Below are 61,277 nucleotides of genomic sequence, written 5' to 3' on the forward strand. Positions count from 1 at the left end.
CGCTGCAGTCGTCGAACATGAGTTCAAAGCCTTTATAACATGAACTCCAAATTTATGATCCTGGCGGTGGCAAGACATGCCATACGAATTTGAACTACAAGACGAACCACGCTCCCTTGTTCCAGCATAAGTCGACGTAGAGACCAAAACCGTGCACCATATTCCCCTTAACAACGACGAGGAGAGGCCATTCAACAAAGCTAGACACCGTAGCCAACCTGGCAGAGCAACTACGAGAAGAGGTCACCACAGTCATCAAACATGAGTTCAAAGCCTTTATAACATGAACTCCAAATTTATGATCCCGACGGTGGCGAGACATGCCATACGAATTTGAACTACAAGACGAACCACGCTCCCTTGTTCCTGCATAAGTCGATGTAGAGACCAAAACCGTGCACCACATTCCCCTTAACAATGACGAGGAGATGCCATTCAACAAAGCTAGACACCGTAGCCAACCTGGCAAAGCAACGACGAGAAAAGGTCGCTCAAAAGACGAAGCCCATCCCATAAAACACAAAAACATGTGTGCCAAAGGAACACACCACCGCTTGCTCCACAAACCCCATAAGGAGGGGTGGATCAAAGGGTGGTCCCGACATCATCCTCCTGAGATCCGACAACCTAGAAACACCCCGGCAACGCTTGCTTCACTAGCGACCAACCCCTTGACAACCGCCCTCTTTTGGTACTAGGCATGATACGTTTTTTTCGAACATCATGCATGCAACAGAGGAAGCCCATCCCACAAAACCCAAAAACATGTGTCACAAAGGAACACACCACCGCTTGCTCCACAAACCACATAAGGAGGGGTGGACCGAGGGGTGGGTGTGGAGTACCACCGTGACCGACATCGTCCTCCTGAGATCCGGCAGCCTAGAAACACCCCGACAACGCTTGCTTCATCGGCGACCAACCCTATTAGAGCATATATCTCCATATGTGGTTTTGGTAATTGATGACAATTCCTATGGACTAATGGTTGCCTTAAGTTATATTTATAGGATTTGTCCATAGGCACTTCTTGAAGTCCATCTGTTGGGTTCAAGGAGTTTATATGATGACCAAGGTGGTATTCAAGGTATTATCCAAAGAATGGTCATAGAGACACAAGGTTGATCAAGATCTCAGACAAAGAGTAAATCAAGATGATCAACACACAAAGCGTACAAGATGTACCGAGAGGGATCAAGTGATCCCATGGTATGGTAAGCATTGTCCATTACGTGTTTGTGTACTAACCCATGGTCTTCGTGAGAGTTCTATGTGGGGGTTAGGTGTGTTTCCATGGGCTTGCATCAAAGGGAAGATCTCATACAACCCATGAAGTATGATGTCAAGTTGTGATCGTATTATCCAAAGAATGGTCATAGAGACACATGGTTGATCAAGATCTCAGACAAAGCGTAAATCAAGATGATCAACACATAAAGCGTACAAGATGTACCGAGAGGGATCAAGTGATCCCATGGTATGGTAAGCATTGTCCATTACGTGTCTGTGTACTAACCCATGGTCTTCGTGAGAGTTCTATGTGGGGGTTAGGTGTGTTTCCATGGGCTTGCGTCAAAGGGAAGATCTCATACAACCCATGAAGTATGACGTCAAGTGGTGATCGTCATCAAGATTGCGATGTGCAAGTTCAAGTGGATCAGCACGAAGATATCATGCTTGAAGCTTGTCGTCCATTGTGGTGGCAATGGACTTGTGAAGATATGCTGAAGAGTGGCTCACCCATAGTGAGTATGGGGGAGCAAACAATTAGTCTTCATCAAGCCAACACAATCAAGAAAGGTGGTCCATCTTGAGGAAGCCAAGATCATCATCATCTAGCTCAAGAGGACGAGGTGCAAGGTATAGGTTTTCCCTTGATAGGTTTTCTGTTTAGGATAGATTGCTATACTATCAAGGGGGGCTCTCAAGTGAGTAGCTTGATCGTATCGTTCGTTGAGAGCTCAAACCATTTGCATCCTTGCATCATACTTCTTGGTTCTTGTTTGGTGTTTCTCTTTGTGAGTTTTAGAGCTTATGGTCATCTTCGTGACAAGCTCGAGTTCATCGAAAACGGAGTCCATATGCAACTACTATGATGTTTTCGATGTTGGAGTTTTTGCCGGTTCTTCATTCTTAGAGGACTCACATCTTTATATCATTGGCATTTTCATAACCGCATGGTCTTAAGATTTCCCTTGGATAGCCCTTGTCGTCCTGAATCCAACAAGCTTGGGTTTGCTCGATTCGGAGCTCGTATGCGAAAGTTATGGCTGTTTCATTGGCGAGCGGTAGTACCGCTGGACCTAGCGGTAGTACCGCTGGCTGGCGGTAGTACCGCCCCTAGTCAGCGGTAGTACCACTCCAGGAGCTTAGTACCGCCTGCCTAGCGGTTGTTCGTGGACGGACCTTTTTGCGAAGACTTTCTTGGCGGTGGTAGTGCCGTTGCACTACCAGGGGCCCAGCGGTAGTACCGCTGGAGTGCCAGCGGTAGTACCGCTGCAGCCAGCGATAGTACCGCTAGCTGGCGGTAGTACCGTTGGAGTGCCAGCGGTAGTTGTTGGGGAACGACGCATGGGAAACAAAAATTTTCCTACGCGCACGAAGACCTATCATGGTGATGTCCATCTACGAGAGGGGATGAGTGATCTACGTACCCTTGTAGATCGTACAGCAGAAGCGTTAGAGAACGCGGTTGATGTATTGGAACGTCCTCACGTCCCTCGATCCGCCCCGCGAACAATCCCGCGAACAGTCCCACGATCTAGTACCGAACGGACGGCACCTCCGCGTTCAGCACACGTACAGCTCGACGATGATCTCGGCCTTCTTGATCCAGCAAGAGAGACGGAGAGGTAGAAGAGTTCTCCGGCAGCGTGACGGCGCTCCGGAGGTTGGTGATGATCTCGTCTCAGCAGGGCTCCGCCCGAGCTCCGCAGAAACACGATCTAGAGGAAAAACTATGGAGGTATGTGGTCGGGCAGCCGTGAGAAAGTCGTCTCAAATCTGCCCTAAAAGCCCCATATATATAGGAGGAGGGAGGGGGACCTTGCCTTGGGGTCCAAGGGATCCCCAAGGGGTCGGCCGAGCCAGGGGGGAGGACTCTCCCCCCCAAACCGAGTCCTACTTGGTTTGGTGGGAGGGAGTCCTTCCCCCTTCCCACTTCTTCCTTTTTTTTCCTTTCCTTTGATTTTTTCTCTCTTGGAGCATAGGGGATTGGTGGGCTGTCCCACCAGCCCACTAAGGGCTGGTGTGACCCCCCCAAGTGCCTATGGGCTTCCCCGGAGTGGGTTGCCCCCCTCCGGTGAACTCCCGGAACCCATTCGTCATTCCCGGTACATTCCCGGTAACTCCGAAAACCTTCCGGTAATCAAATGAGGTCATCCTATATATCAATCTTCGTTTCCGGACTATTCCGGAAACCCTCGTGACGTCCGTGATCTCATCCGGGACTCCGAACAACATTCGGTAACCAACCATATAACTCAAATACGCATAAAACAACGTCGAACCTTAAGTGTGCAGACCCTGCGGGTTCGAGAACTATGTAGACATGACCCGAGAGACTCCTCGGTCAATATCCAATAGCGGGACCTGGATGCCCATATTGGATCCTACATATTCTACGAAGATCTTATCGTTTGAACCTCAGTGCCAAGGATTCGTATAATCCCGTATGTTATTCCCTTTGTCCTTCGGTATGTTACTTGCCCGAGATTCGATCGTCAGTATCCGTATACCTATTTCAACCTCGTTTACCGGCAAGTCTCTTTACTCGTTCCGTAATACAAGATCCCGCAACTTACACTAAGTTAAATTGCTTGCAAGGCTTGTGTGTGATGTTGTATTACCGAGTGGGCCCCGAGATACCTCTCCGTCACACGGAGTGACAAATCCCAGTCTTGATCCATACTAACTCAACCAACACCTTCGGAGATACCTGTAGAGCATCTTTATAGTCACCCAGTTACGTTGCGACGTTTGATACACACAAAGCATTCCTCCGGTGTCAGTGAGTTATATGATCTCATGGTCATAGGAATAAATACTTGACACGCAGAAAACAGTAGCAACAAAATGACACGATCAACATGCTACGTCTATTAGTTTGGGTCTAGTCCATCACGTGATTCTCCCAATGACGTGATCCAGTTATCAAGCAACAACACTTTGTTCATAATCAGAAGACACTGACTATCATCGATCAACTGGCTAGCCAACTAGAGGCATGCTAGGGACGGTGTTTTGTCTATGTATCCACACATGTAAATGAGTCTTCATTCAATACAATTATAGCATGGATAATAAACTATTATCTTGATACAGGAATTATAATAATAACTATACATTTATTATTGCCTCTAGGGCATAATTCCAACAGTCTCCCACTTGCACTAGAGTCAATAATCTAGCCCTCACATCACCATGTGATTACATTGTAATAAATCTAACACCCATACAGTTCTGGTGTCGATCATGTTTTGGCCGTGGAAGAGGCTTAGTCAGCGGGTCTGCTACATTCATATCCGTGTGCACTTTGCATATATTTACGTCCTCCTCCTCGACGTAGTCGCGGATGAGGTTGAAGCGTCGTTTGATGTGTCTGGTCTTCTTGTGAAACCTTGGTTCCTTTGCTAAGGCAATGGCACCAGTGTTGTCACAGAACAAGGTCATTGGATCCAGTGCACTTGGCACCACTCCAAGATCCTTCATGAACTGCTTCATCCAGACACCCTCCTTAGCCGCCTCCGAGGCAGCCATGTACTCCGCTTCACATGTAGAATCTGCTACGACGCTTTTCTTGGAACTGCACCAGCTTACTGCACCCCCATTAAGAATAAATACGTATCCGGTTTGCGACTTAGAGTCGTTCGGATCTGTGTCAAAGCTTGCATCGACGTAACCTTTTACGGCGAGCTCTTCGTCACCTCCATACACGAGAAACATCTCCTTAGTCCTTTTCAGGTACTTCAGGATATTCTTGACCGCCGTCCAGTGATCCACTCCTGGATTACTCTGGAGCCTACCTGCCATACTTATGGCCAGGCTAACATCCGGTCTAGTGAACAACATTGCATACATGATAGAGCCTATGGCTGAAGCATAGGGGACGGAGCGCATATGCTCTCTATCTTCATCAGTTGCTGGGCACTGAGTCTTACTCAATCTCGTACCTTGTCACACTGGCAAGAACCCTTTCTTGGACTGTTCCATTTTGAACCTCTTCAAAACTTTATCAAGGTATGTGCTTTGTGAAAGTCCTATCAGGCGTTTTGATCTATCCCTATAGATCTTAATGCCTAGAATGTAAGCAGCTTCTCCTAGGTCCTTCATAGAGAAACTTTTATTCAAGTAACCTTTTATGCTCTCCAAAAGCTCTACGTTGTTTCCAATCAGTAATATGTCATCCACATATAATATTAGAAACGCCACAGAGCTCCCACTCACTTTCTTGTAAATACAAGATTCTCCAACCACTTGTATAAACCCAAATGCTTTGATCACCTCATCAAAGCGTTTGTTACAACTCCGAGATGCTTGCACCAGTCCATAAATGGATCGCTGGAGCTTGCACACCTTGTCAGCATTTTTAGGATCGACAAAACCTTCGGGTTGCATCATATACAACTCTCCCTTAAGGAAACCGTTAAGGAACGCCGTTTTGACATCCATCTGCCAGATTTCATAATCGAAAAATGCAGCTATTGCTAACATGATTCTGACGGACTTAAGCATCGCTACGGGAGAGAAAGTCTCATCGTAGTCAATTCCTGGAACTTGTGAAAAACCCTTTGCCACAAGTCGAGCTTTATAAACGGTCACATTACCGTCAGCGTCCGTCTTCTTCTTAAAGATCCATTTGTTCTGAATAGCCTTGCGGCCCTCAGGCAGCATCTCCAAAGTCCACACTTTGTTCTCATACATGGATCCTATCTCGGATTTCATGGCTTCTAGCCATTTGTTGGAATCTGGGCCCACCATTGCTTCTTCATAATTTGCAGGTTCATTGTTGTCTAACAACATGATTGATAAGACGGGATTACCGTACCACTCTGGAGCAGCGCGTGATCTCGTCGACCTGCGTGGTTCAACAGAAACTTGAACTGGAGTTTCATGATCATCATCATTAACTTCCTCCTCAACCGGCGTCGCAATGACAAAGGTTTCCCCTTGCCCTGCGCCACCATCCAGAGGGATGAGAGGTTCGACAACCTCGTCAAGTTCTATCTTCCTCCCACTCAATTCTCTCGAGAGAAACTCCTTCTTGAGAAAAGTTCCGTTCTTAGCAACAAACACTTTGCCCTCGGATTTGAGATAGAAGGTGTACCCAACTGTCTCTTTTGGGTAACCTATGAAGGCGCACTTTTCCGCTTTGGGTTTCAGCTTTTCAGGCTGAAGCTTTTTGACATAAGCATCACATCCCCAAACTTTAAGAAACGACAACTTTGGCCTTTTGCCATACCACAGTTCGTATGGTGTCGTCTCAACGGATTTCGATGGTGCCCTATTTAAAGTGAATGCAGCTGTTTCTAATGCATAACCCCAAAACGATAACGGCAAATCAGTAAGAGACATCATAGATCGCACCATTTCTAATAAAGTACGATTACGACGTTCGGACACACCATTACGCTGTGGTGTTCCAGGCAGTGTTAACTGCGAAACAATTCCACATTGTCTTAAGTGAGTACCAAACTCGAAACTCAGATACTCACCCCCACGATCAGACCGTAGGAACTTGATCTTCTTGTTACGATGATTTTCCACTTCACTCTGAAATTGCTTGAACTTTTCAAATGTTTCAGACTTGTGCTTCATCAAGTAGACATAACCATATCTACTTAGATCGTCAGTGAAGGTGAGAAAATAACGATATCCGCCGCGTGCCTCCACGCTCATTGGACCACACACATCGGTATGTATGATTTCCAACAAGTCACTTGCACGCTCCATTGTTCCGGAGAACGGAGTCTTAGTCATCTTGCCCATGAGGCATGGTTCGCACGTGTCAAGTGAATCAAAGTCAAGTGACTCCAAAAGTCCATCAGCATGGAGTTTCTTCATGCGCTTTACACCAATATGACCCAAGCGGCAGTGCCACAAAAATATGGCGCTATCATTGTTTACTCTAACTCTTTTGGTCTCAATGTTATGTATATGCGTATCTCTATAAAGATTCAATATGAACAATCCTCTCACATTCGGTGCATGACCATAAAAGATGTTACTCATAGAAATAGAACAACCATTATTCTCAGACTTAAAAGAGTAACCGTCTCGCAATAAACAAGATCCAGATATAATGTTCATGCTCAACGCAGGCACTAAATAACAATGATTTAATTTCATCACTAATCCCGATGGTAGTTGAAGTGACACTGTGCCGACGGCGATTGCATCAACCTTGGAACCGTTTCCTACGCGCATCGTCACTTCGTCTTTCGCGAGCCTTCGCTTATTCCGCAGTTCCTGCTTCGAGTTGCAAATATGAGCAACAGAACCGGTATCGAATACCCAGGCACTACTACGAGAGCCGATTAAGTACACATCAATAACATGTATATCAAATATACCTGATTTTTCTTTGCCCGCCTTCTTATCTGCCAGATACTTGGGGCAATTGCGCTTCCAGTGACCCATACCCTTGCAATAGAAGCACTCTGTTTCAGACTTAGGTCCAGCCTTGGGTTTCTTCGGTGGATTGGCAACAGGCTTGCCGCTCTTCTTCGAATTGCCCTTCTTGCCTTTGCCGTTTCTCTTGAAACTAGTGGTCTTGCTTACCATCAACACTTGATGCTCTTTACGGAGTTCAGACTCTGCGACTTTCAGCATCGCAAACAACTCGCCGGGAGACTTGTTCATCCCTTGCATGTTGTAGTTCAACACAAAGCCTTTATAGCTTGGCGGCAGTGATTGAAGGATTCTGTCAGTGATAGCTTCTTGCGGGAGTTCAATCCCCAGTTCAGCTAGACGGTTTGAGTACCCAGACATTTTGAGCACATGTTCACTGACAGACGAGTTTTCCTCCATCTTGCAAGCATAGAATTTATCGGAGGTCTCATACCTCTCGATCCGGGCGTTCTTCTGAAAGATAAACTTCAACTCCTGGAACATCTCAAATGATCCATGACGCTCAAAGCGACGTTGAAGTCCCGGTTCTAGGCCATACAAGACTGCACATTGAACTATTGAGTAGTCCTCCTTACGCGCTAACCAAGCGTTCTTAACATCCTGATCAGCCGTAGCGGGTGGTTCATCTCCTAGCGCAGCATTAAGGACATAATCCTTCTTTCCAGCTTGTAAGATTAGCTTAAGATTACGAGCCCAGTCTACAAAGTTGCTTCCATCATCTTTCAACTTAGCTTTCTCTAGGAACGTATTAAAATTCAGGATGACACTTGCGTGAGCCATGATCTACAACACAAATATATTCAAAGTGGACTTAGACTATGTTCAAGATAATTAGAGTTTAACTTAATCAAATTATATGCTAAACTCCCACTCAAAAAGTACATCTCTCTAGTCATTTGAGTGGTTCATGATCCACTTACACTATCCCAAGTCCGATCATCACGTGAGTCGAGAGTAGTTTCAGTGGTAAGCATCCCTATGCTAATCATATCAGCTATATGATTCATGATCGACCTTTCGATCTCATGTGTTCCGAGGCCATGTCTGCACATGCTAGGCTCGTCAAGCTTAACCCGAGTGTTCCGCGTGCGCAACTGTTTTGCACCCATTGTATGTGAACGTTGAGTCTATCACACCCGATCATCACGTGGTGTCTCGAAACGACAAACTGTAGCAACGGTGCACAGTCGGGGAGAACACAATATCGTCTTGAAATTTTAGTGAGAGATCACCTCATAATGCTACCGTCGTTCTAAGCAAAATAAGGTGCAAAAAAGGATTAACATCACATGCAATTCATAAGTGACATGATATGGCCATCATCACGTGCTTCTTGATCTCCATCACCAAAGCACCGACACGATCTTCTTGTCACCGGCGTCACACCATGATCATCCACCAACGTGTCGCCATCGGGGTTGTCGTGCTACTCATGCTATTACTATTAAAACTACATCTTAGCAAAATAGTAAACGCATCTGCAAGCACAAACATTAGTATAAAGACAACCCAATGGCTCCTGCCGGTTGCCGTACCATCGACGTGCAAGTCGATATTATCTATTACAACATGATCATCTCATACATCCAACATATCACATCACATCGTTGGCCATATCACATCACAAGCATACTCTGCGAAAACAAGTTAGACGTCCTCTAATTTTGTTGTTGCATGTTTTACGTGGTGACCATGGGTATCTAGTAGGATCGCATCTTACTTACGCAAACACCACAACGGAGATATATGAGTTGCTATTTAACCTCATCCAAGGACCTCCTCGGTCAAATCCGATTCAACTAAAGTTGGAGAAACCGACACTTGCCAGTCATCTTTGAGCAACGGGGTTACTCGTAGCGATGAAACCAGTCTCTCGTAAGCGTACGAATAACGTCGGTCCAAGCCGCTTCAATCCAACAATACCGCGGAATCAAGAAAAGACTAAGGAGGGCAGCAAAACGCACATCACCGCCCACAAAAACTTTTGTGTTCTACTCGAGAAGATATCTACGCATGAACCTAGCTCTGATACCACTGTTGAGGAACTTCGCATGGGAAACAAAATTTTCCTACGCGCACGAAGACCTATCATGGTGATGTCCATCTACGAGAGGGGATGAGTGATCTACGTACCCTTGTAGATCGTACAGCAGAAGCGTTAGAGAACGCGGTTGATGTAGTGGAACTTCCTCACGTCCCTCGATCCGCCCCGCGAACAATCCCGCGAACAGTCCCACGATCTAGTACCGAACGGACGGCACCTCCGCGTTCAGCACACGTACAGCTCGACGATGATCTCGGCCTTCTTGATCCAGCAAGAGAGACGGAGAGGTAGAAGAGTTCTCCGGCAGCGTGACGGCGCTCCGGAGGTTGTAGATGATCTCGTCTCAGCAGGGCTCCGCCCGAGCTCCGCAGAAACACGATCTAGAGGAAAAACTATGGAGGTATGTGGTCGGGCAGCCGTGAGAAAGTCGTCTCAAATCTGCCCTAAAAGCCCCATATATATAGGAGGAGGGAGGGGGACCTTGCCTTGGGGTCCAAGGGTTCCCCAAGGGGTCGACCGAGCCAGGGGGGAGGACTCTCCCCCCCCCAAATCGAGTCCTACTTGGTTTGGTGGGAGGGAGTCCTTCCCCCTTCCCACTTCTTCCTTTTTTTTCCTTTCCTTTGATTTTTTCTCTCTTGGCGCATAGGGGATTGGTGGGCTGTCCCACCAGCCCACTAAGGGCTGGTGTGACCCCCCAAGTGCCTATGGGCTTCCCCGGAGTGGGTTGCCCCCCTCCGGTGAACTCCCGGAACCCATTCGTCATTCCCGGTACATTCCCGGTAACTCCGAAAACCTTCCGGTAATCAAATGAGGTCATCCTATATATCAATCTTCGTTTCCAGACTATTTCGGAAACCCTCGTGACGTCCGTGATCTCATCCGGGACTCCGAACAACATTCGGTAACCAACCATATAACTCAAATACGCATAAAACAACGTCGAACCTTAAGTGTGCAGACCCTGCGGGTTCGAGAACTATGTAGACATGACCCGAGAGACTCCTCGGTCAATATCCAATAGCGGGACCTGGATGCCCATATTGGATCCTACATATTCTACGAAGATCTTATCGTTTGAACCTCAGTGCCAAGGATTCGTATAATCCCGTATGTTATTCCCTTTGTCCTTCGGTATGTTACTTGCCCGAGATTTGATCGTCAGTATCCGTATACCTATTTCAACCTCGTTTACCGGCAAGTCTCTTTACTCGTTCCGTAATACAAGATCCCGCAACTTATACTAAGTTACATTGCTTGCAAGGCTTGTGTGTGATGTTGTATTACCGAGTGGGCCCCGAGATACCTCTCCGTCACACGGAGTGACAAATCCCAGTCTTGATCCATACTAACTCAACCAACACCTTCGGAGATACCTGTAGAGCATCTTTATAGTCACCCAGTTACGTTGCGACGTTTGATACACACAAAGCATTCCTCCGGTGTCAGTGAGTTATATGATCTCATGGTCATAGGAATAAATACTTGACACGCAGAAAACAGTAGCAACAAAATGACACGATCAACATGCTACGTCTATTAGTTTGGGTCTAGTCCATCACGTGATTCTCCCAATGACGTGATCCAGTTATCAAGCAACAACACTTTGTTCATAATCAGAAGACACTGACTATCATCGATCAACTGGCTAGCCAACTAGAGGCATGCTAGGGACGGTGTTTTGTCTATGTATCCACACATGTAAATGAGTCTTCATTCAATACAATTATAGCATGGATAATAAACTATTATCTTGATACAGGAATTATAATAATAACTATACATTTATTATTGCATCTAGGGCATAATTCCAACAGTAGTACCGCTGGAGCTCGGGCAAAAAGTGGGGGTAACGGTCTGATTCCTTCCCCCACTATATAAAGGGGGTCTTCTTCCCCCTTGGACTTATCCATCCGTTGAGCTCTTGTTCTACCTCCATTGTTGACATTCTTAGAGCTTGAATACTCTCAATCCCTCCAATGATTCTTGCTTGTTCTTGAGGGAAAAGAGAGAGGAGATCTAGATCCACATCTCCACCAATCACTTTCTCCTCTATGTGAGGGGAACCCCTTGGATCTTGATCTTGGAGTTCTTTGTGAGCTCCTTGTTCTTCCTCTCATATTTCTCTATAGCTTTTGTTGTTGTGGAGGGATTTGAGTGTGAGGGACTTGACCACTTCGTGTGTTCTTGCCATTGCATTAGTTGCATTGGTTTGAGTTCTCCACAGTGATACGTGGAAGTGAGAAGTTGAGAAGCTTACTACCTTTGGTACTTAGTACCCTTGATATTGTTCTTCGTGGATGCTTTGGCGTCCTAGAAGCTTGGTGGTGTCTCGGAGCTCAATCATTGTGGTGTGAAGCTCCGGGCAAGCGTTGGGGTCTCCAATTAGGTTGTGGAGATTGCCCCGAGCAATTTGTACGGGTACCGGTAACCGCCCCCAAGGGTTGCCACGTGTAAGGGTTCGGTGACCGCCCCCAAGGGTTGCCATTTGTACGGGTTCGGTGACCGCCCTCAAGGGTCCCTTAGTGGAATCACGGCATCTTGCATTGTGCGAGGGCGTGAGGAGATTACGGTGGCCTTAGTGGCATCTTGGGGAGCATTGTGCCTCCACACCGCTCTAACGGAGATTAGCATCCGCAAGGGTGTGAACTTCGGGATACATCATCGTCTCCCCGTGCCTCGGTTATCTCTTACCCGAACCCTTTACTTATGCACTTTACTTTGTGATAGACATATTGTTTATTGTAATATATCTTGCTATCACTTAGTTGTTTATCTTGCTTAGCATAAGTTGTTGGTGCACATAGGTGAGCCTAGTTGTTTGTAGGTTTTGTGCTTGACATATTAAACGTTAGTTTTATTCCGCATTTGTTCAAGCCTAAACCTTAACTATTTTAAAGCGCCTATTCACCCCCCCTCTAGGCGACATCCACGTCCTTTTCAAACCCCTTGACATCCGCCCTCTTTTGATACTAGGCATGATACTTTTTTTTTCGAGCATCATGCAAGCAACAGAATCAGAATTTTCTTCACGCGCGCAAAGTAAAAGAAAACAGAATCAGAATTCTCGGGAGTAGCTCGAAGATTGTAATAGTTCTTCACGTGAGATGGGATGGCACTAGCAGCAAAATCAGTATTCGTTTTGTCTACACCTCGTATACAACAACAAGACCAATGTCGTCAACAAAGGACTGATAATAAGGCTGTCCGTAGTGGTAGTATCATATGTAGTATTATGCATGCCAACTAAGCACTTTTGATGGGGTGGCATAGAATTAAATGAAGAAAGAGATGATTGAGTATCATATCATGATACCGTATCATATTAAATGATGCGCTACTATGTGTCTTGCATGATAATAAATAAACTACACTATGATACTAACATATTATACTATAGATTACAGATGTGGTATCATACACTAGTATCATATGCATGATACTAGTATATAATACTACCCATTACAACCAATCTAAGGCTGACCATAGTGGGGGTATCATAGCTAGTAATATAGTCTTGGGACTAGCAAACATGATGATGTGGCAAGTAATTAAAGAAGAGAGAGAGGGTTATACTAGTAACATAGGTAGATACCGTAACATGTTAAATGCTATGTTACTATGTGTCATGCATGTCAATAAATAAGAACACTTATGATACTAGTTTATGATACTATGTACTATGAAGATAGTATCATATAATGGTAACATATGCATGATACTACTATATGTTACTTCCCATTATGAGGAGGCTAAGAGTACGGATGTGGATATGGTTCTGCCCTCTCTGCCAACGGGATAATCTTGGCGCGATCCGTTGAACGATTGGTCGTCGACGATTGCTGCATCGTGCATGTGCCAATGGTCCGGCCGCCGGCGTGACTCTAGCTGAGGCCACAACATTTTGGGCAGGCCTCGTGACCGAAAAGACGAAACCAGCTACAGCACACGGCCAGGATGGACCCGGAACGTGTCCACGACACTAGGACGAGCGTCGATCGATCTGCCATCGGGCATGCGACCCTGTCCAGTCCATGCCCTGCATGCCCAAGCATGTCTTTGCGTGGTTACACTGGATTTTTTGCATGCCAGAGCGGAGGAGAGCAGACGAGTGCGCCTGCCTACACTGCTGACCGCTTTCGTCGCCGTGCACCGCGTCGTCTTTCTGCAGCGACGCACTGTAGCCATTTGGATTTGCCAGGCGGTCGACAAGGTTGCGTGACGACTTGGACCCGCACCGCCTTTATCAACCACACCCAGCCAGCTAATAACAACTGTTGTAACAGACGCGCTATCAATTTTTTTGGAACTGGTAAAAATCTATTTTTAACACGTACAGACTTAACTTGGATGCTTCAACAGCCACGTAAAAATCACACGTGCTATATTCGAATCAGCGTATAGATCAAAACTTTGATGCGCCCGTTCACGCACGCTGTAAACTTTGGGCTACTGGAGTCGCTGGATTGAACGCCATACTTTGCAGCGTTTGTTGAAGCAAACAACCTTCAACGCATTGAAAAACACTGTTCCGATGTTGTATAACTTTTTTTTAGGACGCCGCGCTTGCACGCTTGCGTTGAAGGTGCTCTAAGCGTCACGTACGTCTATTCGCCGGGTGTGCATGCAAAACGCACCCGCATCACGTCATGCACGACGAGGGATTCGACGTGCAATCTTAAAACACCATAAATGTCAGGAAAAAAAACAATGTAAATCAGATGAGGGTACTTGAACACGGGCAGAGCATGGGGAGCAGCATTTTAGCTGTCGGGTGCATCTTCACTCGCTGGTGACCAATAAAATCTTTAAAAATAGCTAAACAAACTAAAAAAAAAATTCGGATTTATATTTGACGCGAGATGCTCATATGCATGTAGTCCGTGTCAAATTTTATGGAGTTTGGACATTTCAATATCTCTAAGCAATAAACCATATGCATGTAGTCCGTGTCAAATTTTATGGAGTTTGGACATTTCAATATCTCTAAGCAATAAATAAATAAATTTTGTCCAAAGAGATGAGGTGTACGGATCGCTTGAGCGGGGCTCACGCAGCCGCCGCCTTCCCAAAAAAGTTAGTTTCTTCGCCTTCTGCCGGCATCGGTGTTGGTTCGCCTCGATCTCCGATGACCTTAATTAGAGCCATAGGGCATGATGGACCCTAGGCTTTGTCGATGGAAGGACTCAGTTTTTTATGTGCTTTTGAGTTTTCTTTAGGATTTGTGTCTTGTTTAAGAAGGCGAGACGGTGACGGTTCCTTAAAGATGAAATAAGGTTCTTTTCGCCTAGCCCCCATTTCGATGGTGCATCTAGCATCGTCGGTGGACCTATGGAGGTGTGTCTCCGATGGATCTACATTTGCTAGATTTGTTCGGATCTATTCGTCGTTCGTCTACGTTTGTTTGTCTTCAGGATCTTCCCGATCTACATTACTTTTCATCGGCAGCGGTTGGTGTTCTGGTGCGCTGGTCCTATGGGGCCTTAGCACGGCGATTTCTCGACTGTCTACTACAACATGTTTTGTCCGACTCCGGTGAGGAAGGGGCGATGACGATGGCACGCCTTCGACTCGCTTTAGTGATTGTAGTCGTCGCTAGGTGATGTATGAATCTGGATGTAATTTTTATTATTTCTGATACTCGTTGTACTATCATGTTTAAAGATGAATAGATCGAATATTTTTTCACGCAAACAACGTTGTTCAGACCTCATTATGTATTTTTCTTGTCACGAGCTTATCCAATGTTATTTAGCCATGAATTTTGCACGCACCTAACGCACTCGAATACCTTGCATCGAAAAAATATTTCAAATTTCTTCGAATTGTTTTGCTATTTTTCCTGTTCATCAAATGTAGATGAGCCTGGGCGTATAATTGAATATACGTATAGCACGTACGTACTGTGCCCCAAATGGTGAAATGCGCGGTCCACAGATAGACAGTCCTCGTGAGCACGAAGCCGGGTCCATATGCTAGATACAGAATTGGTTCCACATGTCAAAAATGGATTATTTCCTTGTTGAGATGCAGTACGAGGAGTATTATATAAGCCACTGGCTGACGCACACCCCAACTTAAGTACTACAAGGGGAAGAGGGAGGGCGTCTACCAAGCACATCGGCAGGGCAGGATGAGGGTGGCGGTGGTCGGCGGCGGGGTGAGTGGGCTGGCGGCGGCGCACGAGCTGCTCGCCGCGAGCGGCGGAGGCGACGTGCGTGTCACCCTATACGAGCAGGAGGAGAGCCTCGGAGGGCGTGCGAGGACGGTGGCCGTCGACGACGGCGCCGGACGCCTCCAGCTCGACCTCGGCTTCATGAGCTTCAATCAGGTCGGTGGTGCATGGCAATGGGTCGGATCCCATTTACTTTCGTTATTAGAAGGGTTGAACGTGCTTCGCTGCGCCATTTAATTTATTGGGATTCTTAAATTTCTTTACTCACTTTATTTCAAAATATGTCATGTATTTTTTTTTAAGTCAAACCTTTTACGTTTGATTAAATTTGGAGAGAAGTAAATCAAAAATGATAATATCAAATTGATGTTATTAGATTCATCATGAAATGCTTCTTTATTTTTTTGTTCAATATTTTGGATGTCGTTATTTTTGACTCTGAACTTGATCAAAGTTAAAAAAATAAAAATATATAATAACTCTTATATTGAAACTGATGAAATATTTAGTTTGACTGATGAGAGAGATGATAAAGTGTGTTTTATATTTATTTATGATATGGTTATTTAGTGGGTCTTTTAGGTGATGTTAATCAATTCATATTTATGTGAGAATATTTTTATGTCGATGGTTGCCTGTACTATATTCATGTCACACGGTGGTTATTTTTTGTACTATATTATTTCTTCTTCATTTTATTTTCATTCTTTCTTGCTTTTGCGTTCTTTGCATTTTGTTTCTTCTCTTTTTTGTTGGTTTTTATTCTTTTTTTATTTTTTTCTTATGTTTTTTTTGTTTTCACTCTATAATTTTGTATATGTCAAAAATATTTTGTTAATAAGTAAACTATAATTTTGGTATACACGTTAAACATTGTCCGATCCCTTATTCAAGATTTCGTAAATACTTGTTCGACATTTCAATATTTATTCAATATTTTAAATGCATATTCAACATTTTTAAATACCTGTTCAATATTTTTTAATATTTATTCAATACTTTTAAATTATTGTTTTATATATTTAAATAATTGTTCAACATTACTTATTCAATATTTTCGAATACTTTTTCAACATTTTTAAATATATGTTGAACATTATTTAAATATTTGTTCTACATTATTCAAATACTTATTAAAAAAAATACTTGTTCAAAATTTCTCACATACTTGTTCGATATTTTATTTCAAATGGTTGACTAATATTTTAATATACATGATCAACTTTTAAAAAAAATACTTCTTTAACATTTTTCAAATAACTATTCAACAATTTTCAAATACTTGTTTAACATTTTTCAAATAATTGTTCAACATTTTTAAATTGTTTCAATAGAGTGTTTTTTATAATATATACATTTAGACTATTTGAGAGTATAAAAAAAGTAAAAAAAGAAACATAAATTAAAAAAACAGAAAAAAATAGAAAGTTATGGCCTTCCGTGTTGGTGGTCCGACCCATCGAGGTCACCAACCTCAGCGAGGGGTTCCATCCCTCTTGCTTAAAACGAGACATAGGGGACACCGTCTATGAGGGGTTGATATGTTTTTATAGACCGCTTTGCTGTTGATTGATTGGAAAAACCGTTGGCCCGAACAAAACCATAAACCAGATCCAAAATTGAATACCTCAATCGAATGAAAGAGTTTTAAAATTTGGAAACATATAAAGTTAAAATAATTAAATAGGAGAGTTCCTTGAAATGACTATTAGCTTAGTAGAGTCGTCAATGATTGTTGATTGGCTTAAACCATGAAGCTTGCTCCATAAACAACCTCGTAGGTTTCATATTTGAAGGCTGAGGAAGTTCAGTATGAAACTCACTCCATACCCAACTATCAGGCTAGGGGAATGGGCATGTTTCTCCTCCTTGCGTCACGATCGCATTTTGAAGTTGCAAGGCGTACATAAATGCACCACCACGGAGTAGTTGCTTGCATCGGCCGGTGGGAATGTTGGGCCAATGGAGCCTCTCCGCTATCTGGACACCCCCTCTCTGCACTTTCGTCGCCCACCGAGGCAACGAAGCGCCTCCACCCCTCTACGCCGTCTCGACCACTCTCCTCCTTCATCCCCCTTTGTCGTCGCCGGCAGAGGCCACCGGCGTGACCGGGTTGCGCCGACGGTGACAGACGTCCCTTCCCCGCATGCTTGGAGGCGGAGTCGGGGTTCCCTCCTGTCCAGTGACGGTGTTCCTCGGCTGGCGGCGGTCTGGCTCGGCGGTGGGGTTTCGCAGGCCTCGAGTGCCCTTGACGTGGCGGCATGGCAGTTGGCTACAGAACGAGCCGGCGACGGGTTGTATCGGTTGGTTGTTGCTTTATAATATAAAACGGAGGTAAACCCTTTTTCATCAATGCACCAGCACGTCCAGATAATTACCATGGAAGCAAGATGACAAGACACCTAATCAGGTGGCATCCATCGCTCCTCCCGATTCATAAGTTGACTGATCAGATTCAGATGGCCCCGTGGCTTCATCACATGCAATAAAATTCAAGGGGCGGGTTTAATACTCCTTTTGTTTTACAATGTAGCATATACATTTTTCAAAAACAAACCCCTGAACCTTTGATTAAGTTTTTGTAGAATTTTTTTTATAACTAGAATGTAAAAAATGATACATCCATAAAAATTATAGGAAAATCTAACGTAACCTTCCCAAACTAACTAAACGCCTCCCCTCCAATTTTTAAGGGATGAGGCTCATGCTCATCCTCCCGTTGGTATTCAATTAAATAAGAGTATGCCATCTGGTGCGTCAATTTCATAAGTAACATTTTTTTTCACAGAAACAGGGAGACTTTATTAAACTTGAACAGACTTACAATTCTCAACAACCAGCATAGTAATACATGGAGGTGGTCTACCCAACCAACATGCAGTACTATCACCACTACGACCAAAGTTCGCTAAGTGTATCGAAGCTCCTTGAATGCCAAACATGTATTATTAAGTTCATTATAATAAATGGTTTCATATTTTATATATATTTGAAAACCATACATATAAATAGTTTTTTATATAAATTTGATATTTTTTAAAATCTGTACGCACATGGGGTGTATGTGAGAGTAGGTCTGTAAGATATCCATAAGCATTTATAAGCCAAGATTTTTTTATGAAAAATGATATGGTTCAGCCGAGTGATTATTACGCCCACATATACCGTCTTTGGTTGCACGCCAAGCATCCCACTTGACGTGGTGTATTGTTTTTCTTTTAATATATATAATATGACCTTGGTTGTAAAAAATATTTATAACAAGGCCTTTGTCTGCAAAAATAGATGTATAGACCTACCGATGATCCGTCAACCGATATGTAGGATGACCCATTTTTTTACTGTATTTTACATCTACACAGTGTTGAAGACGTTGTTACGACTCACTCCGCCATATGTTCCTCCGCCGCGGCGGCTAACCTCTTTGTCTTCGCGGGGAACGATTTTGATCACCCCGACAAGCCGCCCCATGACACCTTCGGCTTCCTCCGACGTAGCCTCGGCGCCGCCCGGAGGTTTCCTCCGAGTAGCCCTCTGCCTTTGCCTACTGCAACGCCCTCCCACCGTCGTTGGAAGCAGGCCCTCCGAGACAGCGGGAAGCCTCACCCGTGAGCTCGTCGCCATTATCCAGTAGCTACGCAAGGTCAGGCGATCTGCATCTACACCCATAGCTTCCCCCTCCTCCGCTCCACCCCAACTGGTGCTGTTCGTGCCTACCCTGCTAGGCGCACGGAAGGTGCTCGGTGGAGTGCCTCTCCAAGCATAGAACTCATGTTTCTACTACAAATATCATTGCATTTTCACGGCTAAACTTTGCATTATCGACATCATCGTTTGGTGACCGATTCCATGTGCTCATAGCTCAGATGTAGAATTTTCGGCGTCCTTACTGAGTTCTGTCTGGATGTGTGTGGTCGTGTAAGTGTGTGTGTGTGTGTGCGCGCGCTTCTATGCTCTTTACTCAGAGTTCAGTGGTAGAAAATTCTGCCACATAGAGCATTAACCAATGGTGGGAAGCTTTCCTTGCAGTATTTGGCTTGATTTCCGCAATCTGACTTCTTGTTTGCTTCTGATAATTCAACGCTAATCTCAGAATTACGATTCATGTCCATTTAGCGTGTGCGCTCATGTGTTATTTATCCTTCAAAGAAGCTACATTGACTGTTTATGTAGTACGTACTATAATGCTTGTAGTTGGAAATGCAGTTGTGGTTGTACATGTTGGTTTTTATCACATTAATGTGCATGGTTGTATTCTAGATTGATATTTCTCTTTTAATCTGATTAATAAGATAATAAGACAGGACTTCCTAGCCCCTGGAAGATCTTTGTAAACCTATATTATGAGATACTATGTTTTGTTCCTTACTAACATTTTTTATGTGCTCTACGCATCAACGTAGGTAACATATCCCCACATGATGGAACGGTTAGAAGGGCTCGGGGTGGAGATGGAGAGATCGAACATGTCTTTCTCAGTGAGCACACAATTGAAAGGCGGCGGTGGAGGATGTGAGTGGGGAAATGACAACGGTATCTCAGGTCTCCTGGCACGAAAAACCAACATATTGAAACCCAGTTTTTGGCGCATGGTCTATGATATAATCAAGTTCAAGAATGATGCTCTGACGTAAGCAGTCTAGTTTCTCTGTTCTTATGTGCATATATTATACTTTCGATCGTAGCTGGATGCCTTGTGTTTATACTATATGATTATAGTTAATTTGCTGCTTCGATCTTTGGAATGAAGGTACCTGGAGGACCATGAACAGAACCCTGATCTGGACCGTAATCAGACATTGGGGCAGTTCACTCAGTCGCACGGATATTCCCTATCGTTTCAAGAGGCTTATCTTGTACAGTACTTCAATCTAATCTACTTGCTTGTGTCATCTTTTAGTGTATCCAACAACCCTCCATTTGGCAAAAATGTGACATCAGAATATTCAATTTTTTATTTTTCATGTTTTTGAATAGTCATGTAAAACTGTGAAGAGAAACTACTATTTTTAAATAAGTACAGAAAATTTAGATGAAATATTCAAATTATAACTAAAATATGGGCCCTAGTCCTCAATGGCTAGTTTTCACACCAACATGGTTAGTAGCTTGTAGAAATTTTCATGTGAGTATTCCCGTGGAAAAGGAACAGAAAATTGTGTTGTGATTAGGACTGCGTGTTTAATTGTCTGTGCAGTTTTGAGTTGGTGACACGAAAATATACATTTGGTGCAGATTCCAGTCTGCACAGGCATGTGGTCATGTTCACCACAAGATGTTTTGAGCCTGTCTGCTTTCTTTGTCCTGTCATTTTGCCGAAACAATGGCCTTCTTCAGGTGCCTAGATACTTCGTATGCATGTTACTTTCTCATTGTATTTGTCTTTGTGCATTCGAAAGCTGATTAAATCTCTGCACTCAGCTGTTTCGTCACACCCAGCTGCCCACTGTCAAGCCTCGTTCACAGTCCTATGTAAACAAGGTATGTATTGCAATCCATCAGCCTCAAAATAGGTTGCACATTATTGTTATTACTCTTCAGGTTTTAGCTGCAACCAAATACATGGACCGAACATTGCAACTATTGCAGGTAAAAGGAGAATTGGAGAGCATGGGCTGTCTAATTAAAACCAGCTGTCGGGTCAAATCTGTCTCAAGCCTTTATGACGGAGGTACGTACAATGTGTTATCGTTTGTACCTTGCCTATACAAACAATGTGTCTTCATTTATATTATTGATTCACTACCTGAAACAATCCTCTATGTTGGAGCTGTCAGCAGCTGGCTACAGAGTCTTGGAGAATGATGGTTCAGAGGAGACATACGACAGTGTCATCCTTGGGGTCCATGCACCCAATGCTCTCAAAGTGCTAGGAGCTGAAGCTACACATCATGAACTGCGAATTCTAGGTGCTTGTCAGTATGTCCAAAGGTAAAGCCTACCTAGTGCTGCTAAAAGTACTCATAAATAAAATTTCATCTACGGATTGTCGGACATCTTTATGTTTCAGGGATATATACCTCCATTGTGATAAAAATCTGATGCCCCGAAATTCGTCGGCATGGAGCGCGTGGAATTTCCTGGGGACAACTAGTAGGGGATTTTCTGTTACTTACTGGCTAAACCAAATTCAGGTAAATTCTTTGTTTTTCATATGCATGTTTTGGTATACTGAATTAATTTTATAGATGACACATTTTTTTACGAAATGGCCCTGCCCTAGCTTTTTTACGACACATAGACCATTTTGTGCGCGTTAGATGTCCATAGGATAAAAAAGAAAGATGGTTCTTCACGTTACAACACAGGGCAGAGCAGGCTCACAATATAACAGCAAAATGGAAGCTTCGGCCTAACCCCGCTAGCAGCATGAATGGATTACTTAATTATTGATTGTGGTATATTTGTTTTTTTTTTGCTCTTGTAGAAAATTAAATCTGTCATGCCTTTCCTGGTGACACTCAATCCCCCTTGTGTTCCGAATCATGTACTGCTTAAATGGAATACAAGCCTTCTTGTTCCATCTATGGCCGGGGCGAAGGCTTATCTTCAGCTTGATCAGATCCAGGGAAAGAGAGGAATATGGTTCTGTGGGGCATATCAAGGTAACCTATCTCATGAATTTTAGTTCACAGATAATTTCTTTGTAATAAATGTGCATAACTGCATATAGATGTACTGTAGACTTTCTAAGGTTAGGTTTGAAATGATCTACAGAACATTAGGTCTAAAAAATGTCTCTTCTGCCTTGGATTGCAGGTCACGGCTGCCATGAAGATGGATTGCAGGTATTTGCATGCACAACCTCTCCATTTTCTCTTCCGAATCTGTCTAGCACAGTAAACCACAAACTGTTACGTGCTAAAATGGGTACGGGTCTAACAAAGCTAAACACAACTAATTCTATCACAACCATTACTAACCATATCCTTGCTTACCTCGAGTTGGCTTAAGGCCCAAGCTATTTCCAAGCTTCTCCTTTATTCGTCTACGGTGGACTGTTTCCTGTTTACACCACCATGACGTATAAGACTTTTAGTTTCAATCACACAAAATTCAGAATCACTATTTCATGAAATAGGTATGTGATGTGTATGTGTTGGTCGTGAATCGATGCAGGCTGGGAGAGCAGCAGCTCAAGGTTTGCTTGGAAAGAAATGTGAGCTTTTGCTGAACTCAAAGCAGATGATTCCATCATGGACCGAGGCTGGTGCACGCCTTGTAGTTGCAAGATTTTTCAACCTATATGTATCCATTGGTAACTTAATGTGAGTCATTGTATGAATCGATGTGCTATGTGACGTCTAATTATGATTATTTTTCACCTTAATAGCTTTCATGCAGATTCGTCGAAGAAGGAGGCAATGTGTTCAGCTTTGGTAAAGCTTGTGATAAATGCCGTATAAAATCTGTAATCCGAGTTCATGACCCCTTGTTCTATTGGAAGGTTACCTTCTCTTTTTTTTCTTCTGCCTGTCGTGAAATGTTACATTTTTTATGATTGGTGATGTGTTCATGCACAATTCTTAATTTCTTGTATCCTTCGTTGCAATTTCTTCATCTATCATCTCATTTGACTACATGTGTTTATCCTGGCTCTCTCACGGCTTTCAGGTTGCAACAGAAGGAAATCTTGGCTTGGCAGAAGCCTATATTAACGGAAGTTTTTCTTTTCTTGACAAGAGAGAAGGCCTTCTGAATCTTTTACTGGTAACGCGATATCACAGTCCATGAGCTTATTGGTAGATTTATTTCTTTATGATTACAGATCAAATCAGCGAGCCATTTCTTTGCAGATTCTCATTGCTAACAGAGATGAGCGTAGGAATCGACGCGTTGCCAGAAAAGGGTTCTGAAACCTTTAATTGCCCATTAAATTCCAGTGAATTGTTTGATAAATTGAAATCTTTGTGAATAATCATGTATATAAAATTGTGTGGTTTGCAGGGGTCGGTGGACACCCTTGCATGTAATAGCTAAACTGGCACATGCTAAATACATTTTGCGCGAAGTCTCAAGGAAGAATACTGTGACACAGACTCGTCGAAACATCTCTCAGCACTATGATCTTGTCAGTACTCATGGTTCTTCTTTTCTTCTACATTCCATCAGGATTAAGATAACTAGCTGCTTAGGTGAATTTGTAATGGCAGAATTATTACAATTTGACTGAGATTTGACATGTTTTTTTGTTCCAAACCTTATAAAAAGATTTGCAACATTCATTACTTGCAATACGTCTATACATACCAAATAATACTAATAGTTTGTCTTTGTCCTAATATATTTGTGCAGAATAATGATTTTTTCTCTCTTTTTTTGGATAAATCAATGACTTACTCTTGTGCAGTTTTCAAGGTTTGTGAATCTTGTGATTTTGTTCTGCAGCTTGTAAATTTTGTAGAGTGGTTTTATTGATTCATAGAATAAAATTAAATTGGTAGGTGGAGAATGAAAGCTTAGAAGCAGCCCAGCAACGTAAGCTTAGCCTTCTAATCAACAAGGTAATATTTCCATCTTAGGATTTATGTATCAACCAACCATGCATCCCAAAAGATCGATCTGATACGAAGAGGACATGAAATATATATCTAATATTGTGAACATGATCTGATGATGCTTCAATGTTGCAAAATACACATTTAACCAAAGGCTAAAGTCAAGAGGGGGCATCATGTTCTTGATATTGGTTGCGGCTGGGGAAGTTTAGCAATACAAGCGGTGAAGCAAACTGGGTGCAAATACACTGGAGTCACTTTGTCCGCACAGCAGCACAAATACGCAGAGAGAATAGTAAGAGAAGCCGGCTTAGAGGTTAGTTCTATGTTACTCCCTACTTTAAGCAATACCTTTTCAGTTTAGTTTATCAGTAATTAATTACCATTCCACCATGTGTGCTCATTAAGAAAGTGCAGTACAATTGATGATGTAAATATGTGAGAGTAAGGTTCCTTACTCCTTTAGAAACAATCCAAGTTTTCATGACCAATTCTGCTGGTAATGCCTACTCCACATGCTGCGACGGTTTAACCTGTTGTCCCATATCAAATCTTACATTTCTTCAAGGAAGAATTCTCTCGCAGCGCTGGCTTTGTGCCCGTCGACCACTGGCATGGTCATCAGGGCCTCCACGCTTGTCATGATCACCACATTCTTCAGGACAACGCCAGTCATTGCCCAAATCCCCTGCATACCTTCTTTGACCTCCCCCTGCCAAACGTTTGCAATGAGTATCGTTGTCCCTTTCCACTGCAAACGGGTCAATAACATCTCATAGGACCGCATTTCTTTATCTCGCTCCTTTCAACTCCCCCGCCATGCACCGCCTCAGTCACCATCGAGACACCGACGTCGTTAGGGTTCACGAGAGTGGAATGGCATAGATTTGGTTGAGCAGCTGGCACATATAACCCTGCGTAAAACCAGCCTACTCAACACAACGATATTATTCCGCTCGCCAGTCAGCATCATAGTTTGGCTTTGACTTATCTGCTCACCTCGGCTCTAAGTTATGGCTTCGCCTCTATGTGTGAATATTTGAGGCATTCTAGAATTTGGCAAAAGAGTTCTCGGTTAATTTGGAACCGAAGTATATACATATATATTTAGTTAATCAAGATTTCTCAAAATACTTCGATTGAATATAATCGAGTTTACTCCTTTTTTGGTTCCAATATCTTACGCACAAGAGAACTATAGTTCGAGAATGGTACATGGAGATAATAGACATGTATATTAAAAAGCATGGGAATAGGAATGCTGCGGGAAAGGAACTAAGTAGCCAAGCAAGATTTTTCAGCGTTGTTCTGTTCTTTGTGTGATTTTCTAGCACATCTTTTTTTCTAGTAAGTCCACTATGTAATTTTAATCTTTACTTAATAATAAAGAGGCTATCGTTTCCGTCGGAAAACCCACCGAGGTGATTTTACAAAAAAACCCTTACTGTTTATGACATTAAACTCGTAGTATATATTAAATGTTTTTTAAAATACTCATATCTTTTAAACCGTAATTCCAAATTTAACATATTATATATGGAATTTGATTAGAAAAATATGTAGAATTTAAATATGATATTATTTTATCTGTTAAACGTTTAATAAAAATACTATCTAGGGTGCAATCTTAATAAGTAAGTCATTATTCGTCTTTCTTTCATACCGGTACTCATCCGGGTCGGGATGAACACGTCAACAAAATCAGGATTAGAGATGAAATTGAAGGTCACTTGACTGATTCTTTATACGTATTAAATCTACATGCAAACCGTGTTAAAATAGAAGACCTGTGAAATTTTGAACTGCATTTTTGTAGGATAAGACCATCTTTATTTGTGTCGTAACTACAAATTCTCAGATTATAGACCATTTTTTATAAATTAAGAGTGTGTGGTATTTCTTTCTCCCGTTGCAACACATGGGCCCTTTTGCTAGTATATTATAAAATAGATAGGTATAGACATGCACAGAGAATTACTATTGTATTGTCCCCAGCTTACTTTGGCAGGGTGAGATCATAGCTAACAATTATACTGCCTATTGCCAATAACTTTTAGGACCACATAACTTTTCTGCTGTGCGACTACCGTCAAATACCACCTTGCAAGTATGGTGCAATCATAAGCTGGTAAGTATCACTATGTGATGGATGTGCGCTGTGACTTGGACAATACTTGTGCATGTTGTTATACTTATTCGTCTTCTGTACATCAGCGGCATGATCGAACATGTTGGCCATGAATATATGGACGAATTTTTTGCCTGTTGTGAGTCTTACTTGGCTGAAGATGGCATATTGGTCCTCCAGGTTAGTGTGCATGACAAATATCATTGTCAACAACTGAGTGTATCTATTTCGCAAAATAAAAATAAAAATGAGTGTATCTCCAAACAACCTTACGGCTGGTTTCCACTATCACTACAAACAACAACCAAGTAGTATATATATGCCTTATTTTTGGTGCACAACATCGAGGATTAGGCCTTATTCTTTCAGATTGGCAGAAAACCAAATGATACGAAACATACTCCTTCCTATCCAAGCAAGACCTTAGGCTTACACCAGCATGAACTAACCATTATCTGCAAATACATACATGTGTGTTTAGTTCATCTCAGCTCCAGAGGAACGGTACGAGCAATACAGAAGGAGGACGGACTTCATAAAGGAATACATATTTCCTGGTGGCTGCCTTCCTTCTTTGGCCCGTGTAATGTCTGCCATGACCACGTCATCAAGGTTCAGGTACGTTTCATCCATCGATCGATGCTTGATTTACTACTTCATGACCATGCATGGATCTCCACTGATTAATCCCTCCTTGTTCTTTGTTGGGCACTGAGTGTAGCATAGAGCATGTGGAGAATATTGGGCCACATTACTACACGACTCTGATGCGCTGGAGGGACAACTTCATGATCAACAAAGAGTAAGTATCACTTGCCATTCACTATAGAAATATACTGTCAAGTTAATTACGAATAACTTGGTCAAAGACTAGCGCACATATGTTCATTGCGCAAATGAACTTGACTGATGATCATATACACATATACATATATTGTTCTAGTTGGTTGCTCAGTTAGTATTAATTTCTTACCCTTTGTTTTTCTTGCAGTGAAATTTTGGCCCTGGGCTTTGATGATAAGTTCATGCGTATCTGGGAGTACTACCTCATATTCTCTGCGTCTTGCTTCAAGTCACGAACACTTGGAGATTACCAGGTATGTATCTATGTATGTTCTATGTATATATGTAAGTATTTACCTATGTTATTTCCAGACAAATGGAAATCATATGGTCTCTCTGGTCTTAGAAAGACATATTGGAAATCAGAATGGTCTCCCAGATAATAGGGGCCATTATTAGTTTCCATTGTAATAAATCATATAGCTTGGTAAGAATTAAAATCAAGAGGGTGTTCTCTTGAGAAAGATCTAGACATGTGATTTTCACATAGCAGATCAAAACGTTCTATGAAATATTACTGGTCAAAATTTTGACCAAAATTACGTCTGAACCTTCACTTTTGTGTGTGTGTGTGTGTGTGTGTGTGTGTGTGAAAAGGAGAGGTACCCTACTGATTTTTGTGTGAACATGCAGGTTGTTTTCTCTCGTCCAGGCAACCGTCGGCTAGCCGTGCCTTGATAGCCGTCAGATATCCTTGTCCGTTCAGCTATCGAACCATTAATCTTTTATAATTGCTAGCCTGTTCCACCTTTGCTTTAGTTATTTCTACGTATTTGCCAATAATCTTTGTTCCCTGATGGAACTGTAGTGGGCTGCTGACAAACCAGCCAAGGATGTGTGTACTTTTATGCCTGATGCCCTTTTATGTTCAGTACATACATTGCATGGTATTGTATCTTTATTTTCTACGATCTGTAAATGTTTGAATAGTGTTATTTATCTTGTTTTGTTATTTCTAGAAGTTTCGGTTCATATCCACTTTGAAGATCTTGGATGTACATGTACTCATGTACATCGAGGTCCTGATATTCTTGGAATGATCTCCGAGCTTTTGAGATGGAGTTGGATCACCATCGAGAAGTCGACAAGATTGCTAATTGGCGACGATTCCTCTGGTTCAACTCCCAGAACAGTAAAACAAGTTTGTCTCAATAGTTTAGTAGGGTATAAATAAGTAGGGATGTCCTCAACCAATGGGCATATAAACCCGCTTTCTAAAAAAGCATTTAAAATGCGTCTAAAAATATCAAAAAATCAAACCAAAATTTCATGCATACATCTTCGCAACATGGTGATACGCGGCACAAAGTTTTGTTGAAAAATAACCTTTTATCATTCCTTTGCAAAAATACAAATTTTAGTGCTTCTAAGTAGCGTTTGGCGATATATATATTTTTTGTATTTTGTGCACATGCCAAAGAAAACGCTGTTTTTTCTGTGAAACTTTCTGGGCACATAGAATGTAAAGATATAAGCCCGGATTTTTTAGATATTTTTGGCACTTAGAAATGATTTTTTTTGAAGTGGATTCATATGTGTATGGGTTTCATCCATATACTTTTCGGGTATAAATAGATGTAAGGGCATCTACAACACGGACCCTCAAACCATCAATATCCGTGTGGTCTCATGTTGCCATTCAACACGGTACTCTATCGGTCAGCGAAGCGATTCAACCGTTCATTTTGCCGCAAATCAGAAGGAAACTATGAGGGGTAGGACTCTGACACCCTCTGCTCACTCAAATCCCGCTCCCGGTCCGATTTTCTTCCACGCTGCCCCAACTCTCCCTTGCTTTGCATCCATACCCTCCTCGTCTGCGCTGCCGTTGTACCTTTCTGACCACTGCTCATGCATTTCTATGTTAAGCTTCATGCACTAATCGAGGCAACCAAATGTCCAAACTTATTAAAAGGGGTAGACAATTCACAAATACACTTCAACACCCCTCTCAAGCGTGACGCGGAAAGTCAACACGTGAATAGACTCATAGGTATGGCCCAAGAAGCATAAATGTGGACACACAGGGGGACACCAACAATTTTTGGATACATTACGAAAGTCAGAACTTGAACTCAATACCTTAATCTCTAATATCATGTTAAGATTCATGCGCTAACAAACACAATCAAAAGTCCAAACTTACGAAAAAATTAGGCAATTCACATATACACTTCAACATGTCGGACACCCATAACCCCTGCCCACATACCTGCTCCCCTTGTACTACACCGCCATGTATCCACGATCCGTTTGCAACCAGGTAACCCTCCCCCCACCCCCCGGTTGAGGTTGTCCATGCCGTGAGGCATGTTTCAAATTTTGTAACTGTGAAAATATCAATTTATTCGCATGTCCTCGCAGACAGATTCGTGTAAAACAAATGCAAGCACAAGCTACACAGAAATGACAAAATTACATATACATATGGATGTCTACTGGAGTACTTGTATGCGAAGTAGTTGTAAGTAAAAAAAATACACATATACATATAGATGTATACAGGAGTACTTGTATGCGAAGTTTCATGATACTTTTATATATAAGTTGCACAAAAATGACAAAATTACATATTCGAGCACATGTAATATTCACTATAAAAGTACATTATTTTTTTCTTTTGCACAGGCCACATAAAAGTGTATTTTATACATCTACACCACCCCGTAGCGCCGCATGACGGGTAACCAGCAAGCGGCTTCAGGAATCGAAAGAGCTGACTGCACGCACGGACCCAAACCGAGAGAAAGCCACTCGTCCACATGACGAACCCTGAGGACTCACTTCCCACCAATCTTGTCCCCATCCACGGCAATTCACGGGCGCACCATAACGACACAGGCCGACCAACAACAAATCATTTGCTCGTCCAAGCGATCATAGCCGACTTGATCTCCACTTCAGCCAACACAATACCGTCCTCAGCAACCTGCAAGACAAATTCTATTCCCATGATACCCAAGACAGGAATCACAAAAGAGATAATGACAAACATCCTTTGTGGACGAATCAAAAATAGTTCAGTTCGGACTTACCTTAGGCATCGTCAAACCACTTGTTGAGAAGGTTGAGCTCCTCCTCGGAGCTCTTGAGCTTCTGATTCATCTCCGCCAACTGCACGACGTTGGGGGATGCTGTCGAAGACGAGACATGCAAGCCGGTTTATATGTATCAAACTCGAGAGTCATCGGATTTTGACTCCTCTACCAGAATTTCTTCAATCCTGCCAGAGTCTCGGGGGCTGCGGCTCACTTTTTATCTTTTCAGGGCTCGGGGGCTACTGTATATGAAGATTACATACAAACCCATAAATTAAAATTTCTTTGTAAAAAGGAATATTACGTGATTTACCTTGAAGCCCGTCACGAGGTCATCGAAAGCTTCCTTCAGTCCGCTGTTAATAGACTGGATGCTTCGTGAAACCGCACCCAGAAGAGCGCGACGTTCTTCGAGGAGCCATTTAAAGTTGCCTCCATCACGGCCGACCACCCGGTTTCGCCCGACTCTACTATAGGTGGCTCTAGTGGCGGCACCTCGGCTTCCCTTCTAGGGGAAACCGGAATGGACGGCTCTAGGGGCCCGGAGGTCTCTGGGACTATCTTCAGAGAGAGCTCGGGATGATCATGCTCCCCTGTTTTGTTTGGCAGAAGGGATCTTCCCTCCTGGTATTTGCCGACCGAGGTGTTAACCTCGGCCATGATGTCATCTCCCCCGGCCTTCATGTTCGGCCCAGGAGGGGTTCTTTGGGAGAGCACCTCCCCGGTCTCTTCTGCAACTGGGATGGTGTAGTACGTGACGTGGTCCCTCTCTCTGCTAGTTCGGCTGGCGGTGAATATCCCTTCGAGGCTTGATCAGCGGGGAGATCGCGCGATGGGCTGTAACATGAAAGTGATGCATGTGGTTAGTAAATGAATCTCAATATGGAAAAATGATAGAGTCTTCGGCTTCATACCTCTGGGCCAGGGGCTTGACCATGGGATTCCTTCGAGGAACCCGTTCGGAAGTCTCGGACTCCTCAGGAGAGTCCGGGCTGTCATCAAACAGGGCCAATTTGGCTCTGCATTGCTTTTTTAGGGCAAGAGGAGGCAGCTCCCCCTCAGCGTCTTCAGACACCGCGCTCTTCCTTGTCTGTGAGGAGTCACTCTCCTCCCCGTCCTCTTCATGTCCTTCCTCAAGAGCAGAAGGGGCGTGGGTGTCCCTGGACTTAGTATCCGGGGGTCCTCTTGAGCGGAAGCCTCCTCGTACCTCCTTCTTCTCGTCCCTCTTCTTATCCTTTTTCTCTGGCACCATGTACGGCGATTCGACCAACATTTCCCTCGGCAAGGCCGTACTATGACCCTCGGGCAGCGGTGCCGGGCAGTTAATCCGCTTGGCTTTCTCAAGCCAAGTCTGCGAAAGTGGGGAAGAAAGGGTTAAATGCCTTTTTAAAAGGTAGCATCCGAATACAAGAGTAAACTTTTGACATGGCCCTTTAGGAGGTTGTGCGGCGTCATGGCCGGTGTCTTCGCCCTCGGTTGGCAAAACCTTTTGGGGCTTGAACAACACTTTCCACATCCTTGTCGTGTGTGGTGCGGTAAAAGCGAAGCACAGTGGTAGGATCTTTGGACTTGTTGGACCACATCGGGGCGGCCCATTGCTGGCAAGGTAGGAGGAGGTGGCAGAAAAAGATGACGTGAACCACATTGATCAGCTCAAACCCATTCTCTATCATTGGAGATGCAACTCAATAGCGAATCCACCTCTGCGGTCGACCCCCAGTTGAACCCTTTCCTCTCCCATGACACCAGCCTTGTCGGTGGTCCGGATCTGAATTTGGATGGCGCTGCCCAGTCCATACCGTGTGCTTTGGTGATGTAAAACCACTCTTGTTGCCAGATTTTAGCGGTATCTATGAAGGTACCATCTTGCTATTCTACTCGGGGATCTTGCTAATCACTCCCTCCCGCAGTCTGCCTGCTCGTCGCTAACTACCTTCATCTTGACATTAAAAACTTTTAGCCACAAGCCGAAGTGTGGCTGGACCCACAGAAAGTCCTCCCACACAATGATGGACGCCGAGATCTGCAAAAAATAATTCACGAGAAGATCATTAAATCTAACCCTTAGAAAATCATCAAACCGCTTACAAAAGGGATGAAGTGGAAAGCCAAGTCCCCACATGAAGTGGGGAATGAATAGCACCCTCTCGCCGTGCTTTGACATAGGGATGGCCTCACCCTTCTCTGGAACGCGGTGGGCTACGCCAGCCGGCAGATAGCCATCATGCTTCAACTCCTGGATGTCATTGTCGGTGATGGAGGCCTCCCACTTGCCCTTAGAGCCAGAGATGGCCATGGTCGATTTGGAGGAGTGTCTTGAGGAGATTTTAGGAAAGGATAAATCTAGGCGCTTGGAGCTCAGGAGATTGGGAAGTCGAGAGCAATGCGAGATCTGAGAAGCCTGTGGAGGGTGAGGTGATTGTTTACCTTTTATAAGCCGTTGTAATACCAAGAGCGTCTTTACTGCACCGCAGACCTCGCCCCTTACCGATATAATCGCATTATTAAGCATGCGTGGGATAACCCAAATCATGAACCGTATCCCTTAAAAAATGATGGCATGATCTCCATATTGGTAGAACGTGCCAATGGGGAAACTTCCTCGAACTGAGAATCGAGTTTTTGTAACTGGTGAGTGCTCATGATTGGCCGTGACCTTTCGATAAAAAGTTGTCACACGTTGTTCACACTTGAGCGATTGGCCTTCGAGGCTAAGTAGTACGTACTGCTCGAAATTCGGGAAATCATCGGCGGACAAACTGGTGATGGCCGAACATAGATTGGGAGAAGAACTCGCCCCACAAGCCAAAGACTTTGGACGATGTTAAGGATCAAGACTACAACATTGGAGGCCAGTTTGGGGGCTACTTAGGGAGTCCGGGACTAAGGGGTCCTCGGGCCACCGGTCTGTCTCTATAGGCCGGACAAGTGGGCTGATCTGTGTCTACTATTAAAAGGCCGAACTACAAGACGATGTCGTGTTTAAGGTGGAAACCTCCGAAGCCGCGACGTGTACTTCAAGTCAAGTTGATAGAATCGACATATTCTCTCTCCGATGTAATCGACTATATGTAACCCAAGGTACCCCTGGTGTCTATATAAACCAGAGGGTTTTAGTCCATAGACAACATCCATAGAACCACCATCTAGCGTTTAGTTCATCTGATCTCGTGGTACATCGACTTTGTAATTGTCATACACATCAATATAATCAAGCAGGGCATAGGGTTTTACCACTTCGAGAGAGCCCGAACCTAGGTAAATATTGTCCATGTGTTCCGTGTTACCCATCAATCCAAGATCTACAGCAAGGGACCCCCTACCCGACGTCCGCCAGTTTTGGCACCGACACTTACCTCCTCTCGTATGAGAGGGTATGATCTTGGTTCGAGTATCTTCCAGATTCTTTATAGTAGCAATTGGATATTCTCAAGTTAACGCAATAAATATAACTATGCTCCCCGACAACGGTGTCAGAAAAAGGTCTTGATAACCCACAAGTATAGGGGATTACAACAATCTTCAGGGTAGTATTTCACCATAATTTATTGATTCAATGCAAGGGGATCCAAAGAATATTTATTGGCCTTAACAGTTGAGTTGTCAATTCAACCGCACCTGGGATATCTCGCTCCACCAAACGTTTAGTAGCATGGCAAATAGTAGTAGCAGTAACAGTAATAACATCAACTTGGTAGCAATGGTGACAGTGAAAACAACAATAGTAACTTAGCAAGATTCAGTATATGAAAAGCGTAGGCCATGGTACAACCATAGAAAGATATGGATGACAGCAATCATGTAACAGTTACACAGAAGAGCGATATAGAACTAGCTTCAAATCATCAATATAATGTAGGCATGTATTCCATATATAGTCATACGTGCTCGCGATAAGAACTTGCATGACATCTTTTGTCCTACCCTTCTGTGGCAGTGTGGTCCTATTGGAAACTAAGGAATATTAAGGCCTCCTTTTAATAGAGAAAGGGAATAAAGCATTAACACATGATGAATACATGAACTCCTCAAAATACGACAATCACCGAAAAAATCTCAATTAATGTCACCTTGGGGTATGCGGATCAAGACACGTAATAGGTGCATACAACTTGCAAGATAGGATCTAAACACTTTTCATATTCGGAGAGAACACAATAAGTTTAGGTCTGAAATCATGACACTTGGGCACTAGTGACAAGCATTAAGCATAGCAAAGTCATAGCAACATCAATCTCAGAACATAATGGATACTAGGAATCAAGCCATATCAACTTAACTCGATTACATGATCAATGTCATACAAACCCTATCACCGATCAACTAGCCTGCTAAGAAATTACTCACTCCCGGTGGTGAGCATCATGGAATTATTGATGCAGAAGGGTTCGTGATGACAACGGCGACGAATCCCCCTCTCCGGAGGCAAAAACATGCTCGAGATCAGCCCTCCATAGGAAGAACGAGAGGTGGCGACGACTCCATCTCGCAGATCGTGTTGAAAACTTCTCTCTGAATATGTAAATTTAGAAGACTAAAAATAGGGTCGGAGGAGCTCCACGGGCCCCATCACACAACAGGGCGCGCCCAGGGGGTGGGCATGTCTTGGTGCCTCGTGGGCCACAGGCAGCCACCGTGGTGGGTATTTGATCCATAATTCATGATAAATACCAGGAAAGTTCACAAAAAGGTTTGCTCAATTCCGAGAACTTTTATTTGTGTACACAAATAACACCAATGTAGTTTTGCTGAAGCAACGTCGGTCCGGTTTAGTTTCATTCAAATCATCGAAATTAGAGTCCAAAATAAAAACAAAAGTGTTTGAAAAAGCAGATACGTTGGAGAGTATCATCACCCTCGTGCGGGCATCATCTTTGGAGAAATTCATCGGCTGGACGAACATGTGGACAACTTGGTGGTTGGGCGTCGGTAGGTGGTGGAGCATTGCTTCATCCTACACATCGATGGCGGTGGATCTCGACAACGTGGCGCGGTGGAGACTCGGCGTCCGGTGGGTGGCGATGGACTCGTACAGGAGGACAACGTTGTGTGACCTTATGATGGCCTTGATGACAAAGAGGGTTGGAAAGATCGATGCGTGAGTATGTGATCTGAGGATGTATCGATGGATGAAGGAGGTAACACCCCTTACAACGCGCGCATGTGGTTCCTAGCATAGGCGGAGGACTCGGTAGGGCGAGGTCAAGCGCCCGCCCTACCTTCATTTAGCACATAACGTTTTTACTGGTAGTCCAGTATGTTGTATCGCTGCATACAAAATTACAAATGCATCCTGTCGTGGTCTCGTGGATACATCGCTTGATGGCTGGGAAGAAAAAAAAAGGAAGAAAAAGAGGGCCTCTCGCTTGTGAGCCTTGGGCTGAGTTACTTGGTCAAAACAAATTGACCGAATCGCAACGAGGCAGCATTGATTGATAGTACTTGTCAAGGACCGAAACGAAGAGCCGTAGACCACAACCATCATGCACGGCCTGCACCACAGGCGCGATCAGACTGCAGACGAACAATAGCAGAAGCAAAGGATAGACACGGCTCAACCATGGGCGTAGGCATTTGCGCAAGCGGCGGTCCAGCGGCTTTGCCGGTGGCCAGCGGGCCACTGCGATTGTTGCTAGTGAAGGTTTCGTCGTACCTTAAACTTTTTCCGTCCTCCGTCACTAGTTCCTAGTCAAAGTGCGTTGTACCGGTGTGTAATTGCTACTGGGATAACAGACCTTTCCTGGCAACGGCGCCAGGAATCCTGCTGCTACGGCTAAGCCTATAAGGACTTAGCAAATATGCAAATGATTTCCCCGCGGCCTTGGAGCCTTGCGTTGGTGTTCCCTTGAAGAGGAAAGGGTGATGTAGCACAGCGGCGGTAAGTATTTCCCTCAGTTTGAGAACCAAGGTATCAATCCAGTAGGAGGAGAATTCAAGTACCTGCACAAACACAAAGAGCTTGCACCCAACGCTACGAATGGGTTGTCAATCCCTTATAGATTGTTTGCAAAGTGAGAACCGAAAGTAAAGAGTAAACAAAGCAAAGTAAACGTGAAAGTGGAAACGATAGTTGTGAATAGACAACGGGGCCGTAGTGTTCACTAGTGGCTTCTCTCATGAAAGAAAATAGACGATGGGTGAACGAATTACTGTCGAGCAATTGATAGAACCGCGCAAAGTCGTGACATTATCTAAGTCAATGATTATATCTATAGGCATCACGTCCAAAACAAGTAGACCGATACTTTCTGCATCTACTACTATTACTCCACACGTCGACCGCTATCCAGCATGCATATAGTGTATTAAGTTCATGAGAAAAGATTAACGCCTTAAGCAAGATGAGATGATGTAGATGGACAATCTCATATCTACGATCAAAGCCCATCTTGTTACCCTTGATGGCAACAACACGATGCGTGCCTTGCTGCCTTTTCTGTCACTGGGAAAGGTCACCACACGGTATGAACCCAAAACCAAGCACTTCTCCCATTGCAAGAATCATAGATCTAGTTGGCCAAACAAAACCCAAGACTCGGAAAGACTTACAAGGATATCAAATCATGCATATAACAAATCAGCAAAGACTCAAATATAATTCATAGATAATCTGATCACAAATTCACAATTCATCGAATCTCGACAAACACACCACCAAAGAGGATTACATCGGATAGATCTCCATGAAGATCATGGAGATCTTTGTATTGAAGATCCAAGAGAAAGAAGAAGCCATCTAGCTACTAACTACGGACCCATAGGTCTGTAGTAGACTACTCACGAGTCATTGGAGAGGCGAAGATGTTGATGTAGAAGCACTCCAACTCCAAAGTCCCATCCGGCAGGGCACCGGGAAGGGTCTCCAGATGAGATCTCGTGAAAACGGAAGTTTGCGGCGACGAAAAAGTGTTTTCGTGGATGCCCTAATTTTTTCTGGATTTTTAGGGAATTTATAGGACAAAGAGCTAGGGCAGGGGAGCGACAGGGAGGCCACAAGCTTAGTTGCCGCGGCCCCCCTGGCCACGGCAACAGGGCTTGTGGGCTCCTTGTGGGCCCCCTGCCTTGGCCCTCAAGTCTCCCGATCTTCTTCCGTTATGGAAAAATTTATTTCGGGGATTTTATTCCGTTTGGACTCCTTTCCAAAAATCAGATCTGAAAAGAGTCAAAAACACAGAAAAAACAGGAACTGACACTTGGCACTGGATTAATAAGTTAGTCCCAAAAAAAATATAAAAGGTAAACAAAACATCCAAAGTTAACAAGATAACATTGTGAAACCATAAAAAATTATAGATACGTTTGAGACGTATCAGTAACACACTTCAGATATTGTGGCTTGGATGAGGCATTCGAGATTAGATGTTAGAGCATCTCCAACAGCCGCCCAACCCGCGATGCGCTAAAAATCAATTTGCAGCATGCCGGTCGCCTGTTTTGACGCGGCGGCGAGCGCTCGCTTCAGCAGGGGCGCTAAAATGCAGCGCACGCGTAGCTCGAGCAGGCGCGCGAGCAACCAACGCTTCGAGAGGGGGGCACGTGGCTTCACGGCGGGCGCGAGGTCATCCGTGGCGGCATGAAAAGGCCGCGCGCGACGCCGGTGCTGGGAGGAGCGCCGGCGGAGGCGAAGCCAAAGATCCCCGTGCTAGGGTTTGCGGCGGTCGCGGCCGCAGAGGGGTTGCAGGTGCAGCAAGGGGTGAGGGGGGTGCCGGCGAGGGCGTCCATCGGGTCAGTTCGCCGACGGCGCCGCGAGACGGGGCGAAGGTGGCGCGGTGGAGAGAGTGCGGCGCGAGCGCTCGAGTGTGCGGCGCGCGGAAGCAGACGCAAAAATATGCAGAGCGCGATGGCGATTCGGACATGTTGTACTCTATATGCCACATGCGCATTTATCGCGTGCCCGGTGGAGCCCATTTTGCTATGGCGCGCGCTAAAAAGGTCAATTTTGCGGTGCGGTGCTGTTTTAGCGCGGCTGTTGGAGATGCTCTTAGGTGTTGATGTGATGTTTATTTGATATTAGGCCCGGACATTCGGTACTCATTCATCACGGGATAGAAGTAACGACCGCTGTTACCAAGATTATGGCTTGAGACTTCAATGTATTATCTTGTAAAAAAATTATGAATAATTAATAAAATAATTACATGAATGGTTTAGATATAGAGACTGAAGTGCACATCCTTTAAAAAAGAAAAAGCACACCACACCACGTTTCAAGATTTAAGAACAACGATGAGGTGTCGGTGGATAAAATTAGATCCCGCAGCTATCCTCGCGGAGCAAATTACGAGGTCGTTGGTGCCAACCCAAACATAACCCAAACATAAGGAAAACTCCATCACATGACCCCATCCTGTCCGGTCCGTTCATTTAGGGTAAAAGGAACAAATTCATCGGCCCAATGCGAAACGGCCCGGACCCATCTTATCCGTTTTGTGTCCGGCATGATCCATTTCGAGCGCAAACTTGCGCGGGGTTTGGGTCGCGGTGGACATCAAACGGATACGCGCTCGTCCGCGTCAGGGACGCGTGGCAGGCGGCCACCTACCTCCCACCCGCCCACAACAATGCGCACGAGCGGCAGGGCCCGCCTGTCATCCGTCCAGGGAACGATCACGGTCCTTCTTAAATGGGGAAGCCGTGGACCGATCGTCGTCCACAGTTCCCATCGCCACCCCGTGGCCTCTCCGAAACACGACAACCAAACCCTAGCCTCCTTGAACTCACCGGCCGCCCACCTCGCAGCCATGGGCCTGTGGAACTACGACCGCAAGGGGAAACATGACCGCGAGACTGGCTCCTCGTCGGGGCGCCGCCGCGGCTCCGTGAAGGAGAAGGCCGCATCGCCACCGCGTCGTGCCTCCGCCGTGGCTCCCTTCACCATCGCCCCTAGACGCTACTGGGAGACGAGGACGTCGGTCTCATGGAGCGACGTCCACCTCCCCAACGCGTGGCACCTCTCTGCCGACTAGGTCCCGATCCCGCCGGTGCCGACGAGCGGCCGTGTGCGCCGCGACAAGATCGAGTGCCAGCGCCGCCTCCTCCCCGACGACCTGTACTACGATGACAGGTACGCCGCGGACTCCACCATCTGGGACACGTGGCTCAGGGACGAGCACGACGTGCAGCGCGCCTCCTATGTCACCGGCACGGCCTCGGGGCCGCGGCGGGCACGGGAGGTGTGCGGGCGTACACGGGTGCGCGGCCTCACGCCCACGATGTCGCCTTCACCGTCTCCGTCACCACCTCCACCTCCTCGCACGACGGAGGAGGAGGAGGCCCAGCTCATGCAGCGTGTCATGTAGGACTCCATGATGACGCATGATGAGCGCCAATGCCCGGGCCTAGACCACACGATGACCCTCTCTGCGGCCGGCGACATCGTCATCCCCGAGCAGATGGAGGAGGAGGAGGTGGCCGCGTTTCCTCGGGATCTGGTGAGCCAGCAATGGAGCTGGTCGTGCACGGCGCCCGAGATGGCGCACACAGTGGGGAGCGTGAACTGGTGCCCCACGCCGCCGCGGTCACCGGAGCGGGAGGCCTCGCCACGGGAGGAGGTGATGCAGGCACCTGCCAGCTTCCAGCCCGCCCCCGCGCATCAAGGACCGCCGGCCTACGTCGACCTCGTCAGCGACGGCGACGACGACGGCCACGGCATCGACGGTTTTTTTATGTTAATTATGTCAAACTGGGCCGTTTTGTGGCCGTGAAAACTGGTATTTTTTTATGTTAATGTTATTATGTTTAAGTTTTTTAACTGCGTTTATTCATTTTTGAATTAAGTTTTTTTGCTTTTTTTAATCACGTTCAACACGGACATGATTTGGGGTGCGGCCGTACGATAAACGCACGCACGACTCAACGGACAGAAGCGGACATAGATGAACCCATTCACGTCCTAAATGGACAAAATCCGATCAAACCGGACGTTCGTTTGAGATCATGCGGTGGAGTTGGCCTAATAAACCCATCCCACTGAAAGCGGAAGCACGTGTAAGAGAGAGGCACGCGCCACAAACCTTGTAAAAGCCTGTAACGAGGTGCGGGGTACCACCTCGATGGACATCGTCACTCGACTCTGGTAGCCTGAAAACGCCATGGCGACACCACCTCCGGCGATCAACCCCTCACCACCCGTCATCTTTTCGGTCACACATTTGTTGCGTTTCTTTCCAGCATCGTTCATGCAACCCAGTGAGAAATTCTCAGGAGCAGTAGTAAAAACACCATTCGTTTCTTTAACATACCGTATACTCTCGTGGTATATAAGGACAAGATGAGCGTCAGGAGAACTAAAAGCTAGTGTGATGCTAGAGTCTACGGTTCTGCAGGCCAACAGTAATATCTATCTACAGACGCCCCTTTCAATGCTCGAGGATTGGTGGGTCATATGACTATATAGAGGCAAAATTCATTGTTTTAAGGGGAACGCTACGCGTTAGTCGGATGATTTTAAAAAATTATCCGTCACCTAGCTAGTCGTCGGATGCCAATCTAACGCCCTGCATCTCCGTCGCATGGTCAGTAGTTATTTCCTAAAACGATGTTGGAGTTACGGAAACTTTCGCTTTGTGGCAAGAAATAAACTTTGGATCCGTTAACTCCTGAAACAACGGTCGAGTTTTAGAAACAATTTGCTTGTTGCAGAATTTTTTTTTCTTCGTCTTTCTGTAATATTGGTATTTTTACGAAAGATTTTTTTGCAACAACGGTCGAGTTTCAGAAATTTTTGCAACGAAAGTCACGTTGCAGAAGCACTACCTAGTCGCGATCCATGCTCGACGGAGAGTCGGGCACGCGGGCTGGCCTCGGGATGCTGCAGGAACGAGCAGGGAAGCTCCCCGGCGGCGGGATCTGACCACGGGAGGCGGCCGGCGAGCTCTTGGCTTGCTCCGGTGGAAGTCGTCGTCGTCACGCCTGGGTTCCCTCCTTCTGCGGTCAACTATTTCCAAGCTGCAGGAACAACGTCCTGAAACAATGGAATTGTTTTAGAAAAACGATCACGGCTCGTCCGCCCGGCCACGTGGCAAACAAAGGAGGCGATGGACGCAAGAGGAGGATCAGCCGGCTGGAAGGTAACGTTTCCCTTGTTTTAACCCTCTTATCAAAATTAAGCCGGATTTGACCCGTTTTAATTTTTTTTCAGATCTGATCATCCCGTTTTAATTTTTTTTCCAGATCTGATCTTTTTGCTACCGTAGACTTTTTGACGGTAGGTATGACAACCTACCGCTAAGGCCCCTGGCGGTACGAAAACGGCCTACTGTTAGAGAGGCTGGCGGTAGAGCATGTGATCCTACCGTTAAGAGGTCCGACGGTAGGCACTGGCGCGTACCAGATCTGCAACTTAGATTTTTTTTATAGTAGGCGTGTAATTTTATCATCAGGGAACTTGACGGTAGGTTATTATACCCTACGGTAAAAGGCTTCAGTGGTAACAAAAGGATCAGAGCTATTTTTTTTTCCTTAAACTGAACTGACATAAAAAGATCAAAACATCAAATTTTGCCGCCTATAGGCCGGCGTGGTTCTAGCCGAGATCGATCCAGCAAACTGTACAAGATTTTTGGCAGGCCTGGTGACTGACAAGATTTAAAGCAAGTGCATACGCGCGCACGTGATGGACCCGGCACGTGTCCACGATATAGCCACGAACCGTCTGAACTGCCGTCATCTGTCCATGCGACCCTGTCCTCCAGTCCATGCTCAAGCATCAAGCATGCATTGATGCATATGCATGCACGTCTGCGGCGTGGTGTGTCGACGCTGCATTTTCACGTAGAGAGCGCTAGCTAGCAGGCGAGTGCGGCTGCATACTGAGCGAGCACTGACCGTTTTCGTCGGCACGTACGCACTGTATATCATCTTTCTGCGGCAATGCACTGTCGCCATTTGTATCGTTGCAGCAGCGTCTCAGGCGGCGGGGTTGGCCCGGCGAGTGCCGAATTCACGCCCATATCGTCTCTGTCGACAGCCACAGCTAAGCTGGTACGTACGTGTGTGGACTGTACGTGCGTGCGTGTATTGGCGCGTGTTGCTGTTAAACGCAGTGTACATCCCACATGCTTGAGTATATTTTGGACCAAGGAAGGCAGGTGCTTTGCCATATAAACAAGGAAAACATCAAACAAATAACTACTTCCTCCGTTCCTAAATATTTGTCTTTGTAGAGATTTCAAGACGGACTATACACGGATGCATATAGACATCTTTACCTAATAATAAAGCGGCTATCGTTTCTGTCAGAATTTCCGCCGCGGCATTTTTACAAAAAGGTCCATGTCGTTTGGATGAATAAACCCGCAGTCCATTGTTTATAGTTGAAAAACGTTTCGTTTTTAAAAAAACTAGGCAGCGTCGGGCTGCGCCCATCCCGTCGTTACCAAGCGCTACCACTCCGGTGCATCTCACGGTCCGGGTCCGGCGGCTACGGAAGGCACAAACGAGGGAAGCTGGATCTGGATGGAATCGGTCCGGTGAAGGCAGATCTGGCGATGGTGGGACCTGATACGGGCAGCGGCGTCCTGCATTCAGTAACAAATGAGAGAGATGTTACAGAAGGAGAGAGAACAAGAGGAAAAAGAAGGAACAAAGAGGAAGGCAGGAAGGTTCAGGCGGGCCGCCTGAACCGGGATTGACGGCGCGGCTGACAAGGACGGGGAACTCCTCGGTGGAAGTTGCTTGGGGACGAGCGAGCCTAAGGTAGTGGAGGCGCTCTGAGTCGGAGGGAGAGATGAGATGTGGGGATGGGATCGATCTCCCTGGCGTAGGGTTAACGGAATTAGTTGGGCCTGACCCTGAAAGTTTAGGTTGGGCCAGCTGCATGCCCTTGCAAGTTGCCCCATGTTTATGAATGGGTTATTGTTTGTTGATGTAACGTGGGCCTCTAATTGATTATAAAGTCATCAGTTCACTGAAATCCCTTTTTTAATTAAACAGGTACTTGAATAAAATGAAGTTAGAGATTGGATCTGATGTTGGGCTGGTTGGACTCCCTCTCACTTTTTTTCTCTTCTTTAGTTAAACAGAAACTTGAATATAATAAAGATGGAGAAGAGATTTAGACCAACATACTTATGTCTCTCTCATCGGAGAAATACTGGGAGTTTAAATAAGGTGCTTTGGTGACTTTTACGAACTTTACAATTGGTGATTGACACATCAAGTTTTTCGTTGCAACGCACGGGCATATGTGCTAGTAATTTACAATGTAAATTCGTTTATTTTACTTCCTATGTAGTCCGCAGTTGAATTTCTAAAAAGATAAATATTTGGGAACATAAGGAGTATTATATACTAGCAGCCAATTTATGAATGAAACTAGATCAAAACCACAAAAGAAAAAGAAAAACAGAAGTAAGAAGAAGAGAAAGAACATGTCGAGACGCCATAGAAAGATCTTCGGAAATGCCTTCAAGAAGAAGGAAAATGACGTATGTGGATGCATGTCGTCGTCAACGACATTGACACGTTGAAGAACAAGCTTTCGCCTAGAACCACACACAGCCCCACCTCACCAATCCTCGCGAGTGTCTGTTCGATCACACCAACAAGCTCCTCCACGCGCGACGGGCATGCCATCATTGACTTTCATCGAAGAATAAGATCTTCACTAGAGCCTTGAGTCTCTCCACTTAACGAGCCCTGATCAACTCTAGTAAAGTCTTTATGTTGTTATATTGCATATGGTCTGAAGCACGCTCCATGATGTTTTGGAGGCTGGACAGGTGACTTTTAGTATGCGTTTGGTTGCAGGGATAGCCCTTCTACTCCCTCCGTTCCTAAATATAAGTCTTTATAGAGATTACACTAGTGGACTACATACGGATGTATGTAGACATACTTTAGAGTGTACATTCAATCATTTTGCTTCGTATGTAAACATCTAGTGAAATCGCTTAAAAGACTTATAGAGCATTTAGGAACGGATGGAGTATAAGATATGTCTGAAGTCTAATTTTATAAAATTTGATCAACTTTATACCCAACGCCGCATTTGAAACCGCCGAGAGCAGCCACCAACACAACCCTGACCGTCCACGAGCCAACCCAACGCCTTTACCACAGCCCCCCGACCGCCGCCGCGAGATGTCGGGCCTGTTTGGTTCATGACTAACTTTACCACAACTAACCTTAGGCAAAGTGTGGCTGCCACAAAAAGTGTGGCTAACAAAATGGACACCACAAGTGTGGCAAGATTTGGTAAAAAAATGAGTCTATGACATGTGGACCATATACCTATAAAAGTGTGGCAAGCCACAAGTGTGGTAATGAACCAAACACATGCCTAAAATATTATGGCATGACTAAGGTTAGGCATGACAACCTTAGGCTGGGAACCAAACAACCCCGTCGTGTCCGCGAGCGGCCACCTACCCGAGGTGAAAGCAGGGGCATGCAGGCCCCGCCGCCGCCGGAGGGCTCAGAGGATCACATCGCGTCATGCATGACGACGTACGGACCGACAGCCATAAATGGCAAAAACAATGTTAAAATACAGTAGTAGATAGATGAAGGTCGTCAGTACGTACCGTGCACTCGACTCGCCTGCAAAGATCAAGTGCAGTAGCCATGCTTGAACGAGAGGGTCAAACGCGTCGCGACGGATCGTGAACACGTACGTACCCCGGGCCCATCCATGCAAGATCGATTCATTTCCTTTTGCTTGTATCCGTTTTTCAAAATATTTTACCTCTTATATTTAGATATGTTTTTCAAAACAGTGATGTCTTTTTCTTTAAGAGATAACCCTTAACCTCTACATCAAACAAATCTGCACAACCATACATTATCCCTTTTTTACACGAACCATACATTATTCAAGAAACAAAATTTGAATAAAAAGAAAATCTAAACTGCACACAATGCACAGCCGCTCTCCCGTGCGGCGGCTGATGCGCGCTACTCGGAGAATTCGTTTAGCAGCGTTGCATTTAAAAAAATTATCTTCCAAACCGTTATCTCAATTAATGATCCGTTTTCATCACTGAGTTTATCGCGACGAGATCTTTAAAACTAGATCCCATGTCGACATGTTAGATAACTTTTGTTTTCGTCGGTACTTGTCAGATTACTATAACTTATTTGTCACATTATTTGTCACATAGTTCTCATATTAAATTAACTTGGTTATCAGGTTTATGAATGTCCATATACCCTCACTAAAAAATATAATTCATTGTGTTTGTGCTGGTTCATGATTTTACTTGCTTATTGTTAATGCTTTAATAATCATTTTTTAGCTCCACATAACACTGCAATACTTAAAAAGTATAAAATTATTGTTCCGGTAATTATATATAATTTTTGTGACAATTGTACACCCATAAGATGACAACTATGATGACATAAATGTGGTAACTAGGAACGACGAAAAAAAATATCAACAAAACAAGTCAACATGAGATCTTATTTTGAAAGTCTCGCCGAGACGAACCTAACGATGAAGGCGAATCTGCAATCATATTATTTATTTGTGAGATAAATTATTTTTTCCAGCCCCCATGGATGCATGCATGGATGTATGCATAGATCACATGCTGCCATGGACCAGGTTGAAGGCGACGTGTGCTTTTTTTTAATACTTGGGCGTCCTGTGCATGCGGTGCAACTACGATCTATCCCATAGTAGGACGGAGCCGTCGCATGAGAATGCCCAGATTATGTGCCGCTACATAGTGGTGTCCTTGAATAAATTTGACCCAGAAAAGAAAGCATGATGTTGCAGGACTTGTGATAGTAGCTTCACCAAGGAACTACTAACATTATGATAAAAGACAGAAGCAAACAAAATGTACACAACTCCTGCTGCTTCTACGCTGATGATAGCGAGTCCAACCAAAGGTTCATATTGAATTTTTTCATCCTCAAAGTCGAGCTCCCATCCTACCGTGATGATAACACAAGTTATCATATAACTAAAACTAAAATAAAAAAAGAAAAGAGAATCAAAAACATATATTATAAGGGATCTTTTTTAAGTTAGGGAAAATGAACTAAGGATACGAGTATGTTATTTTTCTTTTTGCGGGACAACACTGAGCTTCATATTGATTAAGTAATAGCAATACAATTTTTTTATATATAAATGATGGTTTTATTAACTCATCATGAAGTATCAAGGGGATATAAAAACAGAAAGAGTATACACCTGACCTCTGTATAACTAAAACACACACAACCAACAGCAATGCAAATACACGAAGATTACACTGGCAAAAGCAAAGCCATACAATAACGAATCTATGTCTAGGCGGAATGAAAAATAAAAATAAGGGGAAAAGACCTCGCCAGAGCGATCAACGGAGCAGCACAAACAACCACCACAATTGCCAACACTTGCACTACGAAAATGGTTCTCCAAGAGCGACGTCCTTAGGAGTCGTCGCCCGATTGATCACCAAAGTCATATGATGGGTATTCACCTCGGTAAAAGTCCGAGTAAATTCCGGACAATGCCTTCCACATGGAAATAGATAAAGATCCATCATTTTTTTTTGAAAAGGAGGCGTTGCCCTGGCCTCTGCATCGAGTGATGCATACAACCATTTTATTAAAAACTCATAATGATCCGAGAAAGTTACAAAGTAGTCCGAGTAATGAGAAAAACAAGAAAAAAAGAAGTTACACGGCGATCAGACCACCGAAAAACCGACTACAACCAACGGATAAGCTGGACTAAGGACCAATCCTATTAGCATGCCGCCATCCATATCGGTTGAAGATAACCTGAGCTACCATCTCCCAATGGACACACCCAGTAACCAAAGGCTCCCTGGTTTCCACAGGAGTGAGTAAGGACCACGTGCGGATCAAGGTGGTAGCCCTGAAGATGACCTGGAAAAAGTTAATGTGATGCAATCTGTTAAAAACTAGATCATTTCTGCAGTTCCATATCGCCCACAACAAGGCACAAGTTCCAACCCGAATTAGTTTGGCATAAAGTACATTAACCCCGTTTAGCCACGTCCCAAATAACATGCGAATGCTAATAGGCGGGGTAATGTTGAAAGCAATTTGTAATGAGCGCCATACTAATTTTGCCATAGGGCAATCAAGAAAGAGGTGTTTAATCGACTCATTCGTTTGACAGAAGCTACATCTTTTATTTCCTTTCCAGTTTCTTTTAGCCAAGTTATCCTTAGTTAAAACAACTCCCTTGTGAACAAACCACATGAAGATTTTTATCTTAAGGGGAACCTTGACCTTTCAAATATGCATGGACTTTGGAACAGGTGACGTATCAATAATATGGTCGTACATTGATTTCACTGAGAAATTACCATTGGTGGTTAACCTCCAACGAATACTATCTGGAAAATCAGATAGGGAAATATCCATCAGTCTTCTGACTAGATGTAACCAACTAACCCATCTGTTTCTGATCAAGGCTCTGCGAAATTGAATGTTAAGAGGAGTATGGCGCAACACTGCCGCAACGGAAGTCTGTTTTCGTTGTGCAATATGATAAAGTTGCGGATACTGTAGAGCCAAAGGCTGCGGTCCTAACCAAGTATCTTCCCAGAATCTGGTACTTTCACCATTACCAATGACGAATCTAGTTCTGTTAAAGAAAGCAGCCTTTGTCCTCATTAGACCCTTCCAAAAAGGGGAATCACCCGGTCGCGCAGTGACCTGGGTTAGGGTTTTGTGCTGTAGATATTTGTTCTTTAGAATTTGAACCCACATCCCTTGTGATTCGACAGACAATCTGAATAACCACTTGCTAAGCAGACATCTGTTCTTTACCTCTAGATTTTCAATTCCCAAACCCCCTTGATCCTTGGGTCTACAAATAATATCCCATCTAGCAAGTCTATATTTAGTCTTGACCTCATCGCTCTGCCAGAAAAATCAAGATCGATAGAAATCCAACCTTTTCCGCACCCCAACAGGCACTAGGAAAAAGGATAAGAGAAACATTGGCATACTTGTCAACAGTGAGTTGACAAGAACTAAACGTCCTCCGTAGGATAAAAGCTTGCCCTTCCAGCAACTTAGCTTTTTCTCAAAACGATCTTCGATACATCTCCACTCCTTTATGGTCAACTTTCGGTGATGAATGGGGATACCTAAATATGAAAACGGTAGCCTACCACCCTCGCAGCCAAAAAGTTGGTAATACGTGAGCTGTTCAGCTTGTGCATCTCCAAAGCAGAAAAGCTCACTTTTGCGAAAGTTAATTTTCAACCCAGATAGTTGTTCAAATAAGCATAATATGAGTTTCAAATTTCTGGCCTTTTTGAGATCATGTTCCATGAAAAGGATAGTGTCGTCCGCATATTGTAGGATCGAGACACCCCCATCAACTAGATGCGGTACTAGTCCCCCTACTAAGTCTCTGTCATTAGCCCTCCTGATCATTAGCGCCAACATGTCCGCAACTATGTTAAATAGGATAGGTGACATAGGATCTCCTTGCCTAAGTCCCTTAAGCGTCTGAAAGAAATGACCAACATCATCATTTACTTTAACACCGACACTTCCTTTTTTTATAAAACAATCCACATGCTTTCGCCAAATGTCACCAAACCCTTTCATACGTAGAGTTTGTTGCAGGAAAGACCATTTAACTTTGTCGTAAGCCTTTTCGAAATCCACCTTGAATAAAACTCCATTGAGTTTCTTGGAGTGTAGTTCATGCAGGATCTCATGCAGTACGACAATCCCTTCAAGAATATTCCTACCAGGCATAAAGGCTGTCTGCGAAGATTGCACGACCGAATGTGCCATCTTAGTTAGCCTATCCGTTCCCACCTTTGTGAAAATTTTAAAGCTGACATTGAGCAGACATATAGGACGAAATTGTTCAATTCTGGAGGCACCTTCTTTTTTCGGTAATATCGTAATCGTACCGAAATTAAGATGAAAGAGTTGAAGGTGACCAGAGTATAGATCATTGAACATAGACAGAAGATCCGCCTTAATAATATGCCAGCAACGTTTATAAAACTCAGCTGGAAACCCGTCTGGACCAGGAGCTTTACCATTTTTCATACCCTCAATTGCCTGTAACACCTCTTTCTCTAGAAATGGTGCGGAGAGACTCTCGTTGTCGGCTTGTCCAACTTGAGGAATATCCGCAGTCTGATGCTCGTCCATAGACACAAAGCTATGATCTGGAGCACCAAACAACCGTTAATAGTAATTTGTGATGTAAAGTTTAAGGTTCTCATGCCCTACTACGGTACCCTCATCTTGCTCAAGTTGTACGATTCTCTTTTTCCTATGTTTGCCATTTGCAATCAAGTGGAAAAACTTTGTGTTGTTGTCCCCCTGGACAACTGCCCTGACCTTGGCTCTGACAGCCCATTTCATTTCCTCTTCCCTTAGCAGAACACGCACCCTTTGTTCAGCCTCATATTTTGACGACCTTTCATGTTCACCTAACATGCCGGTCTCAGCCTTACGATCCAGGGCATTTATAAAGTGAAGCAGTTGGTCCTGCTCCTCTTTATACTGTCCAGACACATTCTTAGCCCAACCTCTCAGGAATCAATCATTGCCACGTACAATCAATGAATGTCAGACCTAGGGTCCTCACTTCGTAAATCGAGACCTGGTGCCCAAAAGAACACCACCAAAGACGAAGCCACCATATGTTGCTGCCCCTACTTGTCAAGAATCTGCTGCAATATACGATTGTTCCGGCTCATGTTCACCACACACACGGTTTTGATGTATACACACGCAAACAACAATGTGTTCGCCTTCTCCTAATCCATGCATTGTGGTTATTTCTCCCTCGAGCATTGTAGATCTTTTTAAACACAACTGTCTGGAACATCAGTGCATCACCTAGGTAATTGCTTACCCAACATACAAAATGGTGCTGTTGTAATGTGATGTTGGAGGTCCCCATGAATCTCGCCTAGCTAGGCCCGCTGTTCTCAGTGGTGCTGGCGCCGCACTCGAGGCCGCATTGACAGTTGCGGTGCCAGGATCCAATATTTGTGATGTCACATTAGCTTGTGTAATCAGCTTTCTGAAGTAGTTTGTTCAGTGGTGTAATATGCATTGCCTATAGTGACTTGATTTACCAATTTTCTGTGTAGTCATGTGACTACACAGCTACAAACGTGGCTTCGCCACTGCGCATTGAGGCATTGGTGCTGCGGTGGATTCAGAAGGTGAGGGGAAAGAAATGGCCATGATGGAGACCACGTGTGGCATCTAGGAGGTTGCACTACCATCATCCCATCAGTTACGAGTCAGATTCTTCACCTTATGGGCGATGTTTGATGCACAACCCCGTTCCAACTCGATCGGCTCTCGGGTGAGCATCAACATGTGCAACATCATATGAATCTTGTCGACGCTACCAGGCTGCACACGCGGGAGCATGGTCGCACGTCGTCATCGGAGGCATAAGAAGGCCGTGAATTAGGACTGGGGCTGGAGGTGGGGAAGGAGACAGACATGATGAGCAAAAGGATCCCAGCTGCCTCCATCCGCCACCAGACGATCTTCTCTGGCGGCGGCGAGGGGATAGACTGCGGTGGCAATGTCTTTGGTGGGCAGTGGTGCCGCCTCCGGAGTCGCCTGCAGGCGATCCTGAAGCTGAAGGCAGGAGTTGGTTTCAGTATTGTCAGGGTACTAATACAATCAGATGCCATAAGATCCACGAAAACATCTAGAGTATCCCGGTTACCTTATTGTATAACTAAATAGATGATCCTCACTAAACATATTTCTTCTTTGTCAAAAAACGAGTAAATCTCAACATGCACACATTCCATCTCAATGCGCGCTAACACATTTCTCCCAACACACGCGTCACTCAACATGCAAACATGAGCGAAAAATACCCACATCAAAATGCAAACATGCATGTGAAAAGGACCATCTCAATAATTAAATTAAAAAATGCATATATTTTTAGTTTTAGCTCATATTATTCATGAAAATACTCATGTTTCAAACAATAAAATCTCATCAAAATATATTGCTACCAATCTCCACGCCTGCGTGCAAAGCATCTTCTAGTTACCCTACAAGCTAGAAGAAAGAAAATATTTTTTTTACAAATAAGTGATGACGAAAACCTGCACAGAAACTGCATGGTTTCACGGTACGCATGAACAAGCATATATCAGTTCACATATATTGTACGTAATACTTCCTTCGTTTCAAAATATAAGTCTTTTTAAAGATTTCAGTACGGATCACATACGGATATATATATATATATATATATATATATATATATATATATATATATATATATGTCTTTGCTTCATATATATTAGAGTGAAGATTTATTCATTTTGCTTCATATGTGGTACTCCATCCGTTGCTAATATATGTTTTCTTATAGATTTCACTAGGGCACTACATACGAAGCAAAATGGATGAATCTAAACTTTAAAACATGTCTATATATTTTCATATGTAATCCTCTAATAAAACCTTTAAAAGGACTTATATTTACAAAACAAAGAGAATAGTTCATAGTAAAATCTTTAAAAAAAGTTATATTTAAAAACGAATAAGTAGTTCATAGAAAAACTATAAAAAACACTTATATTTAAAAACGGAGGAGTAGTATACTTCATACGTACACGTTGTATATCAGTCGTTTTGTCTCGTGTTGATGATATGCACGCGTGCACGTTGCACGGACGCACATCAAAAGATGAATTGCACCGCATGCATATGTGTGTGCATACAAGACACGTACCCGCGCACAGACGTGGCATGCATGCATGCATGCACGCGCGCACATTATGCAAGTTGACTGAACTAGAAGAAAACTCATAGAAAGAAGAAGAAAAGGTGAGCGAACCAGAAAAAATTCCAGAAGAATAGCAGGTGCGACATTATATAAGTTTGTGACGCACAATCCAACTTAGACGGTACCAGTGGGAGGGCGAGAGGGCAGAGAGCAGAGCATAGCGAGGGGGAGAGCAGAGAGCAGAGCATAGACGTTGAGCAGGATGAGGGTGGCGGTGGTCGGCGGCGGGGTGAGCGGGCTGGCGGCGGCGCACGAGCTGCTCGGCGCCAGCGGCGGAGGCGACGTGCGTGTCACCCTGTACGAGCAGGAGGAGAGCCTCGGAGGGCATGCCAGGACGGTGGCCGTCGACGACGACGACGGCGCCGGCGGCTGCGTCAACCTCGACCTCGGCTTCACGAGCTTCAACCAGGTCGGTGTGGTACATCAGTCATGCTTGCCTCACGCATGGACATGGTACCATGCATCTATTCTGCTGCTAGCTCGCCGCTCGTAGTTATAGGCGTGCAGAAAAGGCTACGCCGGTCATGATCCCGTTACTAGCTCCAGAAAAGGCTTCGCCGGTCATGATCTACTCCCTCTATTTCTAAATACCAAAGACTAGTTCTTTTTAATAACAAGTATTACGATATGGAGGAAGTACGTTCTGAATATGCGTGAGAGAGTAAGCAAGTGTGTGGGTGTGGTTCCACGTGTTTTACTTAGGGGTGAGATTTTCTTCTTTTTCATTTTTTACCTACAAAACTTTCGATCTATTCATTAACATGTAAAAAAAAATCAAAAAATAAAAATTAAATCCAGGCTTGTAAGTTTCTTCTGCATTATCAAAATCCCTTAACAACCGTCTTGGTCTCCGTTGGACTCTGCATGGAGAGCAGAGCATTAACCAATGCTGAGAGACTCTCTTTGCCGTCCATAGTGGATTTTCTACCGTGCACAGTAGGTCCCATGTATGGATTAGATCCTTGATTACTTTGGATGGATCTTTGGATGCAACTTTTGATAGAGTGTATGCTCCACCACATTGAACTTCATTATTTTTTTAGCTTTTAAAAGTGAATTTGTTGTATCTTTTGAATCAGAATTCAATTTATGTTTGGTTTTCATATTTATGTTCCTTGTGATTGGGGTTCTCAAACAAGACTACTATTGAATACGTTTTGACAAGTTTTAAAAACTTCACAAAAATGTCTTCTCTTAAAACTTGATACCACAAAGATAACATCATCAAGTTTTAAATACTAAAAACTGTAAACTGTGAACCTTAAAACCTTAAGCCCTAAATACAAACTTAATATTATAAATTAAGTTGATTTGTGTGAAACATGATAAAAGTTGGGAAACACTTAATAGTATGACTATCAAGTTTCAAAACTTAGACAAGAGTTCAAAGTTTTCAAAATGATTCAAGAGTGGTTTTGTTTCAAGACCCTTGTCGCAAAGAACATGAATGTACAAATGAAATACTACCCCCGTGCTAAAATATAGAGACATTTTGGTAAGCCACAAATTTAACCTTTGGTTTAAAAGATTTAATAGGATTACATTTTTTAAGTGAAATGAAACAGCTTTAGGAGGTGGGAATTGCGGATATGCAATCTCTGCCAATAGCATGCATGTGTGGACCCCTGAAAATTAACCAATGGCTTAGCCTTGCATACAAAGTTGACAAATTCTAGTGGGGAGTAAATTCAACTAGTAACATGCATATGTTATTAGTCTATGTTACTACTTCTATAATAAAAAATAATATATGTGTGATGTCATGCAACACTTTATTTATTAACTTATAGACTCATCTTGTTTGATATGTGTGATTTTAGTTATAGTGTGAGAAACTATGAAATTCTAGATCCGAAAAATCATCGTGTATCTTTCCCCTCTAGACTCCAAAAAAGCAACAAGCGAGCCGTCCTTTCTTTCGTAGGTTTCTTTGTCTTTGGTTTGTTTTTAAACTCGACGAGACTTTTGGGTCGGCCCTGGGTATCCAATGGGCCAACGAGGCCACATGATTTTGCTAGAATGGATCGATTCACGGCCCTTGAAATTGGCTATGAAGCCATAGAGCCAGGTCCAAGTCCAGGACGGCCCATTCCCATCTTGATTAGTTATGTTACTTAATTCATTTCTTTTTTTAGAACATCTTCAACAGTCGTATGATCATCGTTGATAAAATTATCACATACAGTTTTGATGACATGGCACGTAATAAAAGAAAAGAGAAAATAAAATCGTATGATCCTCAAGCCATGGTTCAGACACAAGCTCTAAGGCAAACATGTTTATTTCTTCAACATTTAATGAACCGCTTTGTTGTTTAACATACGGTTAACATAGGTTCATTAAAAAACCAGTATGATATGTTATTGGCTGTTGATGTGGACACTCATAACAACGATTGAACATACAGACCGTTGAAGAAGTTTTTATTAAATTATTTCCACGTAAGTAAATTTGTTGAATTGGATCTTACCGTACTACCGAATTTCCTCCCACTATGGTACTCTCAAGTTCTTCTCTTAAATCTTGATACCGCGAAAGAATTGATTTCCGCCATTCAGACAGAACACTGGTGCCAAACATCCACTCACTCCGCCCTCTGTTACGTCCTCCGCAACGGCGGCTCACTTCCCCGTCGTCGCCGGCACCTACGCGCCTCCCGACCGAAGACCCGCACCATGCCACCTTCGGCTTCCTCCTACGCAACTTCGGCGGCGACGCCGAGGCCTACCCCTTGTAGCCCTCTGCCTTTGCCAACTGCAGCGCGCGCCCTGCCACCGTCGTTTCAAGCAGGCCCGCCGAGACAACAGGGGACCCCGACCGTGATATCGCCGTCATTATCCAGTAGGCGCGCAAGGTCAGGAAATCATGCTTGATCTACCCGTGCTATATGTTTGTAGCACTGTTCGTGCCCACCTGCTTTTCTCACCGCACAAAAGGTGCTCAGTGGATTGCTTCTAAGCACAAAACTCATCCAGTGTCTACTTTCTACTACAAATACCATTGCATTTTCATGACCAACCTGGAAATCCTCTGCATTCTTATTGGCTATGTCTGGTTCCATGTGCTCACTTGATTTTGCATCATGAAGCTCTGTATTCCCCTTAAAACACACACCCTGTAGCGGATCTAGATATGGAAGTAACTAGAAAAGATTAAAGTTATTAGGTTGTCAATTTGTGTTTTTGTTTTGAGGTGGTTGATTGCTTGTGCAGGGTTCGTAGCAAAAAAAAGTGCAAATTGATAGTACAACACTATTCTAGGTATTAGGCTGCCATGAAATTTAGTCTCGGAAGACAAATTATGTTCAAACAATTACCCAATTATAGATTACCGTTCAACTTGAACTAGTCGATCATTTCTAACGGATATGTGTCCGTTTAAAGACTGATATATCCTTTGAAAGGTGCCTCAGTGACTGCCCAAATCATGTATTGTGTTTTGACAAAACAAATCATGTACTTTTATGTTTTCTGCAATTGTTCTGTAATGCTTATGTTTTTGAAATTGTACTGTAATGCTTATGTTTCTGAAATTGTGCGCTAATGCTTATGGTTGGAATTGCAGTTGTAGTTTTACGTGTTGTTTTATATCTGTGTAGTGTGCATGGTTGTAATCTATTTTTTATTTTTCTCTACTCTAGTTAAATTGATGTAGTACTTCGTAACCCACGGGCTGAATATGAAAGATCTTTGTAAGCCTATATCATAAGTTTTTTTTTTGTTTCTCACTAAAACTTTTGTTGTGCCATATGCATCAAATGTAGGTAACATATTCCCACATGATGGAATGGTTAGTAGGGCTCGGGGTGGAGATGGAGAGAACAGACATGTCTTTATCAGTGAGTACACAATCAGACGGTGCTGGAGGAGGGTGTGAGTGGGGAAATAGCAACGGTATCTCTAGCCTCTTGGCACAAAAGGCCAACATACTGAAAATCAGTTTTTGGCGCATGGTCCGTGACATATTCAAGTTCAAGAACGATGCGTTGACGTAAGCAGTCCAGTTCCTCACTTCTCGTGTGCATATATACTACTTCCATTCGTAGCTGGACATATACATATGCCTTGTGTTTATATATGATAACAATGAACTCATTGTTCAATCATTGGAATGAAGGTACCTGGAGTACCAAGAACATAACCGTGATCTGGATTGTAATGAGACGTTGGGGCAGTTCATTCAGTCACATGGATATTCCGTACTATTTCAAGAGGCTTATCTTGTACTGCTTCTAATCTCCTTGCTTACACCCTTTTTAGTGTCTCCAGTGACCCTTCATTTTGCTAAAATATCACATTAGAATTTTGTATTCTATTTTTGATTTTCATTTTGTTTGAAGAGTCATGTAAAACTGTGAACGAGAAACTACAATTTTCTTTTCCCTTTTTTGCGGGAAGAGAAACTACAGTTTTTGAAGAGTGAGGTAAAATTGTGAAAATTTCAATAAAATATGGAAAATTTAGATGAAATATTCAAATTCTAACTAAAATCGGGGCTGACTCCTTAATGTCTAGTACGTTTTGCCACCATCTCAGAGTGTAGGGGGCGTTAATTAAGGCTGGTTATTATGCAGTTTTGAGTTGGTGACACGAAAATATATATTTGGTGCAGTTTCCAGTCTGCGCAGGCATGTGGTCATCTTCATCACAAGATGTTTTGAGCTTGTCTGCCTTCTTCGTGCTATCATTTTTTCGTAACCATGACCTTCTCCAGGTGCCTAACTACTTTGTAAACATGTTCCATTCCCATTGCATTTGCATGCTTAATTCGTCTTTGTGCATTTGGAAGCTGATTAAGTCGTTGCACTCTCAGCTGTTTCGCTACCCCCAGTTGCCCACTATCAAGGCTCGTTCTCAGTCCTTTGTAGACAAGGTATGTATTGCAACCCATATGAGCGGTAACACGGTCGAACATGATCTCTGTTTATTACGTCTCTAGGCTTTAGCTGCAGCCAAATGCAGAGAATTAACAGTGCAACTATTGCACACACACAGGTAAAAGGAGCTTTGGAAAGCATGGGATGTCGAATTAAAACCAGTTGTCATGTCAAATCTGTTGCAAGTTTTGGTGGAGGTATATACATGCGTTATTGCTAATGCCAAGCTCTTTCTTGATTGCCTGTGAGTACAAATAATGTGTCTGTCATTCCATTATCTTGGCACTAACTGAAATAATATCTTGGCACTGGCAGCTGGCTACAAAGTCTTGGAGAATGATGGTTCAGAGGAAACATACGACAATGTCATCCTTGGCATTCATGCACCTAATGCTCTCAAAGTACTAGGAGCTGAAGCTACAGATTACGAACTAAAAATTCTAGGTGCTTGTCAGTATGTCCACAGGTAAAGGCTACCTACAATTGCTCAATGAACACATAATTGAGCTGATGTACCAATTGTCTGACACGTTTATGCTGCAGGGATACATACCTCCACCGCGATCAAAATTTGATGCCCCGAAATTCTTCGGCATGGAGCGCCTGGAATTTCCTGGGGACAACTACGAGTGGTTTTTCTATTACTTACTGGCTAAATCATATTCAGGTAAATTCTTTGGTTTCATATACAGGGTATGGCCCTTTCATCAAGAAATATATCAACAATACAGGGTATGAACTAATTGTATTGATGACATATATATTGATGAAAGGGCCATGCCTTGGCTTTATTACAAGGCTGAAACCAGTTTGTACATCAGTGTTACATGTCCTCAATACAGAATAACAGCAAAATGGAAGCTTCAACCTAACCCCTCCAACCCCCGCCAAAAAAAACCTCCAACAGAATGAATGGATTACTTAATTATTAATTGTGGTGTATTTTTCTTTTTTATTGTACTTGTAGAAAATTGAATCTGTCAAGCCTTTCCTTGTGACACTCAATCCCCCTTGTGTTCCGGATCATGTCCTGCTTAAATGGTCTACAAGCCTTCCTGTTCTGTCTGTGGCTGCGGCGAAGGCTTACCTTCAGCTTGATCAGATCCAGGGAAAGAGAGGAATATGGTTCTGCGGGGCATATCAAAGTAACCTGCTTCATAAATTTCAGTTTGTAGACAATTCATTTGATATACATTTACTAAATTAAAGTTGGGTCTGAAATGATCGAAAGAACACTAGGTCTCAAATGTCTCTTCTGCCTTGGGTAATAGGTCATGGCTTCCATGAAGACGGATTGAAGGTATGTGCATGCAACCTCTCCATTTTCTTCTTTGGACCTGTCTCGCACAGTGAACCATACGGTTATGTGCTAAAATTAGCAATGGTCTAGCAATGCTTAAATAAGTTTCAGTCACATAATTCAAATGACTATTCCTGAAATGGACATGTGAGGTCTATTTGTATTGGACATATTGAATGGATGCAGGCTGGAAAAGTAGTAGCCCAAGGTTTGCTTGGAAAGAAGTGTGAGCTTCTGCTAAACCCAAAGCAGATGATTCCATCATGGACTGAGGCTGGGGCCCGCCTTCTAGTTGCAAGATTTTTCAACCAATATGTATCCATTGGTAACTTGACGTGAGTCCTTGTATGAGTTGGTATACTATGCGACGTCTAATTATGATTGTTTTTCACCTTGATAGTTTTCGTGCAGATTTGTCGAAGAGGGAGGAAGTGTGTTCAGCTTTGGTAAAGCTTGTGACAAATGCCATGTAAAATCTGTCATGCGAGTTCATGACCCCTTGTTCTATTGGAAGGTTATTTCTTAATCCCTTTTTCTGCCTACACATGCACTTTTCATTTTTTCCGATTGGTGGTTTGTCCATGCATGATTCTTAATTTCTGACATACTCCACTTCAATTGCTTTATGTAGCTATCTCATTTGAACTGCATGTGTTTATCCTCGTTCTCTCATGGCTTTCAGGTTGCAACAGAAGGAAACCTTGGCTTGGCAGAAGCCTATATTAATGGTTGTTTCTCCTTTCTTGACAAGAGAGAAGGCCTTCTCAATTTTCTCTTGGTAAAATTATATCATAGTCCATCATTTTATTGGTAGAGCTATTTCTTCTTCATTTCAGATAAAGCCATGCTACATTTCTTTTGCAGATTCTCATTGCAAACAGAGATGCGCGTAGGAGCTCCAGGATTGCTGGAAATAGGTTCTGAAACCTTCAATTGACCACTAAATAAAAGAACTATCAATTGTTTGAGAAAAATGAAGTAGTATCTATGAGTACTAGATGATGCCTCGCGTGTTGCTGCGGGAACATTACTAAAAATGGATAAATAGTTGTTATAAAAAAATCTAAAACTAATGGAAAGTGAATGTAAGCTTAAAAACAGTAAAATGGAAAGCTTATAAAAAGAGAGTGAAGATTATAGTTCAAATGTAATTTCTAACAAAATATGGAGGATGAACTCTAATGCAAAGAACTACTTATGACTAATATGCATGAATTGATGATGTGGCATCATTGCATGCCTAGAGTAATGCAAAAGATGTTATTTATGTCTTGCATGCATACTTGCTTATGTGTCATGGTTGCATGGCTAGGAAAATTAGGTAATGGGTTGTAGCTATTTAGAAATAGAGGATATGTGTTTGTGACTAATCATATAAGATTATTTGGTTTGCAGGGGTCGGTGGACACCCTTGCATGTAATAGCTCGGTTTGCACATGCTAAATACTTTATGGGCCAAGCCTCAAGGAAGAACACTATGGCACAAAGTCGTCGAAACATCTCTCAGCACTATGATCTTGTCAGTACTCATGTCTCTTCTTTTGTTATCACCTTCCATCAGGGTTAATATAACTAGCCTCTTAGGCCAATTTGTAATACTAGGTTTTATTACAGATCTAATTGAGATTGCGATTTTTGTGTTCCAGACCTTATAAATACTGTTTTTCTTCATTCATTACTCTCCATACGTCTATGCATACCAAATAATACTAATAATTCTGTCTTCTCATGTATGTGTGCAGAGTAACGAATTTTTCTCGCTTTTTATGGACAAATCGATGACCTACTCTTGTGCAATTTTCAAGGTTTGTATATCTTGTGTATTTGTTCTACAACTTGTAAATAGTGGAGTAGTTTATTAATTCATGGACTAAAACTAATTGATAGAAGGACAATGAAAGCTTAGAAGCAGCCCAAGAACGTAAACTTAGCCTTCTAATCAAGAAGGTAATACTACCATGTCTCCAGAGATTGTATTATTTGATTGATTACTAGTTAGACAACGTTGTGGACATGATCTGATGGTACTTCAACTTTGCAAAATTCACATTTAACCAAAGGCCAAAGTCGAGAGGGGGCACCATGTTCTTGATATTGGTTTCGGCTGGGGAAGTTTAGCAATACAAGTGGTGAAGCAAACTGGCTGCAAATACACTGGAGTCACTTTGTCAGAGGAGCAGCTTAAATACGCCGAGGGAAAAGCAAAAGAAGCTGGCTTAGAGGTTAGTTCTGTGTTGCTCCCTCCTTTACACAATACGTGTCCGGTTTAATAGTTTATCAGTAACTACCATCCCATCGATATGTGTTCATTGAGAAAGTGTGGTGCGATTATTTTAGCCTTTTTATCCTCTAGACCTCCAGCCTTTCTTGTAATTGATGATATGAAGATGTGAGAATGAATATCTCATTTGATAGCATGGCCTGGTTTTCCCAATAACTCGATTTTGTTTTTGTTGCTGCCTATGTTTTATTTTTGAAACAACGACCCCCCCCTCATTAATTTCCATCAGAGAAACCACCCAAACGACATGTTGAAGTGCATATGTGGATTGCCTAGCTCTTTCCATCAGTTCGGATTTTTCGTTGCGTTGACTATTACATGAAGCTTAACACCACATAGTACAGTGATAAAATCAAAAACTAAACAAAGCAGTTTGCAAAACCACCTACTTTTTAGAGAGCCGGGAACATAGGTGCCAACAGCCCAAAATAATTCTCAGGATAAAAAGGCATGCAGTAGTAAGGATCCAAACACTTTACTGTTTCGGAAGTTTTTTCATCGCTACGGTAAACACACTTTTTCATGGGCTTCCTGGGGAGCGTGTCATGTTGGGCCTTAAACAGCTTTGACAGGAGGCGATTGATCTAGTAACTTTAGTTCTAAGCCGATAAGCTTGCGTAATTATGCTGGTCTACGTAATCAATGGTCGTATATTTTGATTTTTGTGAGATTTTCTGGCACATCTATTTTTTTGCCTAGCTTGTTATGTACTTGAAATATATACAACACATATAATATAGA

General features: G+C 43.6%; 2 protein-coding genes across 3 annotated transcripts in view; both read left to right on the top strand.

The window, feature by feature from the left end:
- Nucleotides 1-15,755: 15,755 nt before the first annotated feature.
- LOC123428427 lies at nucleotides 15,756-28,253 on the top strand. 2 transcript variants are annotated; one of them, XM_045112630.1, is made up of 24 exons: nucleotides 15,756-16,001; nucleotides 20,249-20,475; nucleotides 20,596-20,701; nucleotides 21,081-21,182; nucleotides 21,267-21,326; nucleotides 21,435-21,516; nucleotides 21,623-21,776; nucleotides 21,856-21,979; nucleotides 22,273-22,450; nucleotides 22,605-22,633; nucleotides 22,965-23,113; nucleotides 23,190-23,292; nucleotides 23,460-23,555; nucleotides 23,642-23,694; nucleotides 23,793-23,916; nucleotides 24,141-24,203; nucleotides 24,290-24,349; nucleotides 24,498-24,659; nucleotides 26,401-26,471; nucleotides 26,558-26,651; nucleotides 26,953-27,089; nucleotides 27,193-27,273; nucleotides 27,463-27,568; nucleotides 27,948-28,253. In XM_045112630.1, exons 1-24 carry the CDS (start codon nucleotides 15,804-15,806, stop codon nucleotides 27,990-27,992), a joined length of 2,604 nt encoding a protein of 867 aa, XP_044968565.1. In that variant the 5' UTR covers nucleotides 15,756-15,803; the 3' UTR covers nucleotides 27,993-28,253. The 2 variants fall into 2 exon arrangements, with proteins under 2 accessions (XP_044968565.1, XP_044968566.1); XM_045112631.1 differs by having other exon boundaries at nucleotides 21,626-21,776.
- A 23,947-nt stretch (nucleotides 28,254-52,200) lies between these two features.
- LOC123428428 overlaps nucleotides 52,201-61,277 on the top strand; it is a 10,884-nt gene continuing 1,807 nt past the window's right edge. The window contains exons 1-18 of the mRNA XM_045112632.1: nucleotides 52,201-52,488; nucleotides 55,843-56,069; nucleotides 56,196-56,301; nucleotides 56,691-56,792; nucleotides 56,892-56,951; nucleotides 57,074-57,152; nucleotides 57,271-57,421; nucleotides 57,499-57,622; nucleotides 57,923-58,100; nucleotides 58,227-58,255; nucleotides 58,442-58,590; nucleotides 58,667-58,769; nucleotides 58,938-59,033; nucleotides 59,120-59,172; nucleotides 59,651-59,774; nucleotides 59,998-60,060; nucleotides 60,143-60,202; nucleotides 60,316-60,477. Of these exons, the coding sequence (XP_044968567.1) occupies nucleotides 52,282-52,488; nucleotides 55,843-56,069; nucleotides 56,196-56,301; nucleotides 56,691-56,792; nucleotides 56,892-56,951; nucleotides 57,074-57,152; nucleotides 57,271-57,421; nucleotides 57,499-57,622; nucleotides 57,923-58,100; nucleotides 58,227-58,255; nucleotides 58,442-58,590; nucleotides 58,667-58,769; nucleotides 58,938-59,033; nucleotides 59,120-59,172; nucleotides 59,651-59,774; nucleotides 59,998-60,060; nucleotides 60,143-60,202; nucleotides 60,316-60,477 (2,073 nt within the window). The 5' untranslated portion in view covers nucleotides 52,201-52,281. The remainder of the gene's footprint in view (nucleotides 52,489-55,842; nucleotides 56,070-56,195; nucleotides 56,302-56,690; nucleotides 56,793-56,891; nucleotides 56,952-57,073; nucleotides 57,153-57,270; nucleotides 57,422-57,498; nucleotides 57,623-57,922; nucleotides 58,101-58,226; nucleotides 58,256-58,441; nucleotides 58,591-58,666; nucleotides 58,770-58,937; nucleotides 59,034-59,119; nucleotides 59,173-59,650; nucleotides 59,775-59,997; nucleotides 60,061-60,142; nucleotides 60,203-60,315; nucleotides 60,478-61,277) is intronic.

This window comes from Hordeum vulgare, chromosome 2H (genome assembly GCF_904849725.1).
Source record: "Hordeum vulgare subsp. vulgare chromosome 2H, MorexV3_pseudomolecules_assembly, whole genome shotgun sequence".
Taxonomy (NCBI): Eukaryota; Viridiplantae; Streptophyta; class Magnoliopsida; order Poales; family Poaceae; genus Hordeum; species Hordeum vulgare.

Excerpts from the sequence above, each read along its gene's own strand:
- LOC123428427 (XM_045112630.1), top strand. The coding sequence starts at position 15,804 with ATGAGGGTGGCGGTGGTCGGCGGCGGGGTGAGTGGGCTGGCGGCGGCG. Across the intron at positions 23,293-23,459 it reads ACCCCTTGTTCTATTGGAAG|GTTGCAACAGAAGGAAATCT; the intron begins GTTACCTTCTCT and ends CACGGCTTTCAG. Across the intron at positions 23,917-24,140 it reads TCTCTCAGCACTATGATCTT|AATAATGATTTTTTCTCTCT; the intron begins GTCAGTACTCAT and ends ATATTTGTGCAG.